The 67,103-nt window shown below is 55.7% G+C and overlaps 17 protein-coding genes across 17 annotated transcripts in view; 6 read left to right on the top strand and 11 right to left on the bottom strand.

The window, feature by feature from the left end:
* The window catches only part of LTHEOB_12550 (uncharacterized protein), a gene marked incomplete at both ends in the record, with an annotated part of 3,515 nt that extends 3,259 nt beyond the window's left edge, over positions 1 to 256 (top strand). The window contains one exon of the mRNA XM_035509430.1: positions 1 to 256. This exon is cut by the window's left edge and continues 312 nt beyond it. Coding sequence (XP_035364514.1) covers positions 1 to 256 — 256 coding nt within the window.
* Positions 257 to 1,779: 1,523 nt separating this feature from the next.
* Positions 1,780 to 3,380, top strand: LTHEOB_12549 (alcohol dehydrogenase; the record flags this gene model as incomplete). Its single annotated transcript, XM_035509428.1, has 4 exons — positions 1,780 to 2,011; positions 2,122 to 2,564; positions 2,730 to 2,930; positions 3,078 to 3,380. 4 exons carry the CDS (start codon positions 1,780 to 1,782, stop codon positions 3,378 to 3,380), a joined length of 1,179 nt encoding a protein of 392 aa, XP_035364513.1.
* Positions 3,381 to 3,801: 421 nt separating this feature from the next.
* Positions 3,802 to 5,135, bottom strand: LTHEOB_12548 (Integral membrane protein; the record flags this gene model as incomplete). Its single annotated transcript, XM_035509427.1, has 4 exons — positions 3,802 to 4,309; positions 4,374 to 4,727; positions 4,780 to 4,820; positions 4,872 to 5,135. 4 exons carry the CDS (start codon positions 5,133 to 5,135, stop codon positions 3,802 to 3,804), a joined length of 1,167 nt encoding a protein of 388 aa, XP_035364512.1.
* A 3,069-nt stretch (positions 5,136 to 8,204) lies between these two features.
* Positions 8,205 to 10,182, bottom strand: LTHEOB_12547 (L-fucose permease glucose galactose transporter; the record flags this gene model as incomplete). Its single annotated transcript, XM_035509426.1, has 7 exons — positions 8,205 to 8,467; positions 8,567 to 8,678; positions 8,745 to 8,944; positions 9,020 to 9,302; positions 9,393 to 9,679; positions 9,780 to 9,980; positions 10,086 to 10,182. 7 exons carry the CDS (start codon positions 10,180 to 10,182, stop codon positions 8,205 to 8,207), a joined length of 1,443 nt encoding a protein of 480 aa, XP_035364511.1.
* A 2,994-nt stretch (positions 10,183 to 13,176) lies between these two features.
* Positions 13,177 to 13,656, bottom strand: LTHEOB_12546 (Alpha beta hydrolase fold protein; the record flags this gene model as incomplete). Its single annotated transcript, XM_035509425.1, has 3 exons — positions 13,177 to 13,384; positions 13,441 to 13,530; positions 13,592 to 13,656. The coding sequence occupies 3 exons, from the start codon at positions 13,654 to 13,656 to the stop codon at positions 13,177 to 13,179; spliced, it is 363 nt and encodes a 120-aa protein (XP_035364510.1).
* Positions 13,657 to 14,621: 965 nt separating this feature from the next.
* On the top strand, positions 14,622 to 15,975 carry LTHEOB_12545 (WD domain containing protein; the record flags this gene model as incomplete). Its single annotated transcript, XM_035509424.1, has 2 exons — positions 14,622 to 15,719; positions 15,769 to 15,975. 2 exons carry the CDS (start codon positions 14,622 to 14,624, stop codon positions 15,973 to 15,975), a joined length of 1,305 nt encoding a protein of 434 aa, XP_035364509.1.
* A 236-nt stretch (positions 15,976 to 16,211) lies between these two features.
* On the top strand, positions 16,212 to 17,408 carry LTHEOB_12544 (WD domain containing protein; the record flags this gene model as incomplete). Its single annotated transcript, XM_035509423.1, has 1 exon — positions 16,212 to 17,408. The coding sequence occupies one exon, from the start codon at positions 16,212 to 16,214 to the stop codon at positions 17,406 to 17,408; it is 1,197 nt and encodes a 398-aa protein (XP_035364508.1).
* Positions 17,409 to 25,636: 8,228 nt separating this feature from the next.
* On the bottom strand, positions 25,637 to 29,556 carry LTHEOB_12543 (Rap guanine nucleotide exchange factor; the record flags this gene model as incomplete). The annotated part of the gene is made up of 6 exons (XM_035509422.1): positions 25,637 to 25,817; positions 25,873 to 25,934; positions 25,986 to 27,847; positions 28,098 to 28,310; positions 28,462 to 29,403; positions 29,517 to 29,556. 6 exons carry the CDS (start codon positions 29,554 to 29,556, stop codon positions 25,637 to 25,639), a joined length of 3,300 nt encoding a protein of 1,099 aa, XP_035364507.1.
* Positions 29,557 to 33,456: 3,900 nt separating this feature from the next.
* On the bottom strand, positions 33,457 to 36,190 carry LTHEOB_12542 (the record flags this gene model as incomplete). The annotated part of the gene is made up of 2 exons (XM_035509421.1): positions 33,457 to 36,045; positions 36,167 to 36,190. The coding sequence occupies 2 exons, from the start codon at positions 36,188 to 36,190 to the stop codon at positions 33,457 to 33,459; spliced, it is 2,613 nt and encodes an 870-aa protein (XP_035364506.1).
* A 3,068-nt stretch (positions 36,191 to 39,258) lies between these two features.
* Positions 39,259 to 42,366, bottom strand: LTHEOB_12541 (C6 zinc finger domain containing protein; the record flags this gene model as incomplete). Its single annotated transcript, XM_035509420.1, has 1 exon — positions 39,259 to 42,366. The coding sequence occupies one exon, from the start codon at positions 42,364 to 42,366 to the stop codon at positions 39,259 to 39,261; it is 3,108 nt and encodes a 1,035-aa protein (XP_035364505.1).
* Positions 42,367 to 43,503: 1,137 nt separating this feature from the next.
* Positions 43,504 to 44,699, bottom strand: LTHEOB_12540 (uncharacterized protein; the record flags this gene model as incomplete). The annotated part of the gene is made up of 2 exons (XM_035509419.1): positions 43,504 to 44,474; positions 44,528 to 44,699. 2 exons carry the CDS (start codon positions 44,697 to 44,699, stop codon positions 43,504 to 43,506), a joined length of 1,143 nt encoding a protein of 380 aa, XP_035364504.1.
* A 1,136-nt stretch (positions 44,700 to 45,835) lies between these two features.
* On the bottom strand, positions 45,836 to 46,844 carry LTHEOB_12539 (Phosphoglycerate mutase family protein; the record flags this gene model as incomplete). Its single annotated transcript, XM_035509417.1, has 2 exons — positions 45,836 to 46,736; positions 46,789 to 46,844. The coding sequence occupies 2 exons, from the start codon at positions 46,842 to 46,844 to the stop codon at positions 45,836 to 45,838; spliced, it is 957 nt and encodes a 318-aa protein (XP_035364503.1).
* A 3,559-nt stretch (positions 46,845 to 50,403) lies between these two features.
* Positions 50,404 to 52,269, bottom strand: LTHEOB_12538 (Integral membrane protein; the record flags this gene model as incomplete). Its single annotated transcript, XM_035509416.1, has 8 exons — positions 50,404 to 50,467; positions 50,521 to 51,234; positions 51,355 to 51,427; positions 51,479 to 51,652; positions 51,717 to 51,795; positions 51,849 to 51,956; positions 52,020 to 52,105; positions 52,161 to 52,269. The coding sequence occupies 8 exons, from the start codon at positions 52,267 to 52,269 to the stop codon at positions 50,404 to 50,406; spliced, it is 1,407 nt and encodes a 468-aa protein (XP_035364502.1).
* Positions 52,270 to 54,529: 2,260 nt separating this feature from the next.
* On the bottom strand, positions 54,530 to 55,421 carry LTHEOB_12537 (Glycoside hydrolase family 61; the record flags this gene model as incomplete). Its single annotated transcript, XM_035509415.1, has 3 exons — positions 54,530 to 54,789; positions 54,892 to 55,131; positions 55,217 to 55,421. The coding sequence occupies 3 exons, from the start codon at positions 55,419 to 55,421 to the stop codon at positions 54,530 to 54,532; spliced, it is 705 nt and encodes a 234-aa protein (XP_035364501.1).
* An 882-nt stretch (positions 55,422 to 56,303) lies between these two features.
* Positions 56,304 to 57,634, bottom strand: LTHEOB_12536 (Endo-beta-mannosidase; the record flags this gene model as incomplete). Its single annotated transcript, XM_035509414.1, has 5 exons — positions 56,304 to 56,602; positions 56,658 to 56,739; positions 56,790 to 56,915; positions 56,969 to 57,303; positions 57,358 to 57,634. 5 exons carry the CDS (start codon positions 57,632 to 57,634, stop codon positions 56,304 to 56,306), a joined length of 1,119 nt encoding a protein of 372 aa, XP_035364500.1.
* A 1,324-nt stretch (positions 57,635 to 58,958) lies between these two features.
* Positions 58,959 to 59,345, top strand: LTHEOB_12535 (uncharacterized protein; the record flags this gene model as incomplete). The annotated part of the gene is made up of 1 exon (XM_035509413.1): positions 58,959 to 59,345. The coding sequence occupies one exon, from the start codon at positions 58,959 to 58,961 to the stop codon at positions 59,343 to 59,345; it is 387 nt and encodes a 128-aa protein (XP_035364499.1).
* Positions 59,346 to 60,492: 1,147 nt separating this feature from the next.
* The window catches only part of LTHEOB_12534 (DNA binding protein ure-b1), a gene marked incomplete at both ends in the record, with an annotated part of 12,226 nt that continues 5,615 nt past the window's right edge, over positions 60,493 to 67,103 (top strand). The window contains 4 exons of the mRNA XM_035509412.1: positions 60,493 to 60,540; positions 60,606 to 61,454; positions 61,521 to 63,177; positions 63,310 to 67,103. The exon at positions 63,310 to 67,103 is cut by the window's right edge and continues 1,099 nt beyond it. Of these exons, the coding sequence (XP_035364498.1) occupies positions 60,493 to 60,540; positions 60,606 to 61,454; positions 61,521 to 63,177; positions 63,310 to 67,103 (6,348 nt within the window). The remainder of the gene's footprint in view (positions 60,541 to 60,605; positions 61,455 to 61,520; positions 63,178 to 63,309) is intronic.

Below are 67,103 nucleotides of genomic sequence, written 5' to 3'. Positions count from 1 at the left end.
TATCGAAATGGCTTGCGTTCTTCTAGGGGCGGGCGCTCACGTAAATGCTGCTGGTGCAGAGTTCGATGGTAGGACAGCGTTAGAAGGAGCTGCTGAATGGGGCAGGCTTGACATGGTCAAATTACTTCTTCAGCATGGGGCCGATCTTACGAGCCGGACGTTCGGAGATTTTCAGTTCATGAATGCTGTCAGATATGCTAGGAGTCGAGGTTTCAACGCTATTGCGAGACTCATCGAGTCGCATCGGGAGCTTTAGGGATAATTTGGCTTTATGATCTGCGCATCACAGTACTGTCGAAGTCCTAATACATTAATACTGCTTCTTCCCCGATCCCAGGTCTACAAAATGAGACAAAATTGGCAATCAATAGTCTTTGAAGCATCTCTTTAATGTTCTCTTGAACTTAACCACCGCTTAAAGCCGTACATTTGCTGCATGCCCCTTATAGGAGTCTCTGTAACGTCCCGCCGTCCGAGGCTGCTGCAAGAGATCACACACTTGTCGCGATTCCACTATTCGCAGTCATATCATAAATCAGCTTTCTATTTACCCAAATACTGAGAAAGAAGATCGTTTGGAGCCGAAAAGCTGTTGGTCTCATGCCGCCCACATGAGTCCGGAGGTCAATCGGGATGCATTGATCCATAAACCCTCGTTCCCCACATGCACACCCGTCATGCAGGTCCAAACTGGGGCCATTGTTCAAGAAGCCTGCCAGGGTGGATCCGTGGTGAGAACCGTAGCCCCGGTACCACAAACTGCTGATCACTCTGTCGAAGCCGGGGGTGGGGCAGAAATAAGGAAACGGGTTTCACAGAAGCAGCATCCTCGTTTCCTCTTCCGCCCAGTGTTCACTTGAAGAGACAATTGCAGGTTCTTGATTCTCCTCCTATGCTATGCTTTCATGAGCCTAGCCTGACCTACCCAGGCAGATCAACCCATAAAGCCAAGGCTGGCTTAAGGCTGCCGCATTGGTATCATTAAACCCCAGCCTCGTGCTGCGAACGCCTCTCGCAGCTCAAAACTTAGAGCGAGTGCCTTGCTCTCTTTTCAATTTCTTCATGAAGACTTGGAGAGTTATCAATTTAAACCAAAGCCAATTGAATGGAATGATCCAGTCGGAAGTGTTTTCCAAGCAAACGGAACATAGACGGAGACAGGCCTCTAATAGGGTCTGCGGCCCTTCTCTCGGGCCCATATCCGGACTTCCGCTCCCGAGCTGCTGGTCTCGTCTCCGGTACCTTTCCTTTTTAGCATCCTCTTATCGCCTCGAGTTGCCGAGCAGTGGGAACCGTTGAACGTGGCACCCAGGATTCGAGAGATATGTAAATGTCTGACGAGTCTTCGGTAGCTTAGGATGCTCAAAAGCTTCGCTAAATAGAGCAGGCTACTAGCGTTTACGAACTGATGTAAGACAAAGAACCTGCCCTAAATATACTATCGTATCTCGTCGAGACAGGGAAAGAGGATCTTCAATCATATGTACAAACAGTTGAATCGCTCACTCCACCTAAGCACCCCTCGGTCTTCGCTTCGGGCCGAAGGCATAGAGCCATTCTGACGTCAACTCAAGGTGGGCCGACTCAGGACACAGACCGAACAACGTCCTTTCACAGCAATCTTCCGAACATCATGCGGCACAGCAGAGAGAACCCCAGAAGATTCGGAAATAATGGGCAAAAAGATGTCGGATATAAGATTCCCCATCTTCTGCTTGAAAATACGCGTTCTTCTCAATCCGAATTCCCACTCCGGTGATCTGTAACACTTACCCAACGATGGCACCTCCTTCGGCGACTACGACAGTTGGTCACAGCGCGTACTTACCTACCAGCAATGGCAGCAGTGCGCCTGCCAATGGCCACAAGAATGGCGCCGGGAGACCGCCGCCGCCCATTCCGAAGATGATGAAGCGCTGGGTGGTCCGCAACTTCACCGGGCCGGAAGGGCTTGAGATTGAGGAAGACGTCCCAATGCCGGAGCTCGGTCCCAACGACGTTCTCGTAAAACGTACGTCTAAAAATCACCAGTTCTTGAAAGATTGGGAAGTGAAAGAGAGGAAGGAAGAGCCTTGAACGAGAAAGAACGAAAAACTCACCAACCCCTCCCGCCCTTTATAGTCTCTGCCGCATCCCTCAACTACCGCGACCTCGTCGTAACGCGGGGCCAATACCCATGGGCGCTCACCCTCCCCGTCGTCCCCTGCTCCGACGGCGCCGGCACCGTCGCGGCCGTCGGCCCGCGGGTCACCTCTTTCGCGCCCGGCGACGCCGTCGCGACGGTCATGAACGGCGCGCACCAGTTCGGCCCCATGCAGCCGGCGAAGCACCTAGAGCACGTGCTAGGCGGATCGATGCCAGGAACGTTGACCGAGTTTGGTGTATTCCCCGAGGCGTATTTGATTAACATGCCGAGGAACCTGACGATGGTCGAGGGCAGCACGCTGAGCTGCGCGGCGCTGACGGCGTGGGATGCGCTGTACGGGCTGGAAGGGAAGCAGGTGAGGCCGGGGGATTGGGTGTTGACGATGGGGAGTGGGGGTGTGAGTTGTTTTGCTGTGCAGGTGAGTTGTTGGGCCTTCCCCGTTTCCTAACGCTCGTTGTTTCTCTTCGCCTTCTTTCGAGTTCTCTGATATGTATGAGAGAGAGAGAGAGTGTGTGTGTGTGATAGAGAGGTGCGGATGGAAGTATGCCGGTGTGCTGACTGATCCTGAATGAAACCCACACAGTTCGCCAAAGCCGCCGGCGCCAAAGTCATCGCGACAACCTCCTCGGACAAAAAGGCGGAACGACTCCGCTCTCTCGGCGCGGACCACGTGGTCAACTACCGTGAAGTGCCCGACTGGGGCGCCGCCGTCACCGCACTGACGCCCGACGGCGCAGGCGTCGATCTCATCGTCGAGGTCGGCGGCGCCACGACGTTGAAGCAGGTACGTTCCATCGGAATCCTCTGATTCCCACTCCAACATCGATCTGGATCTTCGTTTCATTTTTTCAGTTTCGTTTTCCTTCCCTTTCTCTCCCACTTCTCTTCCTCTTCCCAGATAGCCACGAGCCCCTACTCACAATTCCCAAAGTCCCTATCCGCTATCAAGGCCGGCGGCCTCATCTCCCTCGTCGGCTTCCGCGGCGGAGCCCCCGACGCCTCTACGCCCGACCTGGAGCCGCGCCTCCTCGACGTCTTCTTCCGCTTCTGCGTCGTGCGCACCAGCTTCGTCGGGCCGCGGACGCAGTACGAGGCCATGAACCGGGCCATCGAGGCGTTCGATATCAAGCCCGCCATCGACGAGCGGGTGTTCGAGTTTGGCGAGGCGAGGGAGGCGTTTGCGTATATGGAAAGCCAGGGCCACTTTGGAAAGGTCTGTGTGAAGCTTGAGTGAATTGGGTAGAAGAGGGTGAGTGAGATTGACTGTCCATTTTGGTAAAGAGACGGGAAGGGTAGGATGAACAGGATGAGGAGAACTCAGTTTGATGGAAGCATGGCCATGGGAGTTTGACGTGCGTGGAGAAGATTTAAGCTGCGGATATCGTCAAGTTTGTTGGCCGTTTCAGGGATGTGATAGTGGGAAGATGAAAGGTTTGAGAATCCATGATCAAGTCCTCGCTTGAATCTCATAGCTCGAGCACATACCAAATGAAAGACATTGACAGCGGAATAGATCTGTGAATGCGATTTTTTGACATCCGGCACGGATGATGGTATTGATACAGCTAAAAAAAAAACGTAAACGTTTCCAGACATGGGCGCGCTCAAGAACACATCAAATGAAAAATCATAATACCGACCGTTAAACAACTCACTCACACGCCTTGCGAACCAGAGTCCTGCCGCAAGCGGTCCTCACTCCCCACCCTCACAATCTCCTCCGGCGGGGACTTGTCGTCATCCAGATCCACGATGGCGATGCCGCCCTCCTTGCCCCGACGCACTCCCAGCCCCCGCTCCCACTCCTCGATCCCATCCAGCTCCTGGGCATCCAGCTCGTCGTCGTTCCCGCCGCTCAGGACGTAGCCGGCTCGGTGCTGCCGCCGGCTGCGCGAGGCTCTGCTCAGCGGCCACCGGATTTTGCTGAGGTTTATGATGGAGCGCGGCTGCTGCTGGTCTGGGAGATCGCTGTCGGGCCCGCTGCGGATGGATTTGGCGAGCGAGCGCAGGAAGGGCCGGTATGTGGCGAGGTTGGCGGCCGTCATCCCGATCGTGGCTTCGAGCGCGGACCAGAACGCGACCGGCGGAGAGAGGGGCACGGCGCTGTTGGACGGCCTGATGGTGAAGAGAGCGATGAGGCGGACGATGATGCCGCTGCTGGCACTGCGGGTTGGGATGCGAGTCAGTCTTCCACAGTGAATGGTTTCCTAATGGGGATGGTACGTACACTGCTCCTAGGCCGAGAAGGGCGAGAGCGCTGATTTTAGTGCGCCGGTTCATTGTGACGTTGGGGATGATGATGAAGAGAGGGATGCTGTTTAGCGTCCAGTCGGCGATGATGGAAATGAGGGTATGGACAAAGGTTGTGCCGATAATGATGCTGTCGCGGAGACAGGTGCCGTCCGTGTCGCCGGTGAAATGGGTCCAGAAAAAAGAGATTGGAGTACATTGGTTGAGGAGGACGAAGAAGTAGGCAATGGAATACGTCGTGTTCACGACCATCAAGATCTTGATGGTCCAGATGTGCCACATGACGGGCGTGAGACGGAGGTAGAAGCAGCAGACGGAAAGGCGGAAGAACCTGCCACTTGTCAGAAAGTGCTTGCGGGAACATGGATGGATGGGTGACTGACATGGAGGTAGTCACATAGCCTTCCTCTGCGAAGATGACAGACTGTTGTTGAGGTTAGTGCATGTCTGCTCAGTGGAACGAGCTCATGCCTACTTTGTAAAGTTTGACTAAGGTGTCGACAGAGAGGGTGTATGCCGGGCTGCCAAATGAGTTCGCCGCGAGACAGAACATGCCAGCAGCCATGATAGTGAAGCATATGACAGCCCAAGTCATCATCCAATCATCCCATCCCCAGGATCGGAGCATGTGAGCCCGCACATAGATGCGGAGAGAGAGGGTGGACCAGACGAGGAAGAGGCCAAATCCACCCAAAATGTACATGGAATTGCCTCGTCCGCCGGCAATGTCGAACGCCATGTTGGTTCAAAGAGCGTGGGTTGAGTCGAGTCTGGGTCTGAGGAGGGAAGCGGCAGGCCATTGGATCTTAACTGAAACTGGCCGTGCCCCCATGGTCAAGTCAAGGGCGGGCAGTGTTTTAGGAAGGGAGGTCAGCCAAGTTCAAGCCAGGATGCCGGTGGCTGGCTTTTACGGAACGCCAGGAGAAAGCGCGACCGCGCCAAACTCTGATTGCCGAACGCCAACGCTGGATAAGCGAGCTAATAAAAGCGGATGTGAGGGAACTACCAAAAGGCTACGGAGGTACGGCCGCTGAAGAAGGGCCGAAGTTTGAGGCCGCGGGGCACTCGAACCCCAGTAGTTCGTCTGCCTGGTGCCTCATCCCAGCGTTGATCTGCTTGATCTGCACCGCCGTCTAGAGACGGCCAAAATGCCTCTGCTTCTCCCGCTCACAAATTCACTACCGCCGCCGGCAAATGCAAACACGGGCCCGGTCCGAGTCCCTGCTTGCTCGTCAGCCAACTCTGACGCCCACGTGTGTGCGTCCCGTTCGGAGCCACGTGGAGGATGCGGATGACGGCTGTTAGAGGATCCGCGTCAATTTTCAGGCCCCTCGATCGGGAATGCGTTCCTTGCACTGTGTGAGGCGGGCTCGGTCCGAAACTGCCCACCATCACAACTCAGTTGGATTCAAGCCCAGCAGTGGGGGAGGACGGAGCGCAACGGGGAGGACTTGGTTTGACAGGAGGCCGCGTCTGCGGACACAACCTAGCGCATGGACGAACCTCGGCCCGCAGTCATGGTTCTGGGCCGGCGTTCCTGGGCAATGGATCGTGCTTACCACCTCCCTATGGGAACACTGGGACTGGAGAGAGGTATTATTTGTTTGTGCAACGCCATCTACCTACAACCCGCGTGTCTGGAACCTTCAGCCACACCGCGCAAATCCGATGCTTGGACTCCCTTTTCCGACGCATTGCCACGTGCTGCTCTTTCGAATGCGTCATCGACTTGCCTACGCGGTATTCTCTCCACTTCGCTGTCCATGTGCGTGTTTGGTGCACGCTACGCATCACTGGTGGGTTGCCTAAGCTTTTAAGCTTTCATGCTTCCTGCAACCTCTCGTCCCCCATCACTCCAGAGAACCTGGCACCAGTCGATATTTGACATGGTTAATGGTTGTCAGTGTTGCCTATTGTGACAATGAAGGGGTGCAATCACGCCTCACCTAGAGGCAGTGCTTCGCTAGGTAGCGTTAGTGTTAAGAGCTGCTGTAAGATTTTCAGACAACACCAGATTAACCATTTACAGTCACCGTCCAGCCTCCACCTAAAATCGCTGTAACCACCGGTGCCCGTGAGTTTTAGTGACCATGTGAGAAATTCAGGCGTCGTTGTCCATAAAACTTTCACTGTGATCACTTTTCAGCTACGGCGTTAGTGGCAGCGTCAAGACGCACAAGAAGGGATGTCCCTGCAATTCTCTCCTCGAGTCCTTCTCATTCCCGGCGATCAGCTCTTACCTCCGGAACTTCTGCCTAAACTAACTCTAATCATCCTTGATCGCCAAACACCCCATCGAGCTACATTTGTAAATCTATGACCAAGTCCTCGGCCGATACTCGACATGCTCAATATTGAGCCTTACAACCGCGCTTTCGAACACACCTACTGCTGGGACCAAGAGCACTTCTCCCCCTCCCGCTGCTAAAGCTACTGCCACAATGTTAACTGGAGCGACGCATCCCTCGCACCGGACCATGCCGACGACCACGCCACGGCCTACACACCGTCTGAACTTTGCTCCCTTCTCCTCCTAATGTATGTCTTACACTACCTCACGCCCCTCCCTCATCAGTTTGCCGGACGCTACTCCGCCGCAAGCACTAACAAATGCGCCACGCAGTCCGCGGCGCCACCACCACAATAGCTCCACCGAAGCCACCCCCCACCTCTCTCCACCCACGACACTTTTGACTCCGCCTCCCCTTGCCGTCTTCTACCATTTCGCACGATCCATCCCGCCGGCCCGCCTCTCGACCATCCGAGCCGTCGCTACTAAGTGATCGACTCCTTCTAAAGTAGCACGAGATTGGTGGCCCATTCTCCGGCAACCGCCATGGCGCCAGCGGAAAAAAATAGTGAAGACGGGAAGCGGACACGGATGGGTCCTTGGGATACGGATGTGTGCGCTCTTTGCACGTACTTGAAAACACCATAACTGGCTAGCAGCAACTGCGCGTTGGATTTGACGGCTTGGCTGGGTGATTGGTTTCTAAACTTACACATGCGTACAACAGAGAGCGCAGAGAGCGGCGGGAAGTCGTTCACGCCGATTCTGGGGACGCCCAGTCAGGGGCGCGGCAGCATGGCGCGGCAGCGGCGGCAGTGGTAGCGGCAGTGGCGGCGCCCTGAGTCTGCGGGGAAGGTTTGAGAAAGAGGAGTTCATTGTCGCGCTACGAGAAGAGGTGGCGGACGACGTTTAGGAGGCGCAGTTCGTGGATGCGGGGTCCAAAATGGCGGATATGGTGGAGATTGAGGAGGCTTTGATGAAGGATTTCCTGGGATGCGAGAGGTTGCGTGTCGTGGGGGCTATTTTGGGTGCGAGGGCCGTGGAAGATTCTTCGCGGAGGAATTCGGTGGAATGTGTTGTGTAGGGGGGCATACTCTGCGTATTCGTCGTGTCTTGATGAATACGTACAGAGGGGTGCCGCTCCTAATGGCTAGCGTAAAGGCACCAGCAGTGGCTGTGAGCCGTTCCGCCATTGTGATTCGTTCCATTCATTGTACGCTTACTTCTCGGTCCCAAGAAACAACATTTTACGCTAGTGCTTGGACGTCGAACCCCTCTGTAGTGCACCGATCGGTTAATTTCTTCGAATGCGGCCACTCTCATGCCCTATGAAAACGGCAGCTGTTAAGTGTATAGCATGCGCTGTACCGAGAAGAGGTTACCACACTCGCTGAAAGTCTCTCACCTTCACTCCCTCCACCAAATACCATTACACGAATATTGAGGTCCAGTCTTCTAGATTCGAAATCGTCATTTGTTCATCCATTCTGTACTGCGCCTCTCAGCCCCTTGTAAACCTCAGTCCCGCCTCTCGACTCTCACCACCTCTCCCTTCCCAACTTCCGCTACACTTCCACCCCTCTCTAGCTCCACCGCCTTATCCATAGCATCACCCACTGTGCTCTTCTCTACATTCACTTCTGACTCACGATGCGCGTCCAAGCTCTCCCGGTTGAAGAAATTGACATATACTGGGAAGATCCACGCGGCGACGTAGAAGGCAGTTGGAATAGCCATAGCGGTGTGGAAGTTGCCAGTCGAGGTGGCAACGGCACCAGTCACTGAGGAGAAAGCGGATTAGATTAGTGGAAGTTACTGTCAAAGGAGTAGGAGGGGGAGGGGGTAAGGTAAAGGAAAGTGAGTGAGGACGGAGAACATACTGGGAGGGATTGCAGCGCCGCCGGAGATGGCGGCAACCAACATGCTGCCGCCGCGCTTGGTGTGGCGACCAAGACCGCGCAAGGCGAGGGTGAAGATGGTAGCGAAGCAGATCTGTGAACAATCCCGTTTCAGTCAGTAAAGTGTCACATCCCCCAAGAACTGATTCGGTGCACTCACGCTCTCAAAGCACAACACCAAGATCAGCATCGCCACGCTTGTCTTCCCGTGTGTCAAGACGGCGGCGAGACCGAAGACAAAACAAAGCGCAAGGTAGATCGCGAGCATGTAACGGGGCTTGAAGGCCTTTTTGGCCATCAGGCCGGAGCCAACGAAGCGCATGAAGGCGTAGCAGCCCTGTCCGACGGCAAGCAGATTCGCTGTAGATACACCCCCGTTAGCCCACAACTACCCATTTTCGGCAAGGAATAGGAAAAGAAGTAGAAAAAACTTACAGCTCGTTGCACTTGAATAGCCGGCCTCCTGACAGAAGTTGATGAAGTAGTTCGCGACGGCCACCTGCGCGCCGACATAGCAGAACTGACTCCACACGCCCAGGAATAGGTTGTACTGCTTGCGGAACGGACCCTCGCCCTCGCCCGACTCGCCACCGTGTCCACCCTCAGCGATTTCGCGCTCCTGAACAGCCATGTCGGCGTCTGTCACTTCCGGCATAGGCACGATCCAGAACATGATGATGAGCAGGGCGACGAAACCCGCGACGCCGAGATAGACCCACTACTCATCTTCCTCATCAGCTTCCATACAAGCTACAACATACTGAAAGCCAAAGAGGCGGGAAAGGGGGAGAAACTGGAAACAACTCACCTGCACATTCCTCAACCCCTGCTTCGTGTCCACCGTGTCGGCGAAGAAGACCCTGCTCGCCAGCAACGGCGCGACGAACGAGCCCACGCCCTGCACACCCTGCGCGAGGTTCAGCCTGATCTCGCTGTAGCGCGGCGGGCCGCAGATGGACAGGAAGTTGTCCGCGCCCGTCTCGAGCGTCGACAGGCCCGCGCCCACCACGAACATGGATCCGCAGAAGCCGCCGAACGATTCCTTAACGCCCGACGGCCAGAAGAGCAGGCACCCGACCGCGAGAACTGCCAAGCCTAGATTTTGTGGGAAGAATCTGCATCAGCGAGAATGTCTGTATTGTGTGGGTACGTTTGCCGCGGGCGAATGTGGGCGGAGTGGGTTGACCAAACTAACCGGTCATGAAGGTGACGCGGAAGCCGTAATGCCGCAGAATCCAGCCGGAGATGGTCAGTGGGCAGAGGAAGTAGGCGCCGAAGTAGGCGGCAGACAGGCCGGACGCCTTGCTGGCGGTGATGTTAAGGTCGGCTTGGAAGTGCGAGTTCAAGACATCGAGGAGGCCGTAGGCGAAGCCCCAGAGGAAGAAAAGAATTGTGACTACAGAGTGGCAAAGCTGTATTAGCACTTATCAGGATTGAATAAGGTGTCTTGGGGTCTGCAACGTTCCCCTGCTAGCTAAGTAAGTATTCTTGGGAAACTCACCAAGAGAATTCGGCAGCAAGGACTGCTTCAGGGTCAGATGTCCACCCCGAGTGACAGCATGATCATCAGCGACAATTGTCCGTTTTAACAGCGCCATTTCACTGGAAAAAGACTGAAGTGACGGTCGAAAATCGAAGTGTAACGCGGAAGCAGCGAGCGAGCTGCGAGTGTGGGGCCCGGAAATCTCTTCAAGCTATCCAGCCTTCTTAAGAATCAATGAGTTGAACCCTCCATGTGCGGAGCTCGCGCTTCCATTCCCACCGAAGCCGCGCCTAGATCTGGGGGAAGGGAAGCGCCGCATGTGGAGATCCATTCGGCTTTTCCGAAAAGGCAACATGGCTGCGAAGCGTGATACGTTGCGCACACCACAGTCACGCACCGAAAAGGCTGCATCGCCGTACGGTAGGAGCCGGCAGCGCGTGCCGGGTTGGATGAGAGCTCTGCGACATGGTAGCAGCTGCCATTTGGTGGCTGAGGCGTCGTCCACAGCTCGGTGCTGTTTACCCCGGTTCCCCGCCCAACTTGACCCGAAAAGCGCGGGGTGGGGCGTTCTGGGGTATCCCAAGCGCTCCGAACCAGAAATCCGGGGAATGCCATGGCTGTTCAAGATTCCTTCGGCAGGGCTTAACTTGGTGCCTAGCCTCTTATTCGTCCATACTGTAGTGCTTGTTACAACTACTGCGGGGAGGAGAATGGATCCAGACATGGACAGTTTCGAATACGAGTACGTCGTTTTGCACTATCTGCTGATGTATTGTAGCGGCGAAGTGATCTTGCATTTGACTACTTACATTTGTAGGAATTCAAGACTGTTTGTGAAATGTCGTAAGAAGATTTTCAATCAGACTCAGGTAGTTTGTTCTCTATCAAACTTGCCAGCGAGTGAACTGAGACAGTGATTTATATTGGATTAGGAGTTATTTGCGGTCAGCATAGACTTCAGTGAAAACTTGCGTGCGTTCAAATAGAAATTGGTCCTGGGCTCAGTCAAGCGGTGGAATCACAGTCCCCTCTCGCAGCCGATGGCTAGCGTGGATTTGTTTTTTTGCTCATGTCATGGGCAGTTGAAGCTATCGTCCGGACGTGTATGTAGCATTTTTAATTCGACATTCTCGTCCGGACGATAGCTTCAACTACCCACATATGTTATTATTTTTTCTAAGGCAGAGCTGGGGCATAGTTACGCTATGTTCTGGAGCCCTGCTATTCTTCACGCTAGCCATCAGCTGCAGCACTCCTCTGTATGCTTATTAGGCGATCTGATTGCAATTGAGTACATCCGATATGCGTGAAGATTCAAGTTTAGAGACTGACATTTGGACTATATGTTCTTTGCATCTCCAGCTCCAGTCTTTTTTTTTTTTCTGTGTTCCATGAAAGCCACAGTGTAGGATTCTGATCTTGTTTCTGGTAATCCCTCGTAGAGGGCGCTGGCAGCGGTTGAATGGAATGAAGCTTCAATGGGAAGATAAAAGCTTACGCCCTCAGAATGGGTATTGGGCCTTCCTGCTCATGGTACAACCACAGACTTACCTCCAGTGGTCGTGATACTGAATCAACTGAGGATCAACCTGTGATCGCAATCTCCATACAGCATCTGTAATCATTCTTCATGTCCCGCCTCAGCGAGTAAATCGAGAACTGTATTTCCCATCTTCTTCAAGCCTCCCGACAAGCTGGTCCCCTCCCGTTCCGCGACAATCAGCCGCAAAGGCCACAGCCTGGCGCCGTTTATCCGATCGGAGTATCTCCCGGTGATCGCAGGGCGCGTGAAACCTCTCCTTTCCAGGCGCCAGCCAGTGGGACGTTCACGAGGGAGATCTCCTTCAGCCGCACTTCGCCACCTCCGGATCGGCTCGCGCGCTCCAGCGGCGGGTACCTTACCTTCTGTAACCTTGTCGCAGATCTGTTTCGTCTGAGATGAGACCGGCCGCGGGAAGAAACGTTTCGCACAGAGCGGTGTCGCGGGGAGCAAGTGTCTTCCGACGTCATCTACTAATTGGCTTCAGGCGTACTTCGTATTGTCTCAATTCAGATATGATAGCACTCGTGAATTGGGGCCTTCGTCTGTCTCCTTTCAAGCCCCACTGATCGGCATTGATATCGGCGCCATGTGGACCAAGTTCTCAATGGTTTTCTGCTGGCTGGCGGCATCGACGGTCAATTGGGACACACGAGAAGATTCCGAGAAGGCGAAGGGGCGAATGGTCCCAACAATTTATCAATCTGCATGTCAAATAAGACTGGGTCGCTGCAAGACTGGGAAAAGATTGTTGGGCGGGCGTGGTCTAGCAGAAATGAGGGCGGAAATGTCGCTGGGTGGTGGTGTCGTTCTCCTGAATCAGGCAGCAAGGTTGCAATTTTCCGTTACGGTAGATGATGGGCGAAATATCAGCAGAAATTTCCAGAAGTCCGGCATGATAGGGTCCCGTGCGCCTAGTGAAATTGAGGTGCCTCGTGACACACGGAAGGCGGAGCCGTTGACGGTGCAAGAGCGAGCAACGGCAATGCAACAAGTTGTGCGAAGATGTGCCGCGCCATCATGTTTCAATTGAGAGCAACGGCTGGCGCGTTTCTCAATGGTGGGGGGCGCTAAGGGGACGAAGGCCGGAGGGAGGCCGGCCGAAACATCAGGGTCCAACCCCCAACTTCCAAAAGCTCGCGGCTCAAACACACCCCGGTCCCAGCTGCGTCGACCTCTTTTGCCCAACAGGGGCACATGTCCTGATCCTGGAGTGAAGCTCAATGAGACTGGAAGAGCCAGGAGCTTACCGTGAAAGCATGATAGATTCTAGCAGCGTGTAACATGAAGTGGATCGAAACAACGACCTTCGTCGTCCCGTCTCTCGTGCCCATATCTTCACCATGGCAGGCGTCATCATCTGGCCGTGATGCAGCATCACAATGACGGTGATGGTGTGGTATAATGTCCCGAATGGCTTCCCAAGAAAAAGAAAAGAAAAGGGAAACAAAAAAGAAAAAAAATGTGTGGCTGTTTATACATCCAATCCTGTACAAATATCTGGTATCACACCAAACTCCGAATACGCGTTCCTTTGAATGATTTGTTTGCAATTTCCTTTCGCTTTCCTCACGCCGAGATGCCCTTGCTGGTCGGGCGGCTGCCTTGCATGGCCGGCGTCGCGTCAGAGGGACTCTTCTGCTCTTGCACAGGGCTCTTGCCGTCGTCGGATGACGACGACGGGTCGCCCTTGGCTGCCCTCAGGCGCTCCTCAGCCGCGCGCAGCCGGGCCTCCAGGGCCTCGAGCTCGGCATTCTGCGACGTAAGCGCCTGCTGCCTGTCGGGGCGTCAGCATGCTGAGGTCTGAGACGAGGTGGTGGTGGCTTGGCTCACTTCTGGTCGACCTCCTTCTCAACCTCGTCGAACTTCCCGCTCAGGTTGAAGATGTCGTCAAGCGCGGCAGAGAAGTTTTTGGCAATCTGGCTGTGCGGCGGTCAGCTTGAGGGGCCGAAAGCGGGGAGCGCTGGGCGGGGGCGGAGCGTACGACTGCGGGCGCTGCTTGGGGACCCAGTCGCGGTCTGGGCTTGCGGAGGCGCTCTGGCTGTCCATTTTGGTTGAGGGAAGCTTCGGTTGGGAGGAGGTTGCGAGGATGAGCAGCGTCGGGAGGGGTCGAGGCGATTTTCCAGGCGGTCTCGGAGAAGGTTGGTTGGAAGCTTGGACCCGCGAACGAGGTGGTCTTTGTTGGCTTCTTGCGGCGACGTCAGAGAGAGAGCAGCAGGAGCACCGGGCGACGCGTGGAGGCAGTTGTCATCGCGGGCGGCGGCAGGCCTTTAGAGAGGGCGGTGGAGGGGAAAAGGAGGTGTTTGATAAGTATGTCATTTCCGCCGAACGCGGGAGCCTTCATGCGATCGACGCCAATTGGGCAGACACCATACCCTGCCGTGACGGCCAAGCCAAGCCCACCGCACGCGTGCCCTTCGCCCCAGCCCTACTCGCGGCAGCGAAGCCAGCTGAGCAGCACGGGCGGTTGCTGCTGCCGGCACGCCGACGTCACCGGCGCCGCGGGGCGAGTAGCGTTTTCGTCGCGCTGGAAAAGGGGCGGCCCACGCACGTGACAGACGCGGCGAGCATTCCGAGGGCGCGCTCTCGAGCCGGAGTGGCAGGGCGGTGAGAGACGTGGTTGGGGTGAGGTGATGGACGCGGCCTGCGCGCGTCGGTAGAGGGCGGTGGGCGGGTGCTGCGCTGGGCCGGGCCTGGGCGGCGGGCGGCGTCGGTCGCAAAATTCCACTCCACTGCTGCCCGCCGTGTCGCTTGACACGCATCGCGACCGCAACTCCCCAGCCAGGAACACGGCCGCGCCCATCGCTCCCGGCCCCCGCCATCCCTCGTCCAACTCTCCATCGCCGCCAGCTCCGAGTCCCGCCGCCGCGCACGCCTCGCCCCTCTAGCTCCCGTCGTGACGCGCGCGCCGTCGTCGTCCGAGCTTGTCTGATGGTCCGCTGCAGCTCCACGTCTCCGCGCTGGCTCCCATCCACCCCTCCGCATACCGCGTCGCTGCGCTCCACCGCGGGGGGATGAGTGGCCTCCCAGCCCATTATACGCCGCTCGAGTCGCTCCTGTTGTTCCAGTCCCTCGCTTGCTATGGCGTAGAAGCTCCCGTCTTCGCCAAGGTTTCCGATCTGCTGCTGCACAACGATGCTGTAAAGAACGCTGCGAGCTTCAGCCCCGACCGCTTGACGCCCGATGCCCTGCGCGACCTGTACCTACATCTGCTGAAGGAGGAGATCCGCGATGAGCTCGATCCGAGGTCCGAGAACGAGCCGCCCGTCCAGAATGGCGACAGTCCGTCGAGGAAGCGCAAAGCACCGAGCCCCAACCCGCCCTCCGTCCAGGAAGCTGCCCAGCACCAACATCTGCTGCCCCAGTTGATCGCGAAGCTGTACACGCGCTACCGACGCCATGCCATTGACGAGATTCGCGAACACGAGAAGCGCTATGATCACTTCTCGCGGGAGCTTCGCGCTATTCAAAGCGGCGAGTGGGATGAGCGTTTGCAACGGGAACACCTGGTCAATGGCGCGAGGGAAGCATCTCGAGCTTCGCCTATTGCTGGACCTTCACCCGCCGTTGCTCAGCCGACTACGGAAATTGCGCCGCAGGACGCCCAAGGTCCGGTGAAAGCACCTTCTACAGCTCCTCAGGCCAGTCCACCCGGCAGCAAAGAGCAATCACCCAGCGCTCAGCACACGCAAGCGCCGCGTCGGTCCTCGGCTAAAATAGAAAGCATCATTAACCATCCGTCTGATTCTCCTGTCAATGGAAATGCTTCTTCTCCTCATCTGAAGTCGGCCACACAATCTCCGGTTCCCCATCAAGCACAACCGCAACCTGCGCCTCATCAACGGACCCCATCGCTTCCGCAGCAACCGCAGCAGCAGCAGCAACCGCAGCAACAGCAACAACAGCAAGCTAGGGCCCCTCCGCAACACCCTCCGCATGGTGGCCAGTATCCTTCGCCCTATGGTCCGCCGCCTTCTGCATCCGCTGGATCTTCTCAGAGTCCTGCGGCCCATAATGTCCCCATAACCTCCCGCCCATCGCAGGGGCCGCCTGTAATCCTGCCTCCGCCTGCAAATATGCAGAACATGCAGTATCCACCCCCGCCATTACAGGTACCCTCAATGCAAGAAGGAAGTGGGCCTTACAATCGGCCTCCATCAGGCTCTCCACATCAGCATGCAAGGCCGTTTCCACCTGGTCCTCCACCCGGCCCACCACCGCATTCACCAAATGCTCACCACCCGCCACACGTGCAGCAGCCCGGCTGTTACCCTCAATACCCTGGACAGCATCCCTATCCGCACCCGCAGCCCATGTATCACCAACCCGTTCAGCATCCTCCGATGCCGCCAAGGGGAGGCGGTGTGATTTTGGAGCCCTTCCAAGTCATGGCGCAAGATCCGGTCCAAGCTCACAAGGCACAGGAAAGACAGATGCGAGCGCAAGCACAAGCACAAGCACAAGCAGCCCGTTCGTCATCCGCTCGCACCCAGCAATCGCCAAGGAACGCAGCTGCAACTCCTGCTAGAACTCAACAAGTGCCTCAATTCCACCCGTCTCCAGGCCAGCATCCGCTTTATCCGCATCCGAGCACTGCTCTTCCCATGCGCAAACCGACTGTCTTGCATGTGAACACGCGCTTTGGTTCTTGGAAGCAACCTATGCCACAGAACAACCCTATTCAAGATTGGAATCCACCTCCGACCAGTCCTATTTCGCCCGAAAGGTCCCCAGAACTACCGTCTAGCGCTCCGCCGAGCTCTGCTTCAAAGTCCAAGCGAGCTGTCAAGTCCAAGGAGATGCCAGCACCCGATGCAGCTGAGACTCCGAAACCTGGCAAGGGCTCCCGAAAGGGCGCAAGGAAGGCACGGGGGACGAGCGTGGCATCCTCTGCTGTGACTGGGTCTGTTCGTGGAAGAACCAGAAGTCAGTCAGTTGCCTCGCATGCAGATGAGGCTGCTCCAGATGTCAAGGCAGAACCGAGCACACCGGCGGAGACGATGGAATCCGATGTGCAATCCACCACAGAAACCCCAACATCTGGAGGTCGACGTACGCGTCGAAGGGCGGGAACATTGCAATCGGTTTTGGAGCAAACCCAAACGGCGAATAATAAACGCAAACGCGACCAACGCGAAGAATCCGACACAGCGGAACCGGACGTCCCCGATATCGACATAGACATTGGTACTCCCGGCCCGCCTACCTTTGTCATCGCGAGTCGCAACTTCGGGCGAATGAGCGTGCCGGTTATGAACGACATCACCTCACACAAGCATGCCAGTCTCTTTTCGCACCCAGTCAAGCCCAAGGATGCCGAAGGGTATTACGACATCATCCGCCGTCCCCAGGACCTCAAATCCATCCGCACCGCCATTACCAACGGTTCGCGCGCCGTTGCCGCCGCAACGCAATCAACCGCCGACACACCTTCGGCGAACTCTCCCGGTGGCGCTCCGGCAACGCCCACTCAGATGCCCAGCACAAGCACACATATCACACTGCCAATCTCGGAAGAGCTCGTTCCGCCGCGGGGCATTGTTAACTCTGCGCAGCTGGAGAAGGAACTGATGCGGATGTTCGCAAACGCGGTCATGTTCAACAGCGGCGAGGACGGAGTCGTGCGAGATGCAGTCGAGATGGCGAAGGATGTCGAGGCCAGCGTGGCTAATTGGCGCACGGCGGAGCGGACGAGCGTGTACGAAGCGACAAGCAACGCTGCTGCTAGTGGTGCTGGCGGTGGTGGTACGCCGGCGGATGGCGATGTTGATGACGCCGGCGGGAAGCGGAGGAAGGCTTAATTCGAGAAGCTTATGGACGGGTGGGGATAAGAATATGGAATTATTTAGCGGCCGTGAGCAGTAAGGCGGTTGTAATGATATACATGATTGAGCGCGGGCATTTCATTGCCTGCTCAGAATCTTTTTCTCAAGCGAAATTCCTGTCTGTTTTGCTACTTTGGTGATGTGTGTGGTTGGAGATGCTGTCGATGAATTATCTACCGATGACTTGCCTTTCCAGGAGCTTCTGTGCATAGCGACCAATTTAACGCGGGAGGAAGAGGTGAAAAGAAGAACCTCCTGTTGACTTGAGATCACTTGCCCAATGATCATTCCGCATCGTTCTCCAGTGACGGTGATATAGGAGACTCATTGGCATGAGATTTCACTAGAGGCACGTGTGACTATCCTACTGGCTCTGCAGCTGACTCTGACGACAGGAGCGGTAAGATGCAACAATCATAAACGCAGGTTATGGCGAGATCTTCTTTGATACTTCGTCATCAAACTGGGCAATTTCTTCACCGCTGGTGCAGACACACTGTGCGCGCGTGTTCTTCGTTTCTGCCACACCCACTCTTGGACGTGGCATCCTTACCATTTGAATATCGGGAGCTATGACTTGCGAAAGCTCTGCATTAGCCAATCTTATTTTTGTTGGATATCAGTTGGTGTTGCTGATCGACAGTGTTTTCTGATAATTCTGCGAGGTGAAGTGAGATAGGGATGAGTGTTCAAGGTTTAGCTAAGACAGAAAGCACAACGTGCAGTGCTATTACAGCGAGAAACAAGGACAGACACAAGTTGCCTTTGTCATTCTGTCATTCAGGTGTAATAGACGGAGCAATGTGCCGCTGGTGAAAAGGCTGGCTGTGCTTAAAGCAGGTTTTTAAGTACTTTTGGCGTGGAGGTCCGGAATAGCACGTGGAATGTTCAATAACGTTATGGCCAGGCCTCATGGCCATGAGATGACGCAAATGAGGTGCACAGATGATATTTCGGTGGCTGCAGGTGAACCGTGATCGCAGGTTTCAGTGTATCAGCAGTGCGAATCCTCTAACATGCTCTCGTTGCCAGTGTCGCACAAATTCAAGCTTCAAAATACCTTAACTTGAATGCAAGATCGAGTACTTGCTCTCTTTGACCTTCCCAGCAGCAGAGCCAGCGCTCGAATGGTGATTGAAGAGATTCCAACTCTTAAGACTCGGCTTTTTGTTTGTCTTTTGCGTCAGTCTTGCCCTGACGATGCGATCTTCGGGGTCCAATGTATACGATGAAGCATCAAGGTTTGATGATGCTGTGCCGCTGTTTTTGAAAGTGATGTACCCCATGAAGAGTGATACCTTAGGCTTCCTGCAGATTTTGAAATCGATGTTCATCATGTCTTTCTGAATTTTTACTCTAATAGTCCAAGAGAGCACAGTGCTGAGCTAAGCCGGAGGCTGATTATTCCAATTGAAGGACCACTGTATACATTACTCTTCAATATTCGTAATGAGTAACCACCTTATCCAGACAAGATGATGGATTGATGGTTGTCAGATCGACCCAGTCGACCCGACTACTATCCAAAGCTGTCCGGGTGCCTTCCCAGATCGTCTTCGGAAGGGACTGTAATACAGATGGTACTTGGAAAACAAACTCGTTGGAGAAGGGTTGGATCTGGATTTTTCTAGTGCTGGCGACTATCGTAACGAGCCAATCTTTTTCCAGTGCTGATTAAAACTATAGATAGCCACTCGTTGTAAGTGATGTGAGCAGAACACATAAGTGGGCGCAGAAGAGTCAAACCGGCTTATACAGCGCGGCAGTATTCATATTTCTAGTGAAAGCTTCGTCCCGGCACCTATCTACGAGCTTTATCGGGGAACCGGAGCCCAGTGGCATCAAGGACAGTTTGTATTCTTCTGCTTGCAGATGAAGAAGAGTCTGGGAAGCTATCAATCAAGTTATCTATTACGTCTTATTCCACACTCTTCATTATGGAAGGTTGAGGCTTAAAAGTGTATTATTTAATGTTAGTGTTGAAGCATAGGCTTAAAAAGCAAAATATCGTAAGAAGTAAAGGTTTAAAAGCAGTAAAGCATAAAGAAGATAAGCCTTACTTTCAAAGAAAGTTTAAATTCCGCGATGAAGAGCTTCAGAAACTTCGTAATAATACTCAAGGGCTAAGTGTAGTCAGCGGGAATTCAAACCGTATGAGGGAAAACACAGCAGGTCGATGCCAGCTCGTCCAAAACAAGGTGTCCGCCACGTCACGCCAATATCTCATCTTGACATATCCACGAACTGATTGCTATAAAGGTTGTTTGCTGCTGTTAGAATTTAAACATACACTCTAAAATCAATACACTGGTGAATTATAATTGATGTGTAGTTTATCTTACCAGCTTATTTGAGCTTAAGCATACGTAATTAGTGCCATGTTGTTATTCTGTCTGTCACCATCCATTGCATAGTATGTAAACGTGTGGAATGCGGAGGAAGTCCTCATCTAAAAGCCTTATAAGTGGAGGTCGGCACCGTTCAAGAAAAGGCCCAAAACAAGAATACCAGGTAAGCCCTCCAGACCACATCATTTAAGAAGAATATGCCAGCAAGATGAAGTTGAAGGTCTCTGCAGACGCTTTCATCATATCTGTATTCAAGCAACTCTGTTAACCCCGGAATCTCTCCTGCATATGCGCAACTGCTGCAAGCGGTTGATGCTCCTGATACAACCCAGCAGGAAACAGCGAGATCCAATCAAAAGCCCAGGAAAACCCCCAGAAGATTTATAAGCGATCTCACCCGTAACTCCATGCATGCGTCCGAAAGTGGAATCTAACCTCCAACACCAGAGAACAGCGTAGTAGGACCGAGTACGCCATAATTCTCCACGGCCCCATGTTCGGCTGTACTGTGCCACACGCCACAATCGTCCCGATTCCCACTCACGGAAGGCAGACGGCTCCATCGAGAGGAAAAAGGAATGAAGGTCGACCAGAATCAAAGCACGCCGTTGCCCCTCCTCACCTGATACGGGATATGCGCCCCGCGTCACCCCCACCCTACCCCTGACGACCGACAGCGTTCTTTCAACACCCCCCATCCCATGCTCTTTCTCCTTGCCCATCCGGGCGTCCTGCCCTCAATGCCACAAGGCCGGGTCCAACCGCCAAGAAAAAATGTCTCAGGCCCTTATCTCGAATGTAACGTCCGCGCTCCCGGTCTTGAAGGAAGCAGGATCATTATGTATGAGCATGGCGTGAACGCATCCGAACGTTCGGTAAATTCGGAAAAGAGGGGAGGCGGCTGGGCCGTTTCCCCCCTGGGTTAATGCCCACAAAGGAGCTCGAGCCAGCCTCTGGACAGGACCGCAAAACCCAACACTCGCTTTTGCCTTCCCCTCCTTCCCGTTCCCTAAGCCATGCCCTCGGTTCCGCTCTTCTCCTTTGTCTCGGAACTCGTGATTGCTTTGCAATTCGAAAGACGAGATTTCGGAAAGGGATTTTGATGCCCCTGGTGCCGCGGCAATGCCCCCTCGCTCAGGTTACACCACATTAGCCGGGGAGGCCTTGTTATGGCCGGGGGTGTTCTTGTCGCTCGATGGACTGCAGCAACGGCTGCACCGGCGGCAGCCGTGGTGGAGACCGTTGATTGTGGCTGCCTGCAGGATTTGCCCTCTCTGGAAGAGAAAAACTTCTAAGGCACTGCTTTAGTGCCCCCCACTGTGCTTCCTGATGATAGCCTACGAGCTAAACCAAAGCGATTCGAAGCATCAAGCTCAAACACTACACCATCATTATCGAAACTTCTCTAGCTCTGTGCCTGCAGAAGTTTGAGTGCCGCATGCTTCTTGTTAGTTAGTAGACGTGCAGTGAGGTGATGGTGCAGTGTCCTGTTTTGGACGCCCGCGTCCTTCCAAACCGGCAAGGGACATTCAAATCGCCAAGCGAAACAATGCCACCACGCATTTTGATGCCTGCATTTCCGACCTGCGATAGATTAGAGTGGATCTCTGCGAGACATGGAGGATGCAAGAAAGTTAAACGTGAAGTACCGGACGCGCCTCCGAAATTTTAACGTAAGGGCGACCAGATTGATGGCGGCGAGCGCCGGATAGCTTGTCTCACTTTACGAGTAATGATGCAGCTCTTTTTCTCATCTCCATTCCCACCCTCAATCTCTAAATTACTTGCTATGCCCCGATCCCGCGCACGGGAGCGCAGTGTCAGATTGTCTTACCCGCCAGAGGTCCAGTGAATAAAGGCCCGATACCATCTTGCCGCCACAACATGCGCCGGCTTCCCGGCTCTTCTCTCTACTGCTAGGCTATGGTTGGTATTACAAGTCTTTCTCTCAAAAAGACCCGTCCTGCGTCGCGGGACAGAAGAGGATTTGCACGCCAACTCAGAAGCACGGACGGCATTAACGCGGTTCAAGGCAGTCATAACACGGCACACGGTTCGACTAAGCCCCACAATAATTCCCACGCCGCCCCATCGGCGAGAAAAACTCGAATCCTGGCGGTGGGAAATCGGTGACGGGGAACACGCGGAAGAGCCCTTCCGAGCAAATCCGCTAAACCGTGCTGAGCAAAGGATGTGCATTCGGGTGCTCCCCTTTTGGGTTTAAGCAGCAGCCAAGTGGAGTAGGGGCAGCTGAGCGTGTTGCACAGTGGACGAACCTCGGCGGAGCAGGAATGGGTCTGGTGAAAAGGGAAAATGCCCAGAGTCAATCCAGAGAAGCGGTGATGATAGGAGCGGTGGAGGAGGACGAGGCAGGAAAAAGATCGCATGAAAGGCACTTCCCGGCAGTTGTCTTCGGCCCCCAAGTGATGCAAATCGGTTGTATCAGGTGAAGACGGTGTTGGAAAGAATCATCACGGCGTTATTTTGCACCTTCATGGGGTATGGGTGGGTAGAAAAGCGATTTGTTGTGGGGTTGGCGGACAGGCGTTCACTGTGTCATTGAACACGACCCCGCGCACTACCATTTCCGAAAACTGCCTCTCTTGAGGTGGCTGTGCTGCGAGTTCTCAAGATCAGATTATGCAACACTACAGTATAGTAAATTGGCAGAATTGGGCAGCTGAAGGGTTGATGGAGCCGCAAACGTACGGCAGTGTCAACAAGTTCAACACTGGACGAATGTTGCATCTCGCCAATCGCGTTGCAATATTAAGTGAATCTAAATCGTAACTACCAAGCCCCCGTTCCCGCACGTTGCCGGCGTGCCGCAACCCGCACCCCCGATCCGATGCGGGCGCCCGTCTTCCGTCACCGGCAAGCAATGCACGGATGAAAGGCCCCTCTACCGTCGGCCTCTGCCGAAAGGCACGGACATAGGAGTGGACGGAGGTGTTGGCACTGGGGTACTGAGGAAGAGGGCATTGCCCTCAGCAATTGAAAGTGTTGAGGGGCACACGACTGACTCAATGGTACAAAGCTCCAGGGCATGAAGTTGCGCCTTAGCAACCTATTTCCGCTTCTCCAGCAAATTGGGGCATTGCCTTAATCGGTGCGGTGCAACATGAGGGGAACCGCGCCAGGGCCAAGGAGTCGGGTAGCGAGAGGGGAATTCCTCCGTGGGCAGTGCACAATGACCATCCCCTTCAAAGCCAAAGATAGACACGGTGCCATGTCCCAGGGATGAGGCATTTGTGTTGCCGAAGTCTGAGGACGCGATTCGGTTCGAGATACGCGAGGGTAGTACGCAAAAAGAAAGGTGCGCACATGTTGGCAGGGAACATGCTTCTTGGTTGGGTAAGTGACTGAGCGCCATCCTTCGGGCAGCGAGGCTACGGCTGGCAATAAACGACGAGACCAGGAACCCGGAATGCCATGCAACGCAGGCACCAAGGGCAAGCAACGATTCCAGGCTCCGATGCAACATGATTAAAATGAGGGCTTACGGTGACAGCACCTACTAACGAAAAATCGAGGTGTAAGTTGAACCCAATTTTTAGCGCCGACAACTAGATTTACTTAAGCTTAAAGAAATTCGTAAATTCCCCATCCGCAGCATTTCTCTTTAACGCTCTATATCGTGGCACTTGGCAGACATGTCTCATAAAATGGCGCCGATTCAAGGGAGATGATGAACGTCGGACTGTGCCGCAGCGGCCTGCACTGCGCCGAAGATGGTCTCCACAGGCCGCTGGCAAGGTGATATCAGGACCTGCAAAGGAAGGGCGTTAGTAGCCACACGACGACGGTAAGCTCCGCAATGCTGCTTTCGTTCCAACCTCGGCGCCGAATGAGGCAACGCAACGTTCGGAACCCCTTAACCTCGTCGCTCATCGAGCTGTGCGCACAACTGCAGCAGCAGTAGTCCCTTGCGTAAAGCCACCAGAACCCCGACCTCCGAAAAAGTCCCTAGACCAGCCCTCAGCGACGCGGCAAGGCTGATCAGCTCGATCGGCCAATCGCAGATACTTCTCAGTCCGCGCAGGCTCTCTTCCTCGACGTCCAAACCGCCTCCTCCCCCTCTCATCGGCCGCGATGATGTTGGTTTTGGGTATGTGGCGCTACAGGCGCACCAAGAAAACAAGAAATGCGCCCTGTTTCGCGGCCCGTCTTCGCGAAACCTTCTGGGCTTTCCATCACCATTCCATCACTTTTCCGTGCATTTTCTTCGGGCCTTCCATCTTTTCCATCAGCGCCCCCCTCCCATCCTTCGTGGTCTTCCATCCGCCCTTCCACTGATCCTTCCCGTCCCCACTTTCCTTGTCGTTAGCGTCCCAGCGCCACCGTGGCCAGCAGCAACCATACAAAAAACCGCAATCCGCCGTGCCGTCCGTCCTGCCCTATCAGCACCGTGAAAATTTCAGACGGCGCCATGCACCGAAGGATTGTCGAAGGATGATCGAAGAAGCTTAAACAGTCATCCCGTCTCTTACCGTCTGCAACCCCTCTTTTCCCATCATCTAGTGTCTCTCTAGCTGAACAGTCACACGCACAATCGTTCCATGTGACTACACTCCTGATCCGTCGATCTTGGGGAAAAGAAGAGAAAGGAGAGGAAGGGAAAAAGGAGAGGGGATAGCGAGGCGAAGAGTGGTTAGCCAGTATTTTGCCGCTGCCACGCCTGCCAAACGTCAAACTTCGGCGCCACTGACGCGGTATACCTCCTGAGAGAATCGGAGTAGAACGCAGCCAGAAGAACTCTATGACGACGTTCAGCGTTCACACAATCCACGCATGTGGGGCCAGGCTAACGTACACACAAATCATGCAGTCTTTTTTCCTTTTTCCCCCCCGCTTCATTCTCCAGCCTACGTGCCACGTGTTTCTGCAACCGTAGAGCGTTCTTCATCAACTTCGGAAAAGGGCGCTTTACCACTCCGCCCAGCTCTCGCTTTCACGCCCAATTTCTCGCCACAACTAGAGGCGCGCAGATAGTTTACACGACAATAAAAAGACCCAATGTTATCCCACCTTCCCTCTCAGCGCTATGACCAACCAAACTGGAAATATACAGATGAGAGAAAAGTTAAGAAGAAAAGATAACCCATCAGAAATGGGTAGGGGTATTTTTTTTGTCTTCGATATTGAAAAGATAGGAAATAGGGAAAATAAAATGAACACGGAAGTGAGACCGAGGTATAGATGAGACAAGAAACGGAGACAGATGCATGAGACCCAAAATCAATCTCTGCCGAGATCTTTCCCTTGCTCCAGTATTGGTATGACCGTGACAAAAAGTAATATCAACGCTCAGAAGAAAAGGAGGAGCACAACGAACCGAGAACAAAAGTCAGTCAACGCTCAGATGATGTGAAGCAGCGGAAAAAAACAGAAGACCACCCGCGGAATAACGAGGAAACACTCGGATGCTCATCTCTCAAGCGATCAACAGACGACCCACCTCCCCCCCCCTTCCAACCCATCTGATCGCCGACCGGCCCCCGCTCATACGCCACCTGCCTCTCGGATGAGGGAGCAGAAATGATGAAAATTCGAGACCATCCATGCCATGCCATGCTAGAAACGACAAAGGAGATGAATAGATGGTATGACGGTATGCGGTGGTACATGTAGTGGTGTGTAGCATATCGAAATGCGATGATTATGACGTTCTCCTTTCTTTCCCAGCTCCATGAGATGGGTATCCCAATGTTTTGTGACAAAACGCCCGTATATGGTAGATCGAGTGCAGCAAATGCCGCCTTGGCCCTCCTCCTGGCAATATGATAAAGAAAATTTTGTTTCCACTCTTTTGGTCCATCTTCACAATCCCTCGACGCAGTCTGTTTCTCGCCGCGCTCAGAGGAGCAAGCTGGCAGCAATTCTACTCTGATTGGGAATCGCGCGTTTGGGAACCGACGAGAGGGATTTTTGCCTCCTCTCGTTGCGTTTTCGCAAGCGTTCCTCGCGTTCTGCCTTCTCCAGGTCAAGCTGCCCGATCGCTCCGAAAAACGGCGAGGACTGCGTTTTGAGCTGTGTCCTTGGAAGTGGAGCCCCCCGGCGCTGGGGTTTATTGACGAAACCAGTTGGCAAACCTTCTTCGGGGTTCGCCGGCCGCACCGACAGCCTCGAGGCTGGTCGAACGGTCGTACAGTTCCTGGAGTCGCGTGTCAGTAAACGCAAGCCGCCGCATTCATGGGAAACTTACGTCATCATCCTTGCAGATTCTCACATCCAGTATCATACTCTTCACCTCGTCGTTGCGAGCGATGTTAGGATAGGGGAAGCCCTGTGCCCGTTGCATACCAACGATCACCTCGCCCATGATTGCGAATTTCTTCCAATTAATTCTTTCCTTACCCTCGACGCCACTGGGAGGCGCTTCCTTCTCCTGGGCGCTCGCTCTGTTGAGAGCAGCCTGCAGGGCAGCTGCATTGCCAGGGTTACCGGTCAATGCGCTAAGAGCCTCCGCATTCGCTGGCGGACCACCGGACCGGGGGCTTGTGCTCCCGCCGAGCAGACCGGCGTTGGATCCGCGTCGGTGTGGGTCGTTGACAAAAGTGGAGTTACCTTCTGCGGCGGAGACAAGGTCGCGGCGGTGAAGAGGAAGGTAGGGAATACGCTCCCCGGAGCTGTTCTCCCAGGCAAGACGGTACGCAAAGTGGCTCTTTTGCGTGCCCATGAGAATCTCGAGCTTCATGAAGTCCTTGGCTGTGGCTGGCGAGAGGAGGTCGCGTGTTGCTGAAAGGCGGTGGATCGCTGTTCCGTTCAAGCCTGCGAGAATAGCGCCGAGAGAGTTGTAATTGTTCAGTTCACGCAATTTGCGTGCAACCTTCATGAACTTCTCGAGCATCAAAGCGCGATGCTTTGGTTTATCCCTCAGCAGAATGAAATTGGTAACCCAATAAGCCAGGTGATTGAAGTGTTCAATCATCCGATCCACATTCTCCAAACTCTTGCACTTCTTCTTCTCTGCCGCATTCATGCTCACATGGCGCACCAGGTCGCGGGGCCTGATGGATTGGAACATGATCCAGTCCATGCGCGTCAGTTCTCGGGCGATATTATCTTCCGACTCTCCCATGAGCAGGTGCCATTGTGTCTTAGTGAGAGTGACGCGAGGTATGGGGACGAGTAGCTTGGCCTGTTGCCGTGCCTGCTCAATAGCGTTCATCATTGTCTGGGAGGAGCTGGTGGCTGTGGTAGAGGTGCTAATGGAGCGTTCAGGGTGGCCTGTCATCGACGTGTCCGTGGTGTTCGTGGAACCGCGCGTTATGCTGATGGTAAGCTCTGTTGCGCTCTTGGGCAATTCTTCCTCGAATGCCTCGTGCAAGATGGAATGGCCGGAGAGTGCGTGCTCGCGATGCTTGTCACTACAAGCCCAGTCTGTATCATCGTCTTCCAAAACAGCATCGAGATCAGCCAAGATCTCCTTGGACGCAACGGCAAAAATGCGGTTGCTAGCCAGACGATTCACAAATAAGAACACCATGCGTTTTGTCATAGGGTGAGCAAAGTCACCAGGGTATGAGCTGAGCCACTGCTCCATGATCGACAAGTGGCGCAGTTGCGCTATGGTGCGGACCATTTGCGGACTTTTGTCGTTCTCGAGTGCGTCAAAGCGTTTGATAAGGGCCTCGAGCAATTGGCTCGGGGCAGCGAACTTTCGGTAGAGGGCAAGGAATATGGAGACGAATTTGGTGTCCTGTTTGGACAGCGGCTGGGAGACCAAGCGGTCGACGAGCTGCTCGAACGTGTAGCCATTCTCATCGGAAGGCATGACGGAGATGATGCTGGGCTCGTAGTCTGACGAGTCGGCACCGTCAGAACCGTATGACTCGTAGCCGGGGGACTCTTCGAGGTCGAGGAAGGAGTTGGTGGGAGCGCGGTTCTTGGCGCGCGCTTCTGCATCGTTGTCTGACAGAATCTTCAGACGCGAACCGGAGAACTCTGAGCTCGCACGCTCATGCCGACGCTTCCAGCTAGGGCGGGGAGAGACGGCCTGCAGGGCAGATGAATTGGATGTGGCGCGGCGGCGTTGTGCGGCGGCGAGCTTGCTGGCGGGTGTATCTTAAATGGGTACGACGTCAGACGAGGCCACGGTACGCTAACAGGCAGAACAGCGTGGAAGGATGGAATGATGGGTGGAAGACGACAAGCGTGAAACATGTTGCAGCAATGAAACGGCAGCTGCGTGCGTAATGTTATATGGGGGACTGCGCCAACGGCCCGAGCGTGCACGCGCCGCCAGCCATGGATGCGGCGCGGCGGGCAGGGACCAGGGGCGCGGAGGGGCAGGCGTTCGTGTAGATGCACTCACCCTGTCGCGACGCGAGAATGGCCCGCAGCATGACAGAAAGACAGATTCGCTGGCTTTCGGGCGAGCCGTCTGAGCTCTGAAACGCGGGTAAGTCGCCAACCAGCGTCTTCGCGCGCTGCTCCACCACAGCTGGATCCACCTGGCGATGGGCCGGGTGGTTGTCGCACTTGCAGCCGACCAGGACGCACGGCAACGCCGCTTTGTGGACGACATCTGTGCAGAGGCAAAGGAAACGTTAGCCGCGACGCCCGACTAGACGGTTGGGCTGCGATCGGCGGGCGGATTCCAGGCCCGCGGGCACTGATCCTGCTCCGAGCTGCCGGCTCGCGGCGCTGCCGGAATTGGGGGTGAGGGATATACTGACTTAGCATGCCCGGCACCTGTGCCAGGCTCTCCTGATTCATAACATCGTATAGCATCAGCGCGCCATCGATCCGTGGCGCAGGCATGTCGTCGATTTTTTCCGGCCAGCAGATGCGGTCGTCGTGCTCGATGTCCAGCTCCTCGAAAGGGACCTCGACCAGGCGCACCGTGTACACGGTGCCGTCAATGGACATCTTGCGCGTGGCGGTGCGCACCTGCGAGCGGGAGCGCAGGTCAAAGGCGCGGTCTATGAAGCGCGTCTTGCCCACGCCGGAGTCGCCAATGACGCCGATGTTGATGTCGTCGACGGCCTGCAAGGCGCGGCGGTCAGCGGGGGCCGGGGCAGAGCGCGCCGAAGCGGGGAGAGTACGTGCCTGCACATCCATCGCGGTGCTGGGGTTCTTCTGCTGCTCTGGGGATTTGCGGAGGGGGTCGTCAGGGTCGCCGGGGCTCTGGTCGGCGAGGCGCTGGATGACGCTCTGGTAGCGCAGGAAGAAGGGATCGCGGCTGATGGCGTCGTCGTCGTCGTCGCTGCTGCTATCGCTGACGTCGGGGTGCCGCGCGCGGGCTACGTGACCATTCTTTGCGCCGCCATGCGGGGAATACGGCGACTGCTTGGGGACGTGGGGCGCGGAATTGGCCCTGCTGCCGAGCGGCGGGCGCTGCAGTTTGGGCGGGCTGGCGGTGGAGACGCTCTTCGTGCGGGCTTGGTGTTGAGGCGCGACGGAGGGCGCCAGGGTCGTCGTCGCGGACGGCGCGAGCGAGCGGCTCGGGGGATGCTGCAGCTGCAAGAGTGGATCCTTGGAGGGTGCGGGCGGCGGCGAATCTGCGAGGCGTAGCGGCGGGAGCAGGGCGTTCGAGCGGACGTGGAGTGGCGAGTTTGGCTGCTGGTCGCGATGGTGGGCAGCGGAGGTTGAAGAGGCGCGGGACGCGGACGTGTGGCCTGGTGCTGGTGCGCGGTCGGAGGCCGCTTCTATCGACGGGCGCCGGTGACTCCCCCCTTGTCGCTGCGCCAGCGTCATCCCTCCGTTTTGGCAATGCACCCCGGGCACCTACGGCGAGTCGAGGGCAGGGGTTGCGGGCGCGCAGCAAGCATGCACGTTGGTGGGCTCACGCGAGGGGCGCCGGGATGGCTGCGGGACTGCCGCTGGGTGCAGGCAGGATGCAGGATGATGCAGAGGAGAGCGGCGATACGGCGATGTCGATTGTCGATGGAGGCTATGTGATGCGCGCAGCGCTGTGAAGCACTAAAGGTCCCGGCGCAGGCAGACCCTGCGCACTGCTCTGTTTGCAGAGGGCCGCCCGCTCGCATCGTGCAGTAGATTGACTTCATCTCACCAGCCCGGTCATGCGCACGCCAGCCCTACCCAGCAGCTAAACCTGCCCGCCGACGCCCAGCAGCCTGCCCGCCCGTTCCAGCCGCCTCGCAAACGCGCCCGGGGGCCTGTCGCACGGCCGGCGTGCGTCCCGTCGCCCGCGCATTTCGGCGTTGTGCGTGCGCGCGGGCGTGCGCACACTCGCGGTCGCTGCATTTTTCTGCGATCCAGGTCTAACGGCCAGGCAGGGATCAGGGCCTTGCCAGGGGGGTGCAGCGGAGCAGCGAGCCCACCACGCTGGACATCATCCACCTCGCAAGCGCGCGATACGGACGCAAGCGCACGTGTCGGGTACGCCCGTACCAGCGCCCGGCCCAGCGCCCGCTGTGGCAGTCTTCAGCGCGCGGAGCCGCAGCCGCGAGGGCGCGCAGAAAGGCGACGGGAGAGACGCGCTTGTGGGAGGGCAGGGCGGGCCAGACTCTGCGCGCTCACGACTCGCCGCGCTGCCGCTGGAACGCTTCCTACTCGCCCGGGGAAGGTGTGGCGGCCGTTCCGGCGTCAAGAGACTCTGATCGCAGCAGATCATCGCTCTCCGCGCAGCGCAGAGGCCCGTGAGTCCGCGTGTCTGAGATTGCTGCGAGGGCGCCGCTGCAGCCTGCGTCTGCGCGACACGCGCAGCGGCCCACTGGCCCTGCTGCAGCCGTCCGCTGAGCACTGAGCGCCGGTGCAGCCCGCCGCCGTGCTGTGCATGGCGTTGACAGCAGCCACCGCTCAGGGGATGCCTCCGATAAGGAAGCGCCTGGGCGACGAGCCGTGACCTCACGCTGTCGGCTGCAGCGGAATGCCAGAGGCGGTTCCCATTGGATGCGCCGCGCAGCCTTAGGGCCAGCGTCCGCCCTCTATCCAGACCTCACCTCAGAACCTCCCCGCCGCGCCAGCGTGCAGCCGGCCGAGATGCTGCGCGGGAAGGATGCCAATGGGCGGCCACATTCAGCAATTTCCACCAAGTCCCGCTGCTGAGCGATCAGTCCGGCTTTCACCCTCTGCAAACGCCCCGCTCTCCGCTCTCGCTGGTTGGAACGCCAGAGCCCCGTCCTCCCGTCGACCAGACGGAAAGCCGATCTCAATACTGGCTCCCGCCAGGTCGCAGATCCGTCGTACGATTGATCAACCCGTGCCGGGCTCTGAAGCAACGCGGAATTCTTGACCTGCCTCTTTCGCTCAACTTCGCTGGCTTCGCCGGGAGCGAGAGTTTGCAGTAGTTGCGATGAACTATCTATAGTCCCGAAGCCCCCGTGTCGTCCATTCCCCCCTTGGCCGCGGCCAGCCTGCGGCCCCGACTCGCGCATACCCCCCCCTTCCCCTCATGCGGCAAAAGCAACAACAGGGAAAATCATCATCCATGTGTCGTGCCTCGACATCAATTAAGCTTAACCTCGATGGGCGCGATTGCGTGCACCCCAACGTGCCGCATTTGAACACTAGCACACGACGCGCACACATCGGCCAGCACGCGTCCAATCTCTTCGTCCGTCATCGCAGCCGATGCCGGTGCTTGTGCCGGCAGAGGGGCGCCCAAGCTGGACGATGAGCGACGACCAGGGGGCCCCACATGAACAGGTCGTCAGCTACTTCAGCTGTACGTCTCCACAAAGGCCACTGACTCTCAACGCGCTTGCTGACTCTTGCTGAGTCCCCATCCTGCCTACCCTTCCTTACCAAAAGCGATCCGTAGCTTCTCAACGCGAAGCGTCAGAATCAGCCCACGGCGTCCGCATGCCCGCGCTTCTTGAAACCAGCAGAGAACACGCGCGCCGGGGGCGCATAAGGTGCACGACGGTCTCGAGACCCGCACTGACACGCACTGCCCTGTCGATTCGCAAACAACGCGGAATTCAGCCCAGTTCTCGCAGATGCATGAGAGGACAGAGGAAAGATGGTGAATCTCGTCAGATGCACCTCCACTTTGCCCCATCGCGCGCGTAATCCCGCGTCCGAACTTTCCTCGACTATAAACCGCCGCCCATCACTAATCAGCACCACCCTTGCGCCATCCATGCGCATTGCCAGCACGAGAAGGAAAATAAAGAAAAATGATCGCCGCGCTGAAAAAAGAGCTCGCTCCACCTCTCATCGGCTAATTCATCGAATCAAGCACGTTCACTGGCCTTCCGAGGAGCCCCCCGGCTAAGCGAAGTATTGCGCAAGGGAGGAGGAACCGCATAGCGCGCGTGTGTCTCAGAAAATCACCATGTTATCATCCGCACTTATCGCCAAACTATACACACAAAAATAAGTCCTTGTCTCAAGAAGCAATCTATTGTGGATCCCCCACTCCACCAAAAGAGACCTCCACACACCTCCCTTTGGAAACCCGGGGCAAAGGGTCAATAGTCAGATCCCTCGTTCCAAATTCCCCCGTTTAGTACTCATCACCGCCGCGAACAACCGGTCAGAGATTTTCCCGTGCTCCCTTTATCGCGATCAATTGAATCACATGCCTATATACCCTTGTCTTTTCTTTTCTTCACCTCGGTACGTACCCACCTCGCCTTAGTCGTGTCTCCACCAAATAGCTTGTATTGCAATTACTGTACAAGCCACCCGGATCCTCGTACTCGGCTCCGGCAAAGCGAATCCCCCTATCCGAAAAGCGAGCGAGTACGACGTACATCCACAGTCAACATGAACTCCCAGACATGCATCAGAAGGGAGATAACTCCGTTGACAGACGAAACCAACTCAGCCCACAGCCCCAGCCTTATCTCCTCGTCCGTTCGCCTCGTCTCAGGTTCGTTACACGCAACACCAACCTCAGCCCTCTACGCTGAGAGCGTGCGAGTCGCTGCTGCGGAGCCGTTCGGTACTCCCATGAACTGGGTCCCATGTACTCCACTGTTTGTAAGAAATGACGTGCACCTCGCGGCTGCGCCACACGGCCCGGTCGGGCCCATCATCCCTCGCGCCTATTGTAACGACCAAGGGCGATTGGATGGCGATAGATTAAGAAAACCCTCGGGAGGAGCAACGCACAAAGCGCCAGCACGCTACCGCACCACGACCAATTCCCTTATACACGTCTCACTATACTTTCCCGGGTCAATGATAAATGGAAAGAATATCACGAGGATCTTATAATGCGCAACTAGGCATACATAAGCGAGAAACATCGAGGCAGGTGACGCACGCCACACGTCAATGAGGCAATGAGGGGAAAGGGGATGAGGGAGCAACGAGCTGTGATGACCCGCCCTCAGTTACTTGCGGAATGTATCGTCTCTCGGTACCCTGCGAAGGAACGGAAGATCAAAATCCGTACAACTCATTTAGACACATGCTTCAACACCCCGGCACGTAGGGAGCCATCGTCGTACTGACATCTATTGATATTGGTTTTTCGCAACCCGATGTGCGCCCAACGACGATGAAGGTAGAAATATGGTTAACTAAGAAAATCTATGAGACAAGCCGACGGTGATAAGGCTCCAAGAGGAAATCATGGCGCTTGGCCACGTAAGGAAATACTGCAATGAGGATGCAACAAAAGAAACGAGCTCCAACAACCAACAACCATCATATCATCCTCCCCTTGAAAATAGAAAGAAAGAGAGTTCTATGCACAAGAAGTGTACATCCTTACCAGGCTAACCAGCCCTGCTTCTTTCGCACCCTTGTCCTCCTCACTTCCCCTTTTTCCAAAATGCCAACCGGCTCGGACTCCTGAGGATATGATGCTCTTCTCCTCCGCTCAGCATAGCCTCATCGACAGCCTTGCCGCTATCCCTTCGCCAAAAGACCAGCCTAGTCGAATTCTTCGCCGCGTGTCCCTCAGCGTCCTTATCCTCGCCTACCTTTCCCTTGACCGGCAAAGTCGATGACCTCTGTATGCCCGTAGTAGGGCCGCCGGACGATGTCTCCCGCCCCTGAGGTCCCACACCACGACCAGATGCGTCCGCAGAGGCAGAAGCGGGATAAGAGTTAGAAACGAAGGCCACGCTCTTCCTCCTGCCCAGCGTCTTATTGTTGTTGTTACCATTGTTGCTGTGCTCGTCTCCCCCTCTCATCTCCATCGCGCTCTGACTCCTCTTTTCCCTCACCACACCCCGTTGGTGCTGCTGAAGCTGGTGCTGGGCCGGCCTTCCGACGCCGCCACCAACCATCACCCTTGCCCCTCGTCCCTGCGAGGGACCTGGCCACGGGACGGAAGATGGTGCTGATGCTGAAACAGGAGACATGACGGTCCCATACTCACGCTTTCCACGAGCCTTGTTCGTAGCAGCATAAGCGCTTGCAGTTGTCTTAGTCGCACTCGTGCTCCGCTGCCCAGTAGACGTCGTAGTGACAGTAGTTGAGGAGCTCTTCTGCCTGGGAGCCATGGACGGCCTCTTCTTGGAGAAGCGATCAGGCGCAGGCAACGGCGAGATTTCCGGCAGCGGTTCCAACGCCATAGCAGCCATCCCCGACGCTTTGCCAGGGAAAGAATGATGATGGGGTGACTGTTCGCCGTGGAGCTGACCGTCCTCGGAAGAGTAGAAGAGGTGCTGCGGGATCCGTGCTTCGAAGGAGGACGAACGACGGAGGGGAGGAAGCGTGGGTGACGAGCTGGTTCTCATGCTGACAAGGGGGTTGGTGGAGTTTTTGGTGGGGCCGAAACCTGGGTGCATAGGGATGGTGTCGGAAGAGTCGACAGGGGACAGGGTGATACTCGGAGACGGAACGGTGGTGGGCGAAAGCGGGGAGGATGAAGACGGGGCTTGTTGGAGGGTGATGATTTCGTCTGAGCTGTGCAGGCTGGGGATGTGCAATAGCGCTGGCAATTGCGGCGGGCCGCGTCGTGCTGGTGCTGCTGGTGACGATGCCCTCTTGCTTACGTCGGCGACGCGGACACTTTGCCTGTGGCTTGTCTTCATCTCTGGCGTTCTGTTCGTCCTCTTTCTCTCACCATCCGACGCGAACCCTCTTTCGTCTCCACTCGGCACATCCGTAGTGAGACTGTTTCTTCCGAGCCCAGGAACATGCAAGTGAAGAGGATGATGTGACGAAAACTTCTCCATCTCATCCCTTTGGCTCCAGTCCGGACGCCTCCCAAACACATGCTCGCCAGACTTACCCAGCTCACCGTTCGCCTGTGTACCGTCGCTTCCCTCCACGCACCCGGTACTCCTGCTCTTCTGCAATATTTTTCCTCCGTTCCCTCTCATCACATCTAGCTCCGACGTGCTGGTCGGCCTCGCCCTCCTGGCACTTGCACTCTTGCGCACAGATTTCTGCTGTCGCTCCGGAGCCATTGCCTGTGTGTTCGTCCCGCGCTGCGTAGACACGTACACACGCCACAGTTGGTCCGCATCTGCCCCGACGAGAGGCATAGAGCGCCTCGTGCTCCTGCGGCTTCCATGCGCCTCCTTGGTGCGCATCTTCTCAAGCTCAAGCTCCAGAGTCGCGAGGCGCATCGACGAAGACTTGCGCAAGTCAGTTCCCGGGGCGCGGACGCGCTTCTCGTTGGCGCGGGCGGACGAGGAGCGCTTGACATTTCCATTGCCCGTGACGGGCGACGACGACTTCAGCGCCAGCAACGGGTCATTGTTGCCAGCCGAGTTGACAGCACCGCTGCCTGCTAGGGCATTCAGGCGCCTCGCGAGCTCCCCGGCCGCGACGGGCGCGTTGAGACCTTTACTCGCGTGCAGCGCAAGCGATCGCCTCGTTGCCCTCCGGGCCTCCTGCCGCAGTGCTTCCAGCGTCACCAGGTCTTCATTTGACCGAGGCGCCGTGGCGTAAGGCAGCGATTCGGCCACCGCACGCGACGAAGCCAACAATGCCGTATTTCCGTTGTTAAGCGCTGCATGGGAAGACTTTTTCGAGAGGCTTGCGGCGGTTCCCGTGTTGGGACTAGCGGGCGAATGTGCCGACGCGGTGGCAGATTTTGTGCGTGGGTTCAACAACGGCTGATTAGCTCCATTTCTGCTCTGCTGCTGTTGGCCAGAGGAAGCAGCATGACGTGCGGCAGTCACTGACGATGACGACGCTTGTCTCGAGATTGCGGAAGGTCGTGCAGGAGGCGCCGCTGCATCTGATCCTGGTTCCAGGGAAGCGAGGTAGCGCTCCAGGCGTCGGGTCAACTCGGCTGGATCGACAGGTAGGTTCGGTGCGCTCGGCTGCGGCGCAGGCCTGAAGGCATAATTATTGAAAGAGAAAGGGTTGCTGGCCGGCTTGACGGTGGATGCCCGCTTGTTCCCATCGGCGGAAAATTTATTGGGGATGGCAGAGAAGCGCTGCATTGCGTGTTCACAGTCAGCACATGCCGATGAAAGAACGGCCCGGAGAAATGCAGGCATAGTGCAAAGCGGGGAAACGTGATGGCATCGAAGGTACGTAGAGCAGGTATTTACGAACCTTTGGAAATGCTGCAGCGGTCATGATTGTCTGGTCCGGCCGGTTTGTTTTGTCTGACGTTACGTTCGTGAATGGATAGCGAATGCAGGAGGGGCAACAGCCAGGCCGCAGAAACAAGCGAATGTGGGAGACGAGACTACAGAAACATTGTATTTCCTATGGGTATAGAAGAGGGCGACGGGCGGTATTTTTACTCGCCGGCTGCAGCATCGGTGTGAATGGTGCGAGCAGGGGCGCAGTGGCTACGCCAGATGCGCGCCTGGGACGAAGCAGAGGCCTGGTGGCAGCGGGCCATAGTAGGCAAAGCGCGACTGGATTGGGGAAGTCCAAGGTCATGCGAGCGCAAGGAGCTCAAACAATAATGAACCTAGAGTTGGGTCTTGCCGGATCGGGCTACGGCGGGCTCAGGTGGTGTGGTGGATTTGGGCAAATGTGCCAGATCGCAGCACATCTGCCGCGGCGCGCTGCTGTGTGACTGCCGCCGGCCCTGTTGGCCGAGCGGGACTCGTTGCCAACCAGTCTTCTGCAAGCGGTCCACAGGCTGGTGCAAGCCGAAGGCAGATGGGACCAGCATCAGTCGATCGCGATGGGGGCGAATTGGGGAATCGCCAAGGAGCCCATGGAATGCGCAGGCGGGTGGCCGGTGGAGGAAGCTGGATGCGGAGTGCGCGAAACTGGGGTGCGCGGGCCAGACTGCTAGCGCGGCTGTCATTTGCTGCAGCCCTAAGCGATCCAACCCCTCCATGCCAGCAGCTGCCGCTAACGACTTCTGCTTCTCTCTACGCCTATAATACAGCGCAGTATCACTGCACCTCAGAATCGGCGGTAAGTTGGCGCCCACGTCGCTGCGTTTCGTTTCTTGACGTGATGTGTTATTTGCGTGGCGAGGAGGACGGAGACTATTGCTGCGCTACTTTCAGGGTCCGCGCTCGCACTACCCATGTACTAGGGCGCCTACTAAAAAGACCGAAAAACGCGGGGAGTCCCCGTCTGGTTCCTGTTGGCCGTCAGTCGCTCGTCAATTTCAACTACCTACATCTTGGCTTCATCAACACCACTACAGCCGCATTTCTCCCGATACCTAAAACTTGTCCCCGTGTTCAACTCTCAAACTCCAATTCATCCCTCAAGCCTCATCGGCCTTATTCTAAGCCTCATGGGTCCATGTGCTGCCGCCGCCACCGACTCTTCACAGAGCCGCGGCATTTTCCACAGCGCCATTGGCTAGATTCATCTCCGCCATCAAGCCCTTCTACGCCATCAACAAAATTATATCCGGCCCACCTCAGCTGCCAGCTTCGCATCTCAGCCCTTGGCACATCTGGCCCTGCCAAATTTCCGGCACTCGAGGCTACAGTAGCCGTGTGCTATAAACGTGTCCTTTCATAGAGAATCAACCATGACCGGATCTGGACCTCTATAGCCACGGCGGTTGCCGTCGGCTTTTGCTCGTCGGAAAAATTCGTAGTATTGCGCGGCCCTCCATCGGGTCAATTTCTTGGTTCAAGCTGAACTTTGCAGCTTCTTCGTCCGCTATCCTTCTTCGTCCGCCGTCTCACGAATATAAGTTTTCGGCTAGTTCGGGGATTTTCAGATGTTGTCGATTACCGAGAACGTTTGATCGGCAAATCGTCTTGCGGCTGTGACGGGAATGGCCGGCCGGGTACCTGACCCCGTTGAGGATCCAGAGCTTCTGCTAACCCGAAATATCTCAGCGTGACTCTCGTCGAGGGTCGAGATTCAATCGTGATGGGCTCTAGCGGCTTGATCCTCCAAGCCTGCAGGAACTCGGCGTACGAACAATGACTCGTCTCAGCCTACAGTTTTTACCCTTCGCGGGTAGTTGAGGCAAAAAGATCGCTGATGGACAACCACCTAAGGAGCCCCTTGAGTATCCCGCATGACCACATCTACCGTCAGCCACTATCGTACATGGCGTTTCTTAGTCTTATCAGCCTGTGCCACAGTAAGATATACACAACCCATCGCCAAGACCACCTTTCTCAGCATTCTAAACCCGCCCTTTTCGCCGCCCTATCAAGCCTCCCCGTCAAATTCGTTCTGCGCTCCACGGTCCCTTATAGACCAGAGACTCTTGGGAAGAATAAGATACGCGATCTCATTCAAAGGTCTCACAATTCAAAGGCGCGGGAGTGAAATTTCTACTCTCTTGACGCAATCAGGGTCATCGAGCTTCACATGTTAAAACCAGCTGCTGCCTAATCACCCAACTTCCTTATTTGTATCACAATAACTACGTCACAATAGCTATTAACAATGGGAGGGTGACCACAATACTCCTCTAGATTACTCCCCATCAAAATCGCTTCCATGAAGCTGCCGTCTCTTCTCCTTTACAATACCAGGCCACGAAACACATTACCGCTACGCAAATTTGTTAGCATCAGCGATGTTTTAGTGCTACCAACGCAGTTCCATCACCGCAGAAGCCAGCCTCACATATCGAGCTATCGTCTGGACGTATATGTAGAATTTTAAATTCCACATTCTCGTCCAGACGATAGCTTCAACTACCCATGACATGAGCAAAAAACAAAGCTAGAGCGTCGTCCGGGGTCCGTGTCTTTCGATAGAAAGTCCAGATGCCGCCTTACTCTCGGAACCTAACGACACCACGACTGAAGCACAGGCTCACACATGTCCAGCAAGTCAATCCAGCTGGATGGGGCTGACGCCAATCATTCCAAACCGCAGTGGTCCAGCTATTCAACATTGCCTCTCCTCAACACCATCGCAACCGCATGTCATTGTTATTGTCCTGTCAAATATCGAGTACGCCTTCTGTTTTCACTTCAACAGCACGCCGGCAGTAAGTGTCTTGATCAAAACTTAACTTTTGTCTATGTAAATGCAACTAATCATAGCTGATTATCAGATCATCCAGAAGCTTCCTTAGCCAGACATACTGTCTGTTTTCCAGTCCAAAGATGCTTTGTTCCGAATCATGACGCCGATTCTCCATGTCAATTGAACCTTCAACGCCTCGTCCCAAAGCTACTTTCCGACCAGCAGCACCTCTTGATGCAGAGCAATACCATCCAATACTGCAGCACTTCTGCATCGAAGCCCCGCTACTGGCCTGGCATCAACTCCGCCTCGACGTTCTTCATCAGCAGGCCTTCCTGCAGCAAGAACCCCGCATCCGCTCTGCACTCCATGACGCCCTTCTCGGTGCTCAACTTCCGCTCAAGCAGCTCCTGCAAATCGCGGTCGCAGTCCTCCCACTCCACCTTGCAGTCGTCACACAAGAAGAGACCGCAGCCCTCCTGACCCTGATCCGCACCCGCCGCCGCGATAAGCCCCAACTCATCCTCCTCGTCATCCTCGTCCTCATCCCTCCCCTGCGCCCTGCAGCACCGCCAAACCGCCGCACCCGGACAAACCGCACACCAGCGATCCATCATCTCTCCTCCTCCGCCGTGGTGATGGTGGTTCCCACCGCCGCCGCCGCTGATGCCATTCTCCATCAACCGCTGCATCATAGCCGCCGCCCGCTCATCGCGCTCGACGGGGCCCCAATGCGCCGGCAACAAGCTCTCCATCTCGTGTTCCTCGCAGCTCAGCACGTCGACGCGCGCCATGACGCACGCGCGACACATGCGGGCCGGCGCGGCGCCGAAGGTCGCGTGGCCGTCCATGATCTCGGTGTAGCCGCGGCCGTCGTTCCAGTGGATGACGGCCGGCTTCTTCCAGCTGAAGCCCAGCAGCGCGAAGCTGGGGGGCTGCTGGCAGAAGCGGCAACCGCCAGCGTCGCCACCAGGAGAAGAAGAAGAGTTGATGTCGAACACGACCGGGTGCGGCAGCGCGGTGACGATCTCGCGCACGTAGCCGGTGTGCCCGTCGGCATCCTTCATTACCTGCGGCCTGTCCGGGCCAGGTGGAGGGAGCACGTGGTATGAGGCCGGGATGTCGCGGTCGGCCGGGGGCGTGTAGTCCTTTGCGTTGTCCGGGTTGTATTTCAGGGTCGACGACGGGTTCATGTGGGTGAAGCGGTCTTTCTTGCGGTTCTGGCGCGCCTGAAGTCTTTCTCGTTCCTTCTCCTGCTGGATGCGGCGGGCTGCGTCGGAGACGGTGCGGGCGCCGCTGCGGAAGCTGGTTATGCCGTCGCCGCTCATGGTTACGCCGCGGCGACTTCGGGGGAGGGTGGATGAAGAAGAGGAGGAAGTATGGGCGGCCCTGTGGGAAGAAGGGGTGGCAGACTTCGCGAGGCCGGCAACGCCGCTATCACGCGGGTTCTTTTTCTTGGATGGTGGTAAGGCAGCGGCGCCTCGCGCGGCGCTGGAGCTTGATATGCGCGTCAGGCCGCCGATGGAGCTGGTCGATGAAGTGCGGATTGGGAGGCTGAAAGAGTCGGGCGTGCGCGCTGCCATGCCACCAACACTGCCGCCCGGAGGACGCACCGGGCCACCCTCTGCAGAGTTCGAGCTCGCCGGAGCATCCTCACGACCAGCGGTTTTCGATGCGGCCTTCTGCTTCCCGGCGTTGGTGGGGATCAGCTTCTCGAACGTGCATTCGATGCCGGCCTTCTCGCACGCGCGGCAGGGTGGCTGGTCTTGCTTGCTCTTCAGTGAGCACGACTTCTTGACCTGGCGGCACGCCGTGCATGCAACAAAGGGACGGTACGGCGTGTACGTCTCGCCCGGCGGCGGCGTGTAGGTGACGCGCTTGGGTAGGCAATCTATATCCGGACTGGCGACACACGTCAGGTCGCCCTCCTGACACTGCTGGCATGCGGCCGCGTGGTCCGAGTCTGGGTCGTTATAGGAGCATTCCTTGTCGCCCTCGGCACACTCCTCGCAGGGCATCTTCTTCGTTGGCGGCACGATAAACTCGCACGCGATGAATTCCTCGCCCGAGTGGTTTTCAAGACAATTCTGGCATGGCCAGCTCCCACCCGACTCGCGAAGGGAGCACTTCTTCCCCTCTCTCCTGCACTCGACGCAGCCGCGAGCTGCCGGGTGGTTGCGCAGGTCATCCTCGATGCCGGCCGGGTCCGGGATGGGTGGGAGGAGGTCCTCGTCGGAGCAAGATGAACCGTAATGGACGTAGCGCTTACGCGGACGAAGTTGTCGACTCGGCCCATCTGTCCCCTCGTCGTCGCCGTTCTCAGCCCCGACCCAATTCTGCGCGATGTACTCATCCGACACGTAGTTGTACGGTTCGAACGGCCAATTGTCCTCGCCCCCTAACCTGCTCGCCACCTCCTTCCCAGCATCCGAGTTCAAGCTCACCGTGAGCATGCATGACGCGCCGATGAAGCGGGCGTACGCCAACGAGTACGTCTTTGGTTTTTTCTGCCGCCGCTGTCCATTTTCACCGGGCTTATTATCCTGCTCTTGAAGCGCCTGGCCCGACCTACGCTTCCTGCTACTGCTGCTCTCAGCTCCATCCGCCTTTTTTGGCCTTCGCCCTTCTTTCGCGCTGGGATCGTAGTCGCCAGATTTATCCCAGTCCAAGTGTGTCGTGGCCACAGCTCTGTCTCGCTCCCGGAACTCGTACTTGTCGTAACCGCTACCGTGCGCTTCTGGTGTCACGCTACGGCTTTCTGATAGGAATTCATGTCCGCGTCCACGCTGCTCATGCACAGAGCTGACTGATTCCTCGTTGTCTTCAACAGAACCGTAATAATCATGCGGAGACTGTGATCCGGGGACCTGTGTTCCGAGGCGGGGATCCAGCACTGGGTTTCCGTAAGGGTAGGGCGGGAAGTCATAGTCGCTGCCAGCTCCGTGGTCAACGCCGTCGCTGCTGTGCTGGGAACTCGATGGGGATCTCTGACTTGACTCGCCGAGTGCAGGTGAGGTGGCGGGTGGGTTCATCACGCCTGCTTGGCTGAAGGGAGGCGTTTCGGGGATGCTCTCTGGCGTTTTCGGGTTGCTGCTTTGCATCCCGCCGTCGCCGAAGAGGGAGTTGTCTTGGAAGATGTTAATTTGGCTTTGGTCTCCCTCAGTACTACCTTGGACGTCATTTTTGTCTTCATCGTCGTCAGATTTCCAACTGGAGTCGAAGGTGAACTGAGGCTGGAAGGATGGAAGCGGCATCTCAGCCTCGCGAGTGTCAGTCATGTCGATATCAGATTGCGTCTCATTGATGTTGCATTCCGCGGTGAATTGGGTCTCGAAGTCGGGAGGCATCGACTGCATCTGGCTGCTGGAGGACGATGAGGGACAATCAGCCATGGTGGCGAGGTCGGCGTTGCGGTAATGCTACCACAGAGACTACTTCTGAGTAAGGCGGTAGAGCGGTGTTGTTAGGATGAAGGTACCAGGGGATCGAAGTTGGGGTGGATGTTTGTGTGGAGAAGGATCACGAACGGCGAGTGAACTTATATGGATAATGGACCCTGATGGCCGGCGGATTAGGAAGGCGATTCCACGATGCAAGTCCTTTTCGGTTAAGTGCCACTTCCACAGAAGCAATCTTACAGATTAAAATGGAAGCGATGATATAAGTTGAGGTAAGATGCAATGATCTTCGCGTAGGTAGCTGAAGCTACCATCCGGACGCAGATGTACATTTATTAATCCGACAGACAAAAAAAGAGAGCAGTCTCCATAATTTGCTTCATATGGTTTATCAGTTGCAGGACTACGCAATTTCGGGGAGCCCATAGATGCACATTACCCAAAGAATAAATGACAGTGTTTTGAGAAATATCGGGACGACCGCAGAAACTCAGTGGGGTACAGGGGGTATTGTAGCCGACGGCTAGAGAGAATTTATTTTTCGCTCATACCATGGGTAGTTGAGGCTATCATCTGGATGTAAATGTGGAATTGATAGTTGTACATTTACTGAGGCATACTTATGCTATATTCTAGGACTACGTTCTTTAATTAATTTCTTGAGATAGTCTCAATGGGTTCTCGAGGCAATATGCGTCGTCCTGTCTTACCAAGAGTGTCAAGTTCCAGTGACATGATATCTGGGTTTACATCCAGATGAAGTTTAAGGTCTAATTTATCACAGCATATTCCAACCCAAGGCGGCTTTGCACAATGGATAAGGTTCAGGCCATCTACAAAATATTCTACCGTGCCAAGCCGAGGCAACACGAATTAAGACAACCTTTTCATCACGAAACAGAGTGGTTGAAAAAAAAAAACTGCATTTACGTTTCCCATACTAAATTCTCATTAGACTCCAGGGGCACACCGAATCAAAGTGTCTGTTCATACGCCAGAGGGAATTGGCTACCTTATAGCGCGTCCTAGCATTGATCGCAGCTCCCAAAAAGAAAATAATTAGTGATGGCGTAGAGCTCCAGGCTGCCTACCAGCCCACATTACGCTTTCCCTTCTTCCTCTTCCCCCCCCTCAAAGACCCACAACCTCCACCACTCCAACCACCAACCCCGCAACCGCCACCACAAGCCCTCCACAACCTCCCTCCCTCCCCACACTCACTCCCGCCCCCGTCGCAGCCGCCGCCGTAGAACTCGCCGCCGCACCATCTCCACCACCAGCACCAGCACCCCCTCCCCCACTCGCCGACGCCCCAGCACTCGCCCCCGTCGCGGTCGCAGTCGCGGTCGCGGTCGCAGCGCTCAGCGACCGATCCAAACTCTCCACCACACTCCCCCAAGCGCTAACATTGCTCGTCACGGCCCCTCCGACGCCGGCCGAGCCGCTCTCGGGCCGCGGCGACGCGTACGTCACGGTCGTGGTGCGGACGGGGAAGGCGGAGGTCCAAGTGCTAACACCAGTTGAAGCGGAGGTGAAGGTGAGGGTGCCGGTGGAGGTGTCGGAGAAGGTGATGGTTTGGGTGACGGTTGTGAGGAGGGAGAGGGCGGGGTAGATGTCGTCTTCGTCGTCGGTTGGTGATGATGATGGTAATGGACGTTCGGGGAGAGGAGGGGGCGCGAAGGAGGTATATGTAGTGGTGGTGGGGTGAGGGGAAGGTGGGAAGGTGGCGAGGGCGGCGGAGAGGACGGAGAGGGCGTTGGGGGTGGAGGAGGTGGCTGCTGCTGTTGCTGCTGCTGTGGTGGTTGAGGTGATTGTGATGGTGGTGGTGGAGGTGGAGGAGGAGGAGGAGGAGGAGGCCGCGGCTGATGGGGGTGGTGGTGCTAGGACCGCAGAGGAGGGAGGAGAGGTGGGTTGGGTTGCTACAGCGATGGTGGTGGTGGTGAAGGTCTGCAGGGCGGCGGAGAGGACCGATGCTGTGTTTTGCGTCTCTGTGACGGTTGACTCCGTGGTAATCGTGACGAAACTCGTCGACACCTCAGGCTCAGGTGAAGATAATGTAGCAGCGATGGTGAAAGTGACCGCTGTCGTCAATCCCAGGACGTCTGAATGAGGGTCAGCTTCACGTCCAAACCCATTAATAGATCTCCGTACTCACCAGATGTGCCCTCTGAATATAAAGAAGCGGGCAGCGTGCTGAGTACGGACTCTAGACTTTCGACAACCTGCGACAAGCTCGTGGTGTCCAAGCTGAAGGGATGAATCGTGACAGTTGCGCCAACATCTTCCGTCGGTATGGCTTCGAAACCCAAGAGAACGGGATCAGTCATGAGATTTGGTCCCCATAACGGATGAGTAGAATGGAATTAACCATACCGTTATTTGCTTCCCGCTTCAACGCCCATGGCCACGCTGCCGTCGGGACAAACACAGCAAACAGGGACGCCAGCCCCCACGCTTGAATCACGCTGACCATGATGATGGTAAACTGGGAGATGGGTCATGGAATGATTCTGAGCTCAGTTTAGACGGCAGCTCATGGGTGTAGCCGATTTGACAGTGAAAACCAAAGACGAAGAGAGAGCGTCATCATCGTGGAAAAGGCAATTAACAAAAGGAAGCGGAGAGGTGGCAAATCAAGGCAGAGCCGATCGGGAACCTGCAGAAGATTTGTGATGGTTGTTTGTTACGCGAAAGTAAAATCGTGATGGCCATGGTGGTGGTGCGGAAGGTAGTCGGCGAGGATGATTGGGGAGGCCGATCACAGGGGCTCGATTACAACGCTTGCTGGCTGTAGTGATCATAGTTAGCCTCCAGTGAAGGGCTATTGCAACGGTTTGTGTGAAATGGAAAGCCTGCCGATTGTGCTCAGTTGCTAGGCAAAGATACTCTTCTTCACTACAAAGGAACGGCAGGATGGCGTCCACGTCGCAGCCATCACATCACACACACACGGAGTTCAAATGGCAAGATTGTGCTTGGGATTCATCATACTTTGAGTATCATTGTATTCATCTAAGACCTACGTCATCTGTTGCATCGCATCATCACTCATGAACCAAAGACAAGTACTCGGCAAATGACAAATCCGAGACAGCTGAACATTAAGCTGCATCTCTGACGGGCGGCGAGATTAAGGAGATAGTCGTCCGAAACGTCGAAGCATCCAGTGCTATATCGACTTGAAGAGTTCCTATTGAAGACTAATTAGCTTCGGCTCGCAATTAGGTTGCAGAATTTTCAATGCGAGTTGTGTGTTCGAGATCAGACAGCAGTTGGCAATATCGTTTGTCCTCATTCTGGGTTCAGAACAGGTCTGTTGTGTGAATAGTTCTCATCATTCGAACGAAGGGGGGTAGTGGTGGTGGTGCAAAAAAGGGAAGATGGTTACTCACATTCTGAAAGGGTCGGATGTACAACCACCATTACGTGGCTGTACATCCGTCGGAATCCTGCAGAGTTAATATCAGTCGACCCTGCGCCTTTTGAAAAAGGTGTCGATCGACTTCTGCTTTTGGTCATGCTTGGAACTGCCCACTCCGCCGCCAGTGCGTTTAAGGCCAATCAAGTGTTCCTTGCCATTGATGGTGACAACTTGTGTCGTCCATCCGTGCAGGACATGGCTGGAGCTGCTCGAGGGAAGCTTCTCCACAGCCCTGGCAGGGGCTGGTACAGGAGCGACGGCAACATTGGCGAGGCTGGAGGCACCAGCTGTGGTGCCTCGAGCTGCCAAGTGTTTGCTCGGCGAGGATGCGGTACCAGTGTGACCTGACGCCTTGTCCAACGCTCGTGCGACCGGCGCACCTCTTCTAGCCATGCTCAGCTCAAGGTATCCTGTGTTGGAGAAGCCGCCAATGCGCTCCAGCGACACAGGTTTGCCAGGAACCAAGATTTCTGGCCGGATGGTGACGCTGTCCGGTGGGAGGCGGCGCAAGATGCGTCGCCAAAGAACCGACAGGATGATGCCATGTGAGACGATGGCCACGACACATCGCTCCCCCGCTGCAGCCGAGCGCCATAAGGCAGCCAGGTGCTCATCCAGAAACAAGTCGACGCGCCTCGCCATCGACTCCTTTGACTCGACATCAATGAAGCCGGGCGGTCGCGGCTTGTCGGAAGAAGGACCCTCCAACCAGCTCTTGCCTTCGAAGGACCCGAAATCCTGTTCTTGGATGGCTGACACGCTAGTTATCCTCAGAGCGGGCGACGACTGGGCGTCGAGGATGGCGTGGGCGGTCTTGCGGGCTCGCTGCAGGGGAGAGGCGAAGATGTGCGTGAAATGGACGTCGGTGCCCCTGAGGTAGCGGGCCAGGCGCTGGGCTTGCTGGAAGCCATGGTTGGTCAGTTCCGAGTCTTTGCTGCCTGCGCTGCGAGGGTCAGCGTCGATGTCGACGGCGGCGCGCGACAGTGTGTCGTTACTAGACTTGTGCAAGGTTGTCCACAGTCTCGCCGTGGCGGATGAGAAAGAGCCTCATCGTGCCTTGGGCGAGAGTGTGGTGAGGAGGAGGAATGAAGAGAGCGTTGGGAAATTTTTGTACCAGCGAATTTATTTAGCGCATGCGCTAAGCGATGAGCTCGGGCCTCTTCCTCCGACCCCGCCGACTTCCCACCACTCTTGTTCCCAACTTCATGGCTTCACGCTGTTCATTGTGTTGTGTGATTGATCGAACAAGACTCTGCGTCGTGGCTACTGGATCGCGGTTAGCACATTCCTGGATCTTACAGCGCTGCCACTTCGTCACAACCACCTTGTCCTGAGGTGTATCAAGATTCCAGGTGTTTCGCATCTCAGCCACGGTACAATGACGCTTGAGTAAAGTGCTTTCGATCTGGACTGTCAGCTAGTCTTAATTAGCTTCTAGAATCAACTAACGGACCTCAACCGCGCCTTTCGTTGAACTTCAAGAAAATACCCACCAAGACCCCTAACAGTATGACACCCAGCGCCAAAGCTATCTCAAGTCGAGCCAAACCTCCTGCACTCACCGTCTCGAAGATAATCGCGACCATCTTGTCCGTCATCCTCGTCCTCATCCTTGTCGCCTACGCTTTTCTCAGCATGGCCTCTATCTCTAATTTCTTCGTCTTGATCGTCATGCCTATGGGTGTTGGCGCTTTGTGCGCTGCTATAATACGCTGGTTTCAGCGAACTCTTGGTAATGATTTTTTCTAGCAAGTTTCCCACGGTTGAAATTTGCACAGGTCCAGGCGTGAAGGAGGCATGTACGGCGACAGAACACGGAAGCACAAGATAATCAGCGAATGGTGTGGCACCGATTATGCGCCAAGCGGGCCGGTAACTCAATATAGGAGCGGACTGGAGAAGGGAGAGGAAGATGGAATCGGGAAACAGTGGACTGCACAAAGACTTGTGCGTACAGAGCATTCTCCCCTAATTACTTGAATACTTGGGGTTTACGTTGGGTGTTGCTGCACATAAGCTTGACCGCTCTCTTCGCTGACTACGAAAACAGAAGAGGAAAGCCACCTCGAGGGAGTGCATTCAGCCGCATGCTGATCTGCAGGATCAACGTCTGGCTCGACCCGGCCAGCCACGTAACCCATGTCCACCAACCCAAAAGCGAAATTTTCATTATTCAACTGTATTCCGAACCGATTTATTGCCTTTTCTCCTCCGCTTTCATCTATTCTATATTCGCGCCGCACCCAGGACGACGGAACCAATAATCTCTCACCAATTAGACCAGACCAACCTGCACCGCTCAATACATTCCACACCGCCAAAGACAAGGCCAGTGCGAAAACAGGCCATCAAGTGCACCCTTCCAACACCGCATCCCGTATCCTGAAACTTCCAACTCCCCCTTCCCCGCCCTACGCGCCGGGACAGCACATGCCCACCGGCGCTCAGGGCAGTACATCCTCCCTCCCCTCCTCGTCGATCACCATCCTCACCACAACACGCACCATGCACCCAACAACCCCCATCGGAGAGTCCGAAGCAAACACCACCACCCAAGCCACCTTCGTCCGCGTACGCATTTAGAAACATTATATCGCTCCCTCGCCCCCCCCCGAAACTCACCGCCGCCCGCCCCGAAGCATCCCCGACCCACGGATGTGCGCGCATCACAGCCACGCCGTTGCTGTTGGCTGTTATGCACCTGACCGGGATGATGAGCTGCATTGCCCGCGATCGGCACGCGGACCGGAGCCATGGCATTGCGGACGGGATCGACGGGAAGGTCTCACATCCCCTGAACAGTGTGCTGGGCCTGGTCGGCCGAGAGAGCGCTGCCATTTCCGATCAAACCCGCCCATCCCGACTGAGGAGGGGCAAGAAATGGTGTTGTGCAGTGATAAGTGGAGGTGGGTTTGTCGAGCGAGTGTTGCACATGCATATGCATACAGGTATCTGCAATGTGATGCCGATCTGCGATGTCTTCGAAGTCTGGTTTCGGGTGCGTGATGATATCTTTTGTACACCCACGCTGGCGGTGCTTTGTCTGCGGCTCCTCCAACCCAGTGGCATCACTATGACAGCCCAAGCCGATAATAAGCACTGCGAAATAGCCAGAGCCATGGATGAGTACCCAGGTGCATACGTCATTTACCAAACTGTCTGCACCTGCTTGCTCGAGAGGTTTGAGCAGAGCGAGGGTAAATCGAGTGAATGTATGGATGATAGCAATGCAAAGCCCGTTCATTAGCCAACTACGACCTACCAGTGCAGACCCCTACATGCAATACGCCCCAGACTCTACTTTTCTACCACCGCCAGCGAACACCACAAAATAGCAAACGGGTATCTCAAAAGCGCCAGATACACCAAAAGGAAAAATGCAAAACAACACCATTATCCTCCCCCTCTACACTTGTCTAGAAAATTCAGAAGAAGCCTCCAGAACAAGCACGCCCCCCATCTAGCACCTCTCATACACACGCAGACGATGCCTACCGAAAAAGGAAAAAGGAACCGACGAATCAAGGAGAGCTCCACCGACCTATAACACCCACCTTTTAAACCTCCCTCCCAGAACTTATTCGCAACAAATATTCCCTATTCCTAGACTCCGCGCCAGAATGGGTCCGATGACGACAACCTCGAGATCCACGGCATCCTATAATCGTCTCTTGAAACGCGCGACCTTTATGCAGGGTCCGAACGGCTCCTTCGATGCACGCAGAAGCCCTCGCTCCCTCGGACGCAGAATGATTCGTCGTAGCCTGAGACCAAGAAAGAGGCGCAAGAGGATCGAAAGAGCCAAGGCCGTGCACAAGCCGCAAGATGTTCTCTCACGACTCAAATTCCCGCCACAACGATTCGGCGTCCTCCCTGCTCACTGGTGGCAAAACCTCGTAATCCTCGTCTCTTTCTCCTTCTCCTCGCAAGGAGTACCTGGTCCATGACCAGCACCTTCCCGGCGGATCACGCGGCGAGGCGAGGCGGCAATGTGTATAGTAGAGAGGAGAACAGGCCACCCGGTGGATCACGACAGGTGCCTACTTCTTCAGCTGCGATTTCTCGGACATCCTTTATTGCGTGGCTTGCGCATTAATATGCTTCCAGCCAAGTCCGGATTGGATTTGCGCCTTGTGAGTGGGCCCCACCGTGCGCACGCTGCGCTGAATCAGGATCCAGGGCGGCTTTTCGCCCACGACTCGCGGGCGAAAAATCATGCACACCCGGATGCAATAAATCCGGAGCGCAAGTAATTCCGAGCGGGAACGGAAAGTCGGTTGCCATACTTGCGTGCGTACGGTGAGATAGCGGTTCGACGAAGATTGATAGGGGAATTGCGTTCGAATGTCGACGTCGTAAAAATCGTGAGCAATAGGCCACCTCCTTTCCCCCGGCTTCCGATCCTTCTTTTTTGTTTCCCTTTCTCTTGCTGATCACCCCACCCGCCCCATACTCATCTCCCGCCGCCGCGGATTGAGATAGCCTTACTCTTCTCAGCCAAACCCCAAAAATCAACTGCCCAGTGTAGACCCGAAATCGTTCCAGAGGAGAAGAAAAACCCCGAACTCCGATGCAATGCTTCTTTCCCGTTTGCGCGACATTAGATGGTTTCAGGATCGGTCGTACTCGTAGATGATAGGATCTTGCGACTGGCTGAACGGTAGATGGAACTTCCTGTAGAAAAGAAACAAAACAGAGAAACACGTCAACACTATCGTTCCGGATACCGTGGTTGTTGCGGGCTGTCGTGCCTTGAACCTGATGGGCGGTGCATGCCTGTGAAGAACTGCGGAGATGCCGGTGGTTGCTCCTCCTCGCTGCTGTGCTCGCTATTGTACCACGCGGTGCTGGCTTGCTGCTCGACTTGCGGCTGTCTCGTCGTGCTAGGTTCTCTCGTTCTCGGCGGCGTATCGTCCACGTCGGGGAGGACGCCCATGTGCTCGATCGACGGCAAATCGGTGGTTGTTGTCTCGCGGCTCGCAGGCACTCCATAGCTCGTCTCCCAAGTGTGCCATTTGCTGGCTTCCGGGTCGTGCAACGCAGTCATGGCGGTCATCGGCGGCGGGGGCAGCGGCTGCTGCAGCTCATAGCCATCAATATCCCACTGTGGCAGTGGCGCGGTGGCATTGATGTTGAAAGGCTCCGGCTCCTCCCTGTTGAGTTGAGAATCCGTCACAGTGTGCACCGACATTTTTCGCATCCGATTCGAAACCTTTGAGAAAATTGAGAAGCTGTTTGAATGAGAGTGATCGGTGCGGGCGCCTGAAGAGTACGCGGCGGCCCTGCTGATGAAATAGCGCGAAAAGACCGTCAGCGAGCCACCGACCGTGTAAAGCGTGATTTCAATCGAGTTGAACATGATATAAATGCTTTCGGTCCATGTAAGGTCATTGACAGCTTGAGCCTCGCGGTTGAGCCAGATACCGTAGCATCCGGCAGCCCTGTTCTCCGAAGTCAGCACTGCTTCGGTCTTCATGTGGACTAATACCCACGTTGCTGCAGTTCCCAACAAGGTAGCTCCAAAAACTGCGCGCAAAACTATCCGCTCATGCCTAAGCAACCTTGTGCGCTGCAGGATTGCGATCGGTATCCAGGTGAGAATGCAGTCGATGCCAATTCCGATTCCGGCCCACGCTGGTCATCATTAGTCAAATAGCTGGAAAATAGCAAGTTTTGTGGACGTACAGAATCGCGCGGCGTCGATATTCGCACACCATGTAGACTCAACGTTGTAATCGAAATTGCTCATGAAAGGCTCGCACTGAAACGTCCATACTAGCGCTTCAGCAATTCCCAAGCCCATGATGACAACGCAGAGAAGGTGGACAAGTCGGCGGAACGTCCGAAAAGTGTGCGGCACTTGAAGAAACCTTGTCAGCTGCGACTGTAGGTTAGGCGCACTCAAGTCGGCTCGGATACTCACGGATCTCGAGAAGACTGTAACACACGGAGACCTTGACCATGGATACAACGATGTAATAGGACATCCACCCAAGGCTCCACTATACCATCTTGTTAGCGCGAGGCGGAACACTAACGGCGTAGATTCACTTACGTTCCAGAAAGGAATCGCGTATTCGGGCGGAACATTCTGCACATGCAACCCACTGCCGTAGTGGTTCGTCAAGACTTGCGATGTCCATAGCGGAAACACGAGGAGAACCTGGCAGCGCAAATTAGACGACTGGAGTCGCGCAGAGATGGCGACACTAGGAAGGCGACTCACCGTGGCGATGATTGTTTGCCATTCAACCTTGCGAAAGCGTTTGAACCTCTTCCGCTGCACAATGATGCGAGTGATCATTACACAAACTTTCCAGGCGGCAGTCAGCACACGGCATATTCGGCGGGCGAAGTGGCTACTTACGCGAGATGGCGTTGGCGACGCAGACAGTCGCCAACTCCATGCGCTGGCGCCATCGTATCACCGGCATGTCGGGGTCATACTTTTTGTTGTAAGAGGAGTCGTCGCTCATGATGTAGGATGCGACAGTGGACCATCAGACCATCGATCGCCGCCGAAGAGAGGCCTAGGGGAGGAGTAGCGAGGAAGCAAGAGCCATTTGAGGACCTGAGGGGAGCCGAGGGACGGCGAAAGAAAATAGAAAGAAACGTCCAAACAAGCATCTCACAGCCCCTCGCAAATACCCTGGTCATGGTCGTGAAGAGGCCGACTAACGGGTTGGGGAAGGTGCGTCTTTGGGCTCGAGCGTCGTATCGGCAATGCATTGCGCGTGCTGATAGCCGATCATTGGCCAATGCCCGAGGTGAGGATGGAGAGCTGATAAGCTTGTCCCCAGGAAGAGGCACTGCGGACGGATGCGGACGGTGATCAGGGTCCCTGGCGGTGCATATCCCCAACGGCATCTCTGCGTCGGGCGGGTTGAGGGCTTGGGAGGGCACTCGAAGCCGGCGGAGATAGGCACGCCATCCAGGTGGCGGAGGCGTCAGAGCGCTCGGCACGGAGCGCGAATCACAGTCGTCGTCCGGGCCGCCCAGCTTCTGGCCCTGCCATGGCAGCAGCAGTGACGTGCCCAGAGGAGGGCCTTACGGCGGGCCACGTGAGGCACCGCGGGCGGGCCGGCAACGGCAGTGTCAGGCTGCAGGACGATAGGGAGGCCGCCGAGATTGGGCAGGAGCAGGCCCATGAGTTGCGAGGCGACGTCTCAAACGGCCGGCCCGGAGCGCTGAGTCGTGCGGTGACGTTGCTGCTGTCTCGCCGAGAGGCTCAAGATATGCAGCCTCCCGGCGATGGGCGATGCGGGTCCATGCCGAGCAACTCGTGGCCTTCCGTTTTCGTGTGGAATGCATGGGTCGGGGGCGGAGATGCAGGTGCGGAAGACCGTGCCAGATGCGGAGTGGTGCCGGGCGGAGTGGGGCGGCTGTCAGCGGGCTGCAGCTACAAGGCAGGAAGGTTGCTTCGCATCGCGTGGCCAGACTGCCGTCAGCCCTGTGGTGGTGAGCGGTGTTGAGACTGTCTGGCGTAAGTGCCGGCATCGATGGTGGGTTGTTGGCGTGACGGCACAGGGAGAAGCCCGGCCCCCACGCCGTTCCCTGCCAAAGGCCCGGCTGCCGCCGCAATCGGCCTTCCGAGTCCCCACCAGCCACGCGCAATCTTCCATCGACCTTCTCTCCTTGTCCACTCCGGAAGCGATTGCCATGGAAATCCGGATGATCGCCGTCGGGATGCGGTCACATGTCACGCAAGGAGAAGCGCGGTCAATTTTATTGGCAGCAAAATTGTCCATGTGCATCGCCGACTGTGCAATTACTCAGCCCTGAACATCCTTCATCTTAATTTTCACTTCCACAGCACTCTATCAACCTTCATTCCGCCTCTTGCGCCCTTTGCCTGCGCTTCTCTTTTTTCCTCGTCAGGGCTTTCCCATGGCTGCATATCCAGAAGGCACAGAATCTACACGTCCCGAGCGCCCGTATGCAGAGATTCCAATTTGCGATTCTTTCTAATTTCCCAGTGCTCCTCAGCTCCAGGGTTGCGCATTCCTATAAAGTACTGAAAAAGGTAGCGAACACGGGGGGCGACCACCCCATGATGGAATCGCCTTTACCGAGACCATATTGGATTGACCCTCTAAGGGGCACGCGACCAGCAGAGACTATGGGCATTCAGAGGTGAGACTAAGCCGAAACAAGCCTTCTATTCTGGGCAATTACTATACGCGACTCTTCGTACTTCAACACACCTGATGGTTCATCACGTACTATTTGAATCACGCGGATAGTTGAAAGCGACATCTTGACATGCTACATTGTTCTTGAAGCTAGCATACACACTAGATCATTTGCTTCAACTACCCAAAGGACGTGTCTATATCTTCCCAAATAGGTACCACCCTTTACGACCCTGTCATCCCTAAGTGTGGGTATACCCACGACTAAAAATAGCTTTATTGCGTGACGAGCTGAGCAGACGATAGCACCTACTACGCAGTGGCCACTACAACTCCTTATTTCTCTGCACCCAATTACCTACGCGGGATTTCGAAAAGGGTCTACCGCACGTACTTTATTGATTCTGAATTCATGCCTTCAGCGCCAAGTCTCTTCAATTTAGGCTATCGCCTTTCAACATCACGAGCAGTTTCTCATATCACATACTCATGCATTCACGTGCCATCTCTCTTCATTCACATCCCAACTATCCCGCTATTTCGCTTATCCAAAAATAAGTATTTACACAGAACCACGCAAAACCTCTCATCACATCATCTCCATTTAGTTACCGCTCCAGACAGCCGGGCCAGGGGCCTCGTACGTCAGCGGGGTCTGGTAGATGTTGATGAGGATACCAGCATCGTCGGCGCTGTAGGCGCCAGGGAACTTGACGGTCGGGGACGGGGTGGCGCTGCCGCCGCCGGTGACGGTGACCTGGTAGCAGCTCATGTAGAACTGAGCACCGCCCTCGCTACCTGCGCTGTGCAGGGCCAGCGCCTCGGCGCGGACGAGGTAGTCGCCCGACGGGAGAGACTTGGGGACTATTTATGACTGAGTCAGCACGGTATGTCCTTTTCTCTTCCCCTTTATTTCTCTTGTCTCGTGGTTGTTCTCTGTGTCTATGAAAAGAAGTCATGGCTTACCGGTGAAGGCGCGCTTGCCGCAGTTGGCGTTGAGGATCTCGGTACCCCAGCTAGCCTCAGTGCCGTTGTAGGTGTCCTGAGCGACCTTGAACCAGTCGCCAGAGCCATCGGCAGTGGCGGCGTCGTCGACCTTGGACATGTAGATCATGACTGGGCCGAAGTGGTTGCCACCGATGGCCTCGTTGTCGCAGCTGCGGTCGTTGGGCTGCTGGTGCATCTCAACCGTCAGTGAACCGCCGGCTGTGGGTTACGTTTTCGTTAGCAATCATTCGGGCCTCTAAAGAGAAGGGACATGAGGATATGCTGTTGGAGGGGCTTTACTAACCGGCAACGGAGCAAGTGGTCGAGGCAGCGCTGGGGCTGGCGTTGCAGCGGATGTCGTTGGAGGTGACATCGGTGACGGGGCTGTTGCTCTGAGGAAGGCGGATGCAAGTTCCCTCCTTGTCCTCAGTACCAACCCAGAGCTCCTGCCAGGTGGCGTGGGCAGAGACGACCGAAGCCGTGGCAAGAATAGCGAAGAGACCCTTCATGATGGCGGTGGTGACAAGGCCTGAAGTTTGTTTGGGATTATTGACAAAAACGGTAAAAAGAGCGAACGGGAGGGTTGTAGGGTTGTTTCGACCAGCGAAGGACTGAAGAAGGTAAAGATGCACAGCGACTGATGGGCAGTGAAGAGAAACGGATCCTTGACGGCGGCTCAAGGCTCTTATAGAGGGATTGTCAACGCAGGCCTGATCGCAAGACTCTCAAACACCGCCATGCATTCTGCGGCCGGCATCCCGAGGGATCATCGTCCATCGATCCCGTTGGACGGGATGAAGGGGTGGCACTTTTCGCCGTCTTTCATCTGGGAAAGCGGCTCGAGACTGCCAGTCAGCGTTGGTTGTTTCCGCTTTTCACTGCTTCAGGCTTTAACCGAGCCAGGTAAGACATGTGTCCCTCGATCGGCGGCCCCTTTGGGCGCTTCGAGATGCGAGAGTGCATGATGTTGGCATGGGAGGTGCTTAAAGTCGAAACGGCTTGGCGGTGGAACGGTGGTCAGAGCGACGTTTTGAGCCCCGACCGGCCAATGAGGTCGACAGACGCGCAGCCGAGCCTCACGACCGCCTCGAAACAGATCCGCTTTGATGTTTCTCCACAGGTCCGCCCCCCTGTTAATTTGAGGCGGCACGACGGCCCTGTATTTCGGGGTGCCGCCGCCGAGTCTCCCACTGCCGCCCCAATAGTAGCGGCTCCGCCCAATCAGAGCGCACATGGATAAACGCGACTAACTCAGCCTTCGGAAAGTTGTTTACAATGCCGTCGTGTTCGAGGATGAATCACAAGATATATACGTCATATTCGATATTTTTGTACAAACAAAGTATAGACAAGAATCCAAGAACACACGCCGGATACGCTGCTTATCCACTTCAGTTGTTGATCTTGGCAACGTGGTTGGTGACCAGGCAGGTCCAGTCAGACGTGTTCGTGAAGATGGTGTTGCCATCGTTGTTAGTCTGGCCCCAGCTGAGCGTCGTGCCGAAATCCCAGAAGTTGTCGGCAGCAATTCCGGTAGTGTTGAGGGCTGTGTCCTGCCACTTGCCCTCAACAGTACACTTGTCGCTTTGCACACCGTATTCCTCAAAGACACAAGGCTTTCCAGCATCAACACATGCCTTGCCGTGAGCAACCACCCATTCGGAGCCGAACGGGTCGTTGCTTTGGCCCCCTGGAAAAGCGGTCAGGGTGGAGCAATAACTGGGATCCTCAAAAGGGGAACTTACAGGAATCGGGGTACAGATGGAAAGTACCATAGTCAAGAGTCTCAATCTCGAGGTTCTTGTTCCAGTCGACACCCTCACCTTGCTGTTTCTTCGTTAGCCTTTTACCCGTGCGTGACCAGGGAAGAATCCTACCGTGTAAGGGTAGCTGCCGTCACCACCTGAGACTCCGAATCCTTCATCGCCAAGGGTAACCAGGTGGTTGGGATCAAGGCTCTTGATGTAAGCGCTGGTTTCCTTTGCCCAGTCATAGATGACGCTCTGAAAAGCGTTAGTCTTATGATTTCATGAAGGATCAAGGCGGGGATATTTACCGTGTTGCAGCCGTTGCAGCGGGGCTCGTTGGCCAGCTCCCAAGAAAACACGGCCGACGAGTTAGAGTAGCGAGAGACGACAGCCTTGATGTACTTCTTGTACTGAGCCTGAATATCGGCGTTGGCGTACCAGTCCGGGTTCGCCGAACCGCCAAAGCGCTTCATATAGGCAGCCATGCCTCCATAGTCCGTCCAGTTGTTGACGAAGTTGATCACGAGCTTGATGCCGCGCTGCTCGGCAGACTTGACGACGTAGTCAAGACGTTGAAGGCCGTCGGTACCAGTGTTGATGACCGGGTCCTGACCATCGACAAACGACTGAAACCAGACAGTACCTTTTGATTTGATTAGCACAATCGTCTGTAAATGCTTCTTCAGAGATAGCTTACCGTCAGTGGGAACGGTGTTCACATCGTTGAAGCCCCAGATGCGAAGAATCTTGAGGCCTGACTCCTTCAGGCGATCGAGAGCCGTGTCAATGTCATCATTGCCAGTGGTGAAAGCGAGCCAGTACGCATTCGTGCCGGCGTAGTACTGGGTCACGCCGTCAATGTTGAACTTCAAGCCATCGACTTTGGCAAAAGTGGAGTTGGATTGCCTCCTCAGCGGGCTGGCAGCAGCGAGAGAAGTGGCAGCCGCCACACCAAGAACGGTCGAAAACTTCATTCTGTAGGAATTGCAAAAGAAAGAAGTGTGGGCGAGTGAATGAATCCGCTGTATGCAGCCTTGGAGAATTTATAAGGGACGAGTGCGTGAAGCTGGCAAATGCCCAGAAAAGAACGAGGAAAATCGGGCTGCGACCGGCGCTGTGGGCTTCACGGGCTTCCTGGGTCCGTTTCTTCCAGAAGGTAGTGCGGGACTTGTATAGTGCGAGGAGCAAACGGGTTGGTGGATCTTCGGACGGACCTCGTGTGCGGCAGCACGGGACAGAAACGCCGCTAAAACACGTCTCAACCGGGGGAGGATATTAAGTGTCAAAGGCCCACAACGAAACGCTACGCACGCATGTGCTCTGGCGCTTGTCTGCAGCACACAGAAAATCCGGGGAAATTTGAATGAAACACGTTGTCAATCGGACCTTGAAACATAGAGTTTACCGACTTCGCATTCTGCGGACAAACATCCGAACACAGTCACCCAATCATATGGGCCGCATCTTTGCCCAGGACAGAAAGAAGGTCTCGAACCTCGGATAAGCTGTGCGGAAGACAAGTGTTGTTCCACTGAATTTTCCGCGCTTGGGCGAATAAGGCCTGCTCTGGTTGGCGAAGTCAGCGACGTGCCGGAACCTTCTCACATCGACTAGCGTCCATAGGGGAAGACTGAGCAGAATGCATACAAACTCCGTGTTCAAAGTGGAATGGGCTGCCGATCTTGGGCGACTATCTGAAGCAGAGTGGAGGTGGCGTGTCACAGATCTCCTGAGCCGGCTATTAGGTTGGGACAAGATCAGCTCTGCAAATACATGCCAGCCCGCACCGAGACCTCCTGCTGGTTTTCAGTCGGTTGTCAGTCGCTGGCAAAAGTCTATCTCGGTCTGTTGTATCCCAATTTTCACGACCGTCGCTGAGGCATCTCTTGTTCAAGTCGGCCTCCAGGCCATACCGTAGCTCTGCACCACCTTGGCTTTTACCTCTACTATGGGCAAGCGGACTTTGGAGGATGGCTGGATGTATGGCGTCGCATTTCGGAAGCTTGCGCAACTGTCCGGCTATCTGCAAATCCGGGGCCGCTAAGAGTAGCGACCACTTACCCGGCAGAGCGCGCAGTCGAAGCTCATGATCCGCCTCCACCTTACCCAAAGCGGCAGTAGTAGTGTGCGGATGGCCCCTCATGCCGGGAGCTCGACGAGCGGCAGCGCTTATGCAGCGTAGTCAGATGATCGTGGATGGCGCGTTTACCTGTGTGCTTCGCCGCTTCTAACGATTCTTATCACTCTGCACAGCACAGTTCCTCCACTCAAGCAGTTTCAGTCGCCTCGACAACGAAAATGTCGACACAATCGCCGTCCCAGACACCGGACGAGCAGCGCGTTGCTGAAGCGCGCGCTGCGGTCACAGCCTCTCTGTCCTCGGTCGGTGGATCGATGAACGCCGAGATGCGACAGCGCGCAGGAGACATACACGCAAATGCAGCAGCCATCGAGAAGCAGGAGAAAGAACTGGCCAAGCAGACGGCGGCGCTGGCCAAGGAGGGCGACAAATGGCAAAAGATGGCGGATCAGAACGTGAAGAAGCTCAATGAAATGGGCGACCTCCAGAACTGGGCCGAGATGATCGAGCGCGACCTGTTGGTGGTGGAAGAGACGCTCCGGCTGGCCGAGGGCGAAGCCGATCAAGGAAACGCAAGCGGGACAAATGGGTGGACGCGGGGTTAAACGGTTGGGAAAGAAGGAGCTTTTGGGCTCATCTCCAACCACAGCTCGCCGCGTGCGACGGCTGGAGTGCGCGGGGATGCAGCGGGTGGTGCAAGCGCAAGCTGCCTTGTACCTACGGGCGACGCGCTCGGCGGGGCCTGGGGCCTCCCAGGCGCGACGGGCGGCTGGCGCCTCGCACGCGTCGCGACGCCCGCTAGCTTTCGCGAATGCCATGCGCGCCGTCATGGTGCTGATGTTATCTTACGCTTGATTAGTGATGCTTCCTCTTTGTGAACATGCCGTGAGCACGGTCGTCGCAAGTGCTTTGTACATAGATGCGTATCAAGACCGTTGAAAGGGCAGCTGTTTTCTGGCGATTGCGCTGCTCGTGCTACTCAGGCTGGGTGTGGATAAACAGTGACCATCGGCCAGCGCGTGCATGCCGATTCAGCCCAGCAGAGCCCCTCGGACGCCCGAGTCTCGTGCAGCCCTTGGTCACGCAATGCTCCAGGTGCTCCATGGTTCGGGGCGCCAGGGACTGCAGCTGTTCCGCGAAGCTCTTCTGTGGGTGGCCCGTGGGCCACATTTCAAACTGAGTAAGCCTGTCGGTGACGTTAGGTTTGCTACCGCCTACCTCACGGCGAAGACGCAGACAACCAGCCCAACTTCCTCAGCACCCGCTTCCCCGCCACTCCCTCTCCATCACCCTCCGCCATCGACACGGGCTGGCCTGCGCACTGCTTCACAACGCCCGCGACACAGACGCAAAAGTCTAACGTGAGGGGACGCCTGCACCGCTCCTCTCTTTTCCGTTGGAACCTTTGCCCTGCGCTTCCGACAGACCCAATCTCGCGCCTTTTCGCTCAACCGTCGCCTGCTGGCCCCAAACGTCGCTGCTGCCGGCCCACTACGCCGCCTTCCAGCTCCAGGCACGCGCGCCCGCGATTTCGACAACAGTTGCGCCGCCACCGGGCCACTCTTCCGCCCGCACCTCACGCTACCTTTCATCGCCGCGACACCCGCCAAGCCCGCCCTCCTAAGCCCGCTACTGACTGACCCATCACAGCCGATCCCCGCGAACCGCTGTAGAGTGAGGCTTGGAGCTGTGTGAGCTGGATAGCAACACCTGGGCGTGGGAAGGTCTGCCTTCCAGGCTGTGGTTGCGAACATGGGGAGGATAAAAAAGGTCGCAACATCCAAGCATGACGCGACTCTGGTATGTGCTCACTCCGCATGCTTTCTGAGACGCGGCAAACTCTTGCTAACATGAATTGATTGTAGTCTCCGTACATCGCGGAGTTCATCAAGGAGACGCTCGCGCTCCCGCTTCACAAGATACCCGCTCACCTGAGCTCTTTCCCCCGGCGATGGCCTTTCCCTCGTGGTGACCTATATCACTGGATCCCCGTGCTGAACCGTTTCGACCGCGTGCTCGAGCTGTTCGTTGAGGAATATGCCTTGGCCAGCGGTCCTCAAACCCAACCTTTCGGCAGGCGTCTGCTGCTGAAGGGCGATGCGGAGGATGGCAAGCAGTCGCCGGAGTTGCTGCCCAGCGCTGCTGATCTCGATGCTGCTGGCTACACTGCGGAGGGCGATCAGCAACTCCTTGAGGATATCCTGAGGTTCACCAAGTTGTTACTGGAGAACTGCGGAAACCGCAGCCTGTACGCTAGCAGCGAGCATCTCAGCAAACTTCTAAACACTACCTCCATCTCGCTGTTGAGGACGACTTTGCGTCTCACTCTCCGGCTTGCCCAACGCTATCATACCTCGCGTGTACGCATGGGCTCGAGCGCCACCGTGCAAAACAGCCTCCTTCTCAGCCACTACAACATCAACCTCGATAACCTCCACAAGATCGCATTACCCTTCGCAAAGGGCTCCTCGCCGGCATCTGGCAAGGGTAAGGACAAGCTTTCTCTTGGTCCGAGCGCCGAGGCTCCATCAGACAAGATGCAGGTGGCGGATTTGGTGGGCAAGGTCAAGCTGGAAGAGATTCCGCCTGCCCTTCGTGAGGAGTGGGCCAGCGTCTTCTTAGCCTACTACGATACTACCAAGGACGAAGTCAGCAAGCCAGCACCGCATGAACCGTTCGCTAGCCCTGGCGGGGCGCCAAGTACCCCGACGCCCGTACGTCGTTCTACTCTCGGTCCCCATTCTACGCCTAGACAAAATCGCACTGCGCCGACTGAACAGTCGCCACGCACTCCCGTGACACCCAATGCTCAGCATGATGCAGCTCGTCCTCCGGGTCCGAAGTTTTTGGAAATCCCCTACCGGGAAATCTCTTCTCAGCCTTGCTACGAAATTATGAGGAGCTATGCCCACGACGTGCCTGAGGAGACCCGCTATGAACTTCTCCATCGCGTTCGTGTTGCGCACTCTCTTGCGTCTGATAGGGCGGCACGCGAAAACATCGTGGCCATCCGGTTGCTTGCTATTGCTAATCTGGCTTACGTCCATCCCGAGTCGACGTTCCATCAGAAGATCGGGCAGCAGGATTCTGATGAGCCTCGTCCACTTCAGCTTGCCTACCAGCTTGCCGAACTGATTCACCCCCCTGCAGATGGTCAACTCGGTGCCTCTAGAGAGCTCCAGACCACCGCCTTGTGTGCCTTGGAAGCGCTTACTAAGCACAAGAACAAGGGCGCCGATTTGACATCTGCACTCAGTCTTAACGTCAATCACGGTGTTCTCTTCTACGTCGCTAGGAAAGCCGTCGCCGAACTTACGCGCGATGATGGACCCGGAGGCTCTTTAGAAGATGACGAGTGGCGGGAATCCCTGTTCACTTTGCTCACCAGCATTCCGGGACAGGTCAACCGTATGGGCGAGAGCATGGTTGCGGCAGGTTTGTTCGATATCTTCGTAGAAGTGCTCACCCTTCGCACTCAGAGGTCCGAGCGCTACTACTCTCGCGTCTTGAGCTTCCTGGACACTTTCGCCTTCAATCTTCGCGATGCCTTCCAAGCATTCGTGCAAGCCAAGGGTCTCGATGCTATCGCTGATCTCGCTGGACATGAGGTTGAGAGTGCTTTCACACGAGCCGAGCGGGGCGAGGGTATGCCCGATCAATACAAGACCCAGCACACGGACTATAAGATCGCATACTACCCCCAGCAGACCCTTCGCTGGCTCTTCAAATTCATTAGCCACATGATGACTCATGGAGGCGGCGGTATCGATCGGTTGCTTCGGAATTTGATGGACTCTCCGCGACTTCTGGCAGGCCTCCGTACAGTCTTGGCCGAGGCACCCATCTTCGGCAGCACTGTGTGGAGTATGACCGTCAATATCCTCGCCAATTTCATTCACCACGAGCCTACTAGCTACGCCATCATCGCCGAGGCTGGATTGAGCAAGACTTTCTTGGAAACTGTCACGCAGAAGCCGATTGAAGAGAAAGCTCCTGAGTCGACCACCGAGAGTGTGACTGAAACGCCCTCACAGTCAGATATTCCTGTCGCCAAAGAGGAGGCTCCAAAAGATAAAGATTCCAAGGCCGCGACCACCGGTATTCTTCCAGTTGCTGAAGCAATCGCTGCAGTTCCTCCTGCTTTCGGCGCCATCTGCCTGACTGAGGCGGGTCTCAACCTCTTCAAGAATTCAACCGCCCTTGAGAGCTTTTTCGAGGTCTTCACCAGCTCTGCACACGTGAAGGCAATCGAAGTGGACTCAGAGACGACGCAGCAGCTTGGTACTTCCTTCGACGAGCTCGTTCGCCACCACCCGCCGCTCAAGCAGGCCATCCTTGCGTCGGTTAAGAAGATGGTTGCAAGGGTTGGTAAGCTCTGCTTCGAGAGGGCACAGCAGAAGGGTGTCGGTTCCAAGCTCTGGGTTGAGAGTAGCGAAGGTAAAATCCTTGTCTCAGGGGGCCGTAAGGCCCTTTGGGGAAAGGAGGGTGCCCGCCACCAGCACTCTCGCGGGGAACAGTCGCCAAACCAAGGAGGTGATGTGGAGATGACTGATGCTGACACTTCGACAGCTTCTGCACAAGCTTCGAATGTCGACGTCTCCATAGATGACGTGGTAGAGCATGAAGACCCTAAGGACGGCCCTACCACCACCCAGTTCATCACTGCAGCTTGCAAGTTTCTGGAAGGTTTTTTCATCAACGAATCCCTTTGCTCAGCATTCATTGAGGAAGGAGGCCTCGAGTTCGTCCTTGACTTCGGGACTCTACCATGCCTACCGTACAATTTCAACGAGTGGTTTGCTGTGGGAGAGGAGTTCAGCCGCGTCATTCAACTCATCGTCGATCAGAAGCCCCATCTTGCGCTACCTTCTCTAATCAGGCGGTTCCAAGCTGCTTGTGACGAGCTCGAGCCCTTCATGCGCAATGATCGCCAGTCTGCTTATCTTGCGGTTTTCACTAGCAAAAATGCTGGTGTGGACCCCGACCCTACCGTCGTCGCTAATGGCACTCGATTTGCAAAGGCGCTCGTTGTAGTCCTCACCCTGGCCAATGCGCTCTCCATGACATTCGAAGGCTCAATGTTCAACCACCGTTCGAGCCACAACATTTTCTCCTTGGTCAACATGGGCGACATGTACGCTCACCTGATTGATAGCCTCGGAAGGCTTCAGAGGTGTTGCGTGTGGGAGGAGATTCTTCTTCAGAAGGAAATCCCCTCCGACTGGGAGAAGAGCACAAGAGTCAAGAGCAGTGGCTTTAGCACGGACGAAGCGAACAACATCCTCCGCTTGACAGACCCGCACCACCCAGAAGAGCCCAGTGAGACGGCGACTACAGACGCATCTGGTCAACAGCCTAGTGGAGCCAACAGCGGCGAGAGCGGTACATCGCAGGCTGGTACATCTCTGGACAAGTCGTCAGCTCAGTACAAGAACACGAAGATTCTGCGTTATCTACTCAGCCAAGTCCCGACTGCCATCACTCCGTTTTTGCAGGCATTGGGCAGATGCCTTCTCTTCAGGAGGACTCAGGAGCAGTGGCAGAAGCAGAATGCTTTTGTTGTCGCAGACCAACTCGCCAAACTCGCCATGGATCAACTTAGTTACGAGCTGCCAAAGAAGAGTGCGGATGCGAAGGACCGCTACGCGTATTGGATTGTCATTCTGACTTCCATTTCTCAAATTCTCATGGAAGGAAGCATGGATCGTAGTCCTCCACACATGCTAACTCTGATCCTCGCCTCTTTCCAAACCCAAGGCGGCCTCGATCAATTGAGCGAAATACTCGACTCGTTCTTCGATGAGGCGAAGGGAATTATTGAGAAGAACGACAGCCAGGAGCTTCCGGAAGATGTACAAGGGCTGATGAATTTGGCACTCGGCGGCATCAAGATCATCTTGACTTTGTATGCCAACATGGTCAACCCGAAATGCGTGATAGACGCGCATCAGACCAATGCCATGAACACGCGCGACCGAAACCGGCCAAAGGGCGATTCCTTCTTCCCCTCACAGTTCCTAGTCGAGTTACGTATGGCCGTCATCAAGCCGGTTGAGAAGATATGGAATTCGGAGCTTATGAACAAGGCTACAACGTCCATCGTCAAGAATCTGGTCGAGATTCTCCGGATCGTCCTTGATAGCGAGGGTGAGAGCGAAGCGTACAAACGCGCTGACACTCCTCCAGCTCGGCTGAGGTTCACCTACAAGCCGTGGAAGGCGCGCACCTTCGAGCATGTGGAAAATCTCAAGCGTGACGGCTTCGAAGAAGACCTGGCAAAGGAGGCGCAATACCGCTCTTACGACAACGCAACCTACGCCAGAGAGTATTGCAACGCAGCAAAGAACGATCCTCGATTCGAGAGGAATTTCGTGCCTCCTTATGAAACCGAGCTCCTCAAACAGACTGGCCAGACTCCATCGGCTTCTACTACTCCTCGGTTGACAGCCGAGAGTGAGGACGAGTCTGAAGAACCCGGTTCTAAGTCTGTCGTCATGTCTGACGCCCAGCCCATTTCGACGGACCCCGTCACTTCTGCCAGTACTGCCGATAGTTCAGTATACATTCCCCACGCTATTCAAAACTCTGCGTGGGGTCGTGGAACCTCAGCAAGTGATGCTGGAAGCGCCGAGTACATCCGGGTTGAAGATCTTGAGGACGCGAGATCCGAGATTCGAAAGAACGTCATCGACCGCGCATTGGAAGTCGTTGATGTCCACGAAGATGTCACCTTCGAGCTTGCGGATTTGATATCTGCAGCTGTCGCTAAGTCGTCTGAGGCTTCTAGCATGCGGACCGAAATCGGCGAGACCCTTGTCAATGCGCTCATATCCTTGCAATCTGAGGAAGATCTAAGGCCCATAGGCAAGAAGATTGCATCATACGCTCACCTTCTTGCTCTCATCCTCCAAGAACGCGAATTTTACAAAGCGACTCTGCCTCAGTTGAAGGAATTCTTCTCTTCGTTGCTTGGATTCATCAAAACATCTCCAGAACAGCGTGCAGAGGAGTCGTCGCCTTGGATTGGCCACGTATTGCTTATCATCGAGCGCATGCTTGCCGACGATGCTCAACCCCCACAGATCCAATGGACTCCTCCGCGAGATGATGATGCTGAGGACTTGACACTCCCTGCCATCGAGCTCCCCGAGCCGGTTGTGCCCATGGATGACAAGCACGAACTGTTCAACGCCATTGTCGAAGTCCTACCCCGCATCGGCAAGGACGAGTCTCTAGCACTCTCGGTCGCTCGCGTGCTCGTCATTCTTACCAGGCATAGACCGCTTGCTACAAAGCTGGGAGAGAAGCGTAATCTGCAGCGCTTGTTTGTCATGGTGAAGCAGCTTAGCGGCATTACCAATGAACGGTTGCAGAGCTCATTCATGTTGATTTTGCGTCACATTGTTGAAGACGAGGAGACCATTAGGTTGATCATGAGGACCGAGATCAAGGCGCTGTTCAAGGAGAAGGGCAACCGTCCTCGGAACGGCCCTCAGCAGATGGATACTACCGCCTACGTTCGAGCTCTCTGGAGTCTTGCCAACCGCAGTCCTGAGATTTTCGTGGAGGTCACCAACGAGAAGCTGAGGCTAACTAGCTATGCTCGGGAATCACGTAGTCAGAATTTCCTCGAGCTCAAGGAGGAAGAGGCTCCTGCGGAGAAGAAGCCGGACGAGAAAGTTAGCGCGGAGGGCGAGCAGCCCGCTGACTCTTCAAAGACTGCTGAGACTGTCAAGCCCTCTACTGAAGTGGAAGCCAAGGGAGAGCCGGAAAAGACAAAGCCTGCCGACACTAAGCCTCCGGTCATCTCGAACCCAGACGGTGTTATTCATTACCTTCTCTGTGAACTTCTCACCTACAAGGATGTAGACGACAAGGAACCTACTCCCACACCTGCAGAGCAGCCGAAGGACACTTCTGCCGGCGACGTAGAGATGACGGACACTGCAGATCGTACTACTCCCGCAACTCCAGGTAGCACCGCATCTACCCCAGTTCCCGCTCCCGAGCAGCAACAGAAGAAGAATGAGAAGCCAACGTTCAAGGCTGATCAAAACCCTATCTTCATTTACCGCTGCTTCATCCTCCAGTGCTTGACGGAGCTTCTGACGTCTTACAACAAGACCAAGGTGGAGTTTGTCACATTTTCGCGCCAAGCTGATCCTCAAGCCATGACCCCATCAAAGCCGCGTTCGACTGTTCTCAGGTATATGCTTGAGAATCTCGTTCCCGTGGGTACTCTGGCACATGCAGAAGACATCTCTTTCAAGAAGAAATGCGCTACCTCCAACTGGGCCATTTCTGTCATTGTAGCCTTGTGCCAGAAGACAGGCGAGCGCCGGTCCGCCAAAAGTCGCGATGCA

This window comes from Lasiodiplodia theobromae (genome assembly GCF_012971845.1).
Source record: "Lasiodiplodia theobromae strain AM2As chromosome Unknown scaffold_66, whole genome shotgun sequence".
Taxonomy (NCBI): Eukaryota; Fungi; Ascomycota; class Dothideomycetes; order Botryosphaeriales; family Botryosphaeriaceae; genus Lasiodiplodia; species Lasiodiplodia theobromae.
Note: the sequence above shows the minus strand (reverse complement) of the source record. Positions and strands in the feature narration are given on the sequence as shown.